Source organism: Acomys russatus, chromosome 14, assembly GCF_903995435.1.
Source record: "Acomys russatus chromosome 14, mAcoRus1.1, whole genome shotgun sequence".
NCBI lineage: Eukaryota > Metazoa > Chordata > Mammalia > Rodentia > Muridae > Acomys > Acomys russatus.
The window spans coordinates 48,064,838-48,134,657 of record NC_067150.1 but is presented as its reverse complement, the minus strand read 5'-3'; the positions used below and the strand labels follow the sequence as shown (position 1 = coordinate 48,134,657).

General features: G+C 52.5%; 2 protein-coding genes across 2 annotated transcripts; one reads left to right on the top strand and one right to left on the bottom strand.

Annotated features, from left to right (window-relative positions):
• The first annotated feature begins 295 nt into the window (after positions 1–295).
• Positions 296–12,127, top strand: Snx33 (sorting nexin 33). The gene is made up of 2 exons (XM_051156511.1): positions 296–1,812; positions 10,806–12,127. The coding sequence occupies exons 1-2, from the start codon at positions 342–344 to the stop codon at positions 11,057–11,059; spliced, it is 1,725 nt and encodes a 574-aa protein (XP_051012468.1). The 5' UTR covers positions 296–341; the 3' UTR covers positions 11,060–12,127.
• A 17,599-nt stretch (positions 12,128–29,726) lies between these two features.
• Positions 29,727–66,237, bottom strand: Cspg4 (chondroitin sulfate proteoglycan 4). Its single transcript, XM_051156510.1, has 10 exons — positions 65,670–66,237; positions 47,489–47,652; positions 42,086–45,634; positions 39,747–40,229; positions 39,304–39,480; positions 36,595–36,793; positions 36,353–36,487; positions 36,083–36,249; positions 31,958–32,141; positions 29,727–31,646 (listed from the first exon to the last, which is right to left on the bottom strand). The coding sequence occupies exons 1-10, from the start codon at positions 65,755–65,757 to the stop codon at positions 29,809–29,811; spliced, it is 6,984 nt and encodes a 2,327-aa protein (XP_051012467.1). The 5' UTR covers positions 65,758–66,237; the 3' UTR covers positions 29,727–29,808.
• Positions 66,238–69,820: the final 3,583 nt, after the last annotated feature.

Genomic DNA, 69,820 nt, shown 5'->3' with positions numbered 1-69,820 from the left:
CTTGACTTTTCTACTTGGTGTGAGAGAAGGGAGAGACTCCCTCCTCAGGGGCTGCCAAGGGAGAGGAGGAAGAAGACTGTGGTCATGACCAACCCCTCCCTGCTCACAGGCAGATAGATACCCCAAGGCTGGATAGGCACTTTCTAGACCATGGACGGATCTTTGAAAAGAAGGCAGCTAGACAGCATTTGTGCATGCTGAGGCCCTTCCTGAGGGCTTGAGTGGGGGGGTTATACAGGACTTTGAGCTGCAAATACATCTTTGGATACCCTGCTGAGTGCCCTGGGTCTGCGTAAGACCTTTTTTTCCCCTCCCAATCCTGACCACCAGATCGCTTAGCCATGGCACTGAAAGGCCGAGCCCTCTATGATTTCCACAGCGAGAACAAGGAGGAGATCAGCATCCAGCAGGATGAAGATCTAGTTATCTTCAGCGAGACCTCACTGGACGGCTGGCTGCAGGGTCAGAACAGCCGCGGGGAGACGGGGCTCTTCCCTGCTTCTTACGTAGAGATTGTCCGTCCTGGCATCAGCACCAACCATGTGGACTACTACACCAGTGGCGCAGGCTCCCTGGGCACCCAGGTGAGTTTGTATAACAGTCCAAGTATGGCCAGTCCAGCCAGGAGTGGTGGGGGCAGTGGCTTCCTCTCAAACCAAGGAAGCTTTGAGGATGATGATGATGATGATTGGGATGACTGGGACGATGGGTGCACAGTGGTAGAAGAGCCACGGGCTGGTGGCCTAGGTACCAATGGGCACCCTCCACTCAACCTCTCCTACCCGGGTGCCTACCCCAACCAGCATATGGCTTTCCGACCCAAGGCACCCCTGGAAAGGCAGGACAGTCTGGCGTCTGCCAAGCGGGGCAGTGTGGTAGGGAGGAACCTCAATCGTTTCTCATGTTTCGTGCGCTCCGGAGTGGAGGCCTTCATCCTTGGTGACGTGCCCATGATGGCCAAGATTGCTGAGACATACTCCATCGAGATGGGCCCCCGAGGCCCTCAGTGGAAAGCCAACCCCCACCCATTTGCCTGCTCCATAGAAGACCCCACCAAACAGACTAAGTTCAAAGGCATCAAAAGTTACATCTCCTACAAGCTGACACCCACCCACGCTGGCTCACCTGTGTACCGGCGCTACAAACACTTCGACTGGCTCTATAACCGCCTTCTGCACAAGTTCACCGTAATCTCGGTGCCCCACCTGCCTGAGAAGCAGGCCACGGGCCGCTTTGAGGAGGACTTCATTGAGAAACGCAAGCGGAGGCTCATCCTCTGGATGGACCACATGACCAGCCACCCTGTGCTGTCCCAGTATGAGGGCTTCCAGCATTTCCTCAGCTGCCTGGATGACAAGCAGTGGAAGATGGGTAAACGCCGGGCGGAGAAGGACGAGATGGTGGGTGCCAGTTTCCTGCTTACCTTCCAGATCCCCACGGAGCACCAGGATCTGCAGGACGTAGAGGACCGCGTCGATACGTTCAAGTCCTTCAGCAAGAAGATGGACGACAGCGTCCTGCAGCTCAGCACCGTGGCCTCGGAGCTCGTGCGGAAACACGTGGGGGGCTTCCGCAAGGAGTTCCAGAAGCTGGGGAGTGCCTTTCAGGCCATTAGCCATGCCTTCCAGATGGATCCTCCCTTCAGCTCTGAGGCCCTCAACAATGCCATTTCTCACACCGGCCGGACCTATGAGACTATTGGTGAGATGTTTGCAGAACAGCCCAAGAATGACCTCTTCCAAATGCTTGACACACTGTCTCTCTACCAGGGCCTGCTCTCCAACTTCCCTGACATTATCCACCTGCAGAAAGGTAAGCCCTTCCTGAGTGTGGCGCGCTGCTGGTCCCTGGGAAGACCCAAAGGCCTGTTTTATAATGAACAGCTGGCTCATCATGATGCTTCCCTGTCTCTGTCTCCCTCCCTGGCTCAACAAGTGTATTGAGGTGGCTCTCTGGAGGGTGCTGTTGGAGGCAGAGGGCTGGTGTGGACGGCTTTGGCCTTTGTTCTCACTGAGCTCGGTGTATACTTCTTGTCCATTTGGGTTTTTTTTTTTCTCCCACTTACCCCACCATGCAATGAACCCCAAGGTATCACTCTGGGTTCTGGGAACACAGAGATAACCAGGTCCCAGGTCTTGCCTTATATGAACCCAAGACCAAGACACAGACACAGGTGAGAACACAATGCCAGTTGTCTCTTCAGTGTCACAGGCTCACTCCTGCGTCAGCAGCATCTGAGCCCAGACTCTGCCTCTGCCCTGTTGGCTGGCAACTATAGTGCAGGAGGATCTCTGTCCTTGTTTTTTGTTTTTTTTTTTTTTTTTTGTGTTTGTTTTTGCAGATGAAGAAGTCTGTGTCCACAGCAGAGTGATTGCACACGAGTCTGTGCCTCAGCTGGGACTATCCCTTCCTCCTTCCAGCTCCCCAAGGACACATTCATATTGGCAACCTCCCAGGCCCATCATGATGTCAGTTCTCATGGCCCCCTGTGTGGGGGAGGGACAGGATGAGCCCCTGCCTGTTGCTGCTGGAAGTGTTAAGGAACTGCCAGCAAAGTGACTCATCCTGGGTCACATGGGGCACTTAGCTGTGGGGGGGGAGTGGGGGGGGATGCAACCAGGGGTCCAGGGTTCTGTTCACGTGGGCCAATCTAGGTCCCCTTCCCAAGCTGGGTTTCTCTTGTGTTATGGATTGAGTCAGGGCTTGAGTCCTGGGGTATAGGGAGGGACGGCAGGCAGACGTCAAGGCAGAAGGCGTGGTTCTCCCTGGGGCTAGTAACTCAGGAAGAATATATGCAGGGCGTGGGGCTGGCTCCCAGGACCCTAGGCCCTGAGGTCAGAGAGTTTTACTCTGGGGTGGCCCTCTGGCTTGAGCATAAGGAGAAGCATATAGGTCACCTCGACTCCCCAGGCCCCTGTCTTAACCAGGAAGGTGGCTGTTAGACCTGTCTCTAGCTTCCAGGCAGCTTTCCCCCTTCACCTCCTCCTTTACCTCTTTTGTTTGCTGAGCCCTCACATCTCCTCCTACCTTTCTCCTCCCTTCAGCCTCAGGGATTCAAAGCCTGCTTTCTCAAGCAGCTTTGCACCCAGTGTGCCTTGTGTCCCTGGACCTTAGTTCCTTAGGTCTTCAAAGTAGAGGTTCTGGGGGGAGGCCCACCCTGCGCCTCAGGCTGGTTCCATAGATCTGCCTTTGCACTCAGGCCAGAGGAGATAGCAGGTAGCATGGGCCCAGCCTGGCAGGGCTGGTGTCTCCCTGTACGGAAGTGGAGCTCCACACTGTGCTAGGCCTGGGAAAGCTGGTTTAACCAGTTCCTCGGAGGGCATGTTTTTGTGTGGGCAGCAAGAAGCTAGGCACAATGACTAAACAGCTGCCCCCACTCAGTGGGAGAGACTCTCACTTCGGCCAGACTTGGGGCAAAAGGGCAAGCAACCTTGTGTCCACCACACACTTGGTGCTCCTAGCTCTCATTGGAGGGGGGCAGGGAAGAAGAAGAGGAGGAGGAAGGAAGGAAGGAATAAAGCTATATTATCCTTTTTACCTCAGATAGGCAGAAAGGTAGGAGAGGCCGTATCTCAGTCTCCACTGAGTCAGGGCCTGGAGAGACCATGAAACCTGAAACAGCTGCTGTTTTCACTTCCCATGCAGTGCAAGCCTTGCTTTCTCTGAGTTCTGAGCTCTGTCCTTAGTCTAGAGTGAGTCTGAGAGAAGAGCTTGGAGTTAGTCTAAGATAGAACTGGGCAGGCTTTGAAAACTGTAGCCAGAGAGCGTCCTGTACCAGCCTTGCAGATAGAGGTCTTCCTCAGAGAAAGAACAGGACGTTTGGTTCTGGGTCCCAGGATTCTGTCCACCCTGTCTAGACATCTGAACAAGTAGTGGGCATGTGAGGGAACAGTTAGGGGAGGCCCGGGCTGGGGAGTCAGGAGACCAAACCTGAAGGGCTCCCACCCATGAGGTGACCTTGGAGAGTTTTTGCCTGTCAGTCTCTATGTTGATGTGACACAGAGCCTGGAGCTGAACTTGACTCAACCAGCTTGTTCTGCCCACATGGGCATTTGGGGGGAAGAAAAGCCTAGTAATGGCCATCCTGTCACAAAAATTGAATGCAGTGACTGCCCAGAGCAGGCCAGGACCCTGAGTCCTCTCCTGAGAGCCAGCAAGGTCTGTATTACTAAGTAGCTGGTACGGTTCTCTTCGGTTTCACAGATAAGCAGCATTGAGGTGATTTGATAGCAGACTAAGCACAGAGACCAAGTGTATTGGAATCTATTGCACCAGGCAGATGGAGGAGGGAACCTCCCAAGAGCTGGACCATCGGGGTCAAGGATGCAGAGGGGGAAGGAGGAAGGAAGGAGGCTTGGGCTGACTCCTCCAGCATCACCTGGAGGATGTGCTTCGTGTACCTGAGACAGGCCTGGGACTACAGAGCATCCTGGAGGGACCGTGGAATTCATGGTTTAGCTAAAGTAAGGTAGTCCCAGTGGTACAAGCGCTTGCCTAGGGCACAGATAGGTTCAGCTTCATGTAATCCCTTTTCTCCTGAGCAGCAGGGGCTGCTGCTTTCCTCCCTCTTTGGCTTTGTTTTTATTTTATTTTATTTATTTAATTTTGGGTTTTCGAGACAGGGTTTCTCTGCGTAGCCTTGACTGTCCTGGACTCGCTTTGTAGACCAGGCTGGCCTTGAATTCACAGAGATCCGCCTGCCCCTGCCTCCCAAGTGCTGGGATTAAAGGCGGGCGCCACCACCACCCGGCTACCGCTTTTAATTGTGTGTCTGTGTTGGGGTGTGTGCACATGAGTGAGGGTACCCACAGAGGCCAGGAGAGGGCCTGGCGTGCCCTGGAGCTGCAGTTACTGGCAGGAGTGAGCTGTCCCCTGAACTCTGGCCCTTTGTAAGAGCAGCAGACGTGGGTATAACTATCTCTCTAACTCCAGCTGTTGCTCCTCCTTTTTTGAGACAGGGTCTTGTTTTGTACCCCAGTCTGGTCTCAAACTCCTGATCTTCCTGCTTCTGCCTCTTGAGCACTAGAACAACACACTTGTACTACTGTTCTTGGTCTGCCTAGGCTATTTTATTTTATTTTTAAAAATATTTTATTGATTCTTTGAGAATTCCATACAGCATAATTTTATCATACCCACCCCTTACTCTAATTCTTTCCAGATGCATCCTCCTTCCTACTCCCCCATTTGTGTGTGTGTCTGTTTGTCTGCCTGTCTATTTGAGACAAGGTCTCATTATACAGCCAAAGTTAACCTGGAACTCTATATAGACCAGGTTGGCCTCAAACTTGTGTCCTGAGACCTGGAATTAAAAATGTGATGTGGCCGGGCGTGGTGGCACACGCCTTTAATCCCAGCACTCGGGAGGCAGAGGCAGGTGGATCGCTGTGAGTTCGAGGCCAGCCTGGTCTACAAAGGGAGTCCAGGATGGCCAAGGCTACACAGAGAAACCCTGTCTCGAAAAAACAAACAAACAAACAAAATAAATAAATAAATATGTGATATGAGCCGGGCGTGGTGGTACACACCTTTAATCCCAGCACTTGGAAAACAGAGGCAGGTGGATCTCTGTGAGTTCAAGGCCAGCCTAGTCTACAAAGTGAGTTCCAGGACAGCCAAGGCTGTTATACAAAGAAACCCTGTCAAGAAAAAACAAACCAAACCAAACCGAAACGAAAACGAAAAAAACCCACCAAAAATAAAAATGTGATGTGCACCACCACCCAGCCCCCTCCTTTTTTATTTTTCTTTCTTTCTTTCTTTTTTTTTTTTTTTGTTTTTGTTTTGAGACAGGGTTTCTCTGTGTTGGCTTTGGCTATCCTGGACTTGCTTTATAGAAGACCAGGCTGGTTTTGAGCTCACAGAGATCCACCTGCCTTACCTTCCTGAGTGCTGGAATTACAGGTATGAGGCACAGAGTTTGGAATGTGTTTTGTTTTTGTTTTTGTATTACAGGCATGAGGCACAGAGTTTGGAATGTGTTTTGTTTTTGTTTTGGGGTTTTTTGTTTTGTTTTGTTTTGTTTTGTTTTTTGCTTTTTGAGACAGGGTTTCTCTGTGTAACGGCCCTGGCTGTCCTGGACTCACTTTGTAGACCAAGCTGGCCTCAAACGCACAGGGATCCACCTGCCTCTGCCTCCCAAGTGCTGGGATTAAAGATGCACACTACCACCCCTGGATCTTCTAAGCTTTTGTAGCAGAGAATTACGTTGCCATGAGTCACCATGGCTGGTAATTGCTGTGAGTCCTTGGATAGAGAAACAGTTTGCAGCCTGGGGAGATGGTTCAGTGGGCAAAGCAAGTGCTTAACCCACGCAGAAGCCGGGGTCAGTGCTTAACCCACGCAGAAGCCGGGGTCAGTGCTTAACCCACGCAGAAGCCGGGGTCGGTGCTTAACCCACGCAGAAGCCGGGGTCGGTGCTTAACCCACGCAGAAGCCGGGGTCAGTGCTTAACCCACGCAGAAGCCGGGGTCAGTGCTTAACCCACGCAGAAGCCGGGGTCAGTGCTTAACCCACGCAGAAGCCGGGGTCAGTGCTTAAACACAGTTGGGTTTTGGTGCAAAGGGAAATAAAGACAGGCGAATTCCCAGACGTTTGTGTTTAGCATATATAGCAGCAAACAATAAAGAAGAGACTTTTTTTTTCTTTTTTTGGTTTTTTCAGACAGGATTTCTCTGTGTAGCCTTGGCTGTCCTGGACTCACTTTGTAAACCAGGCTGTCCTTACACTTACAGCGATCCTCCTGCCTCTGCCTCCCGAGTACTGGGATTAACGGCATGCGCCACCTCACCCGGCTGAGAAGAGACTGTCTTAAGCAGAGTAGAAGGTGATGACTGACGTTCAAAATTACCTTCTGACTGCCACATGTGTACCATGGCACATACGTTCCTACATCCATGTGAACATGCATGCATACACACATGTATAAACACATACATCATACACACATATGTGCACACATATGGGGAAGCAGTTTGCATACCAAAGCAGAAAGCTTTCTGGGTCCTAGTGTATGGCAGGTGCAGGCCTTGGCGCTTTATGCATATTTCCATATTCAATTACATCTCAGTTCCTATGCTGTTATTGTTCCATTTTACAGATGTAGAAACTCCTTCTTCAGGGACTTTGTTGTTATGAGCAGTTTTCAACAGGATCACATCTAAAACTATCTGTCCCACTTGCAGCCCAGCCAGAACAGTGGTTTTCTGGAGGTGTGACCACTGGTACTAGGACTCAGACCTGTCCCCAAATTTAAAACAGGTAGTTTTAAGTGGGGGAGAGTAGGAAAGATGCCTGAAACCCTGAGGCTCTGCAGCTGATAGGTTCTCACTCCTCACTCCTGGGATCCAGTGTGGCAAGGCAGGAGGCAACCCTGGAGATCTCAAACTGAGTCCTAAGTAGACATGTTCTGGACAGGCATAATTCTAGTCTACTCAGGCAGGACTCCTTAGCTTTCACTGACCTTGGCCCCGGTGAGTAAATGATGGGTGTCTTACTTATTTTCAGTAGCTGTGAGGAGGCCTCATGACCAAAACAACTTATAATAGAAAGAATTTATTGGGGCTCACAATTTCAAAGGGTTAGGGTTCATGATCATCATGGGGAGAAGCATGGCAGCAGCCAGGCAGGCAGGCAGACAGGCAGGCATGGTGTGAGAGCTCACGTCGCATTCATAAGCACAAGAGAGCGGGATGGGAGGAAGAGGAAGAAGAAGAAGAAGGAGAAAGAGAACTGGGAGTTGCATGGACTTTTGAAACCTCAAAGCTTACCCACATGCAGTGAGGCCATGCCTCCCAATCCTTCCCCAACAGTTCCACCAACTGGAGAGGAAGCATTCAAGTATATGAGCCTATGAGGGCCATTCTCCTTCAACCGCCACAGGTAGAGAACTGGGTGGGGGCCTCTGCCTCTCCTTGCCCCTTCTGAAGCCTTTGCCCCCAGCCCTGCCTGTTTTTGGATACCTGGGATTGAAGTAGGCTCGTTCTTGCCGCTTGAGTTACTAGCTCTTCAATAGCAGAGGCTCTTACATAAGGCCATGGGAATGAAAATCTTTAAATTTTTTAAAACTTATTTTATGTGTATGGGTGTTTTGCCTGTATCTATGTCTGTATATATGCCTGGTACCTGTGGAGCTCAGAAGAGGGCATTCAATCCCTTGGGACTGAAATTACATACAGTTGTGAGCTGCCATGTGGATGCTGGGACTCAAACCCAGGTCCTCTGGAAGAACAATCCGTGCTCTTAAGCACTGAGCCATCTCTCCAGGCCCAAGAAAATCTTTCTTTGAGTGTTGATCTTGAGAGCCACCAGCACTTCTTTCAGACTCAGGCCAGTGAAATTCAGGCTCCTTCTGGCTCTTTGCTTCAGGTACACTCTGTTTGCTGAAGAGTAACTTTATTTTCTTTGTCTTGATCTTTTATTTCTCGGTCCCTCCTGCCCACTATGACCTTGTATCCTCGTGTCCACTCTGGAGGCCTCACATCAGGTTTTGTAGTGGAGATGTTGTCCAAGCCCTAGATGGGGAAGGCCAGGCACCCTCTACTTACAGGAAGGGGTTGGGAGCACCTAGGCAAGTCTCCTCAGGTTTTTAGTTTCCTCTTAAAATAGTTGTGATGGGACTGAACACCTGCCCTTGAGGGTCTCTCCAGCTCTGAAATCTCTCGCTGTGTTCCCATCTGTTCCCAGGCCTGGGCTGTCAGTATGGACCAGGAGACGGGGGATAACTGAGGGAAGGTGTCAGAGGACAGAGTGAGGTGAAAGCTGGAGCCACAGGTTTTAGGTCGTATGGAATGCCACTAGTAACCATTTAGTCTGCTCTTGCTGACCGCTAGAGCTATTATCCCTGATAGAGGCATCTGGACTTATTTTCAGGATGCAGAGCCCCGGCAGGTAGGATGCGCCTTTTGAGTGCATTTGAACACTTCTGACAACTTGAGTCAGAATGAAAAGAATACCATGCAGAAGAAGTAGCACAGGCCGGGCATGTATCTTATTTGGTGGCATGCTTGTGGAATGTGAACACGACCCTGGGTTCAGTCACACATTTGAGGTTAGCTTGGTCTACATGAGACCCTGTCTCCAAAACAAAACAAATCAAAACAAGGGCTGGAGAGATGGCCCAGCAGTTAAGAGCACTGGCTGCTCTTCCTGAGGACCTGGGTTCAATTCCCAGCACCGACATGGTGGCTCACAACCATCTATAACTCCAGTTTTATTGGATCTAGCCTCCAAGGGCAACCAGGCGTGCCCAGGATGCATAAACATATGTGTATGCAAACACTGGTAAAATAATACATTTTAACAAAGCTGAGAAAGGGCTGGAGAGATGGCTGAGTGGTTAAAGCATGTGCTGCTCTTACAGATACCCAAGTCCAGTTCCCAGCACCTGTGTCAGGCGGCTCACAACTGCCTGTGACTCCAGGGGGGGCCTCCAGAGGGATCTGCTGTCTCTGCCCTCCACTGCCACTTACATGCACATACCCTCCTCTCTGACATATGAGTAATTAAAAATGAAATAAATCTTTTAAAAACAAAAAGCAACCAACAAAAGAAAAGTAGGATGAGGGCTCCCTTGCACTGGGGACTCCCTTCTGTCCTTTGGAGAGTGAGTGCCAGGCACAGATACTCTGCCTCGTCTTCTCAGCAAGTGGCTTTAAAGGCAAAGTCAGTCAAGTGCCTTTTATTCAAAACTGAATTCATTAACTCTTTGTTGATTCATTCCTGTTCTTCTAGATTAAGGCCCCTGCCCAGGTGTCTCCCTTTCTGTTACCATCTGTCACCTGTTTATCATTGCAGTCCCTGGTTCTATGGGGGCAGGGGTGAAGAGTGGGCGGGGCTTGTTTGTAAGGGAGACATACCAAGTGGCCTTTTGAAACGTTGATTTAGAGTCAACAGTATGATAGCAGGCTGGGGACAGGAGGCACTCTGCCTGGGGCACTGGAGAGACTCTGGTGTACAAATGGAACATGATCCAGACCTTGAATTATGGATAAGGATCCAGCAGGCAAGAGTAAGGTAGGAAGGAACTGGGAGGGTTGGATAGACCTGGTGTCATTGTGGAAGTCACATGTGCAAGAGCCAACTCCCAGAGGCCTCCTAGGCAGGGGGAGCGGGTGTGGACTGTCATCTACAGGCAGCGAAGAGGCAGGCACACATCCAGCTTAGTCTTTGGATTCTCTGAGATAGACTCTCAAATCAGGGAGATGTCACTGTCATAGCAACTCAGGGATCATATGAGTCAGTTGAGCTGACGTGTCCACAGCTGCCTGGGCCAGGCCTTGTGGGAACTGGGGAACACAGAGGACCACGACAGTCACCCAGCTCACAACTCAGGGGCAGCCAGCTAGGCGGAGTGTGATAACCAAGACAGAGGATGTTGGGAAGCCTCAGAGGTCATAGGGTACAAGGAAGGCCTTTTTGGAAGAGTGAGACCAAGACTAAATAGACAGTGAGACTCGTGACTCCCTCATGGAGACAGCCAGGTGGCTTTAGGAATGGTCTTTTTTTTTTTTTAATTTAAATTTAATTTTGCTTTGTGTGCATTGGTTGAGGGCATTAGATCCCTTGGAACTGGAATTATAGACAGTTGTGAGCTGCAATGTGGGTGCTGGGAATTGAACCCTGGGCCTTTGGAAGAACAGACAGTGCTCTTTAAGCACTGAGCCACCTCTCCAACAGTCTTAATGGAGTCAACAGGACTGTTGTTCGTTCCCCCTTTGTGGAACTAGAGGGATGGATGGATGCACAGGGAGTGAACAGTGGAGGTCCAAGCCCTAACCTGCCTGCCCTGTGCTCTGTCCTGCCAGGTGCTTTTGCCAAGGTGAAGGAAAGCCAGCGCATGAGCGATGAGGGCCGCATGGCTCAGGAAGAGGCAGATGGCATGCGGAGGCGATGCCGCGTGGTAGGCTTCGCCCTGCAGGCCGAGATGAACCATTTCCACCAGCGCCGCGAGCTTGATTTCAAGCATATGATGCAGAGCTACCTACGCCAGCAGATCCTTTTCTACCAGCGGGTAGGCCAGCAGCTGGAGAAGACCCTACGCATGTATGACCACCTCTGACCACATATGCAGGTCTCTTTTCACCTACACCCGGCCACTGCAGTCCACCCCACTCCAAGCCTCCCTGTCACCAGCAGTGACTCAGGAGCCCAGGAGTGGGTGAGGTGAGTGGTACCCCCTGGAGCAGTCTTCCCTCACTGTAGAGATGGGTGAATGCAGATGGGAGCCCTCTGAGCCAAAGCCTGGGCTGCTGGTCAGTCCCTAAAGATGGAGTTTCTCTGGAGACTTTAGTGCCTGCACCCATGGCCACCATACCCCGTTCATTCCGTGCGCTCCCTAGACTGCTGTGGCCTTAGCCGAGACATTGGTGACCAAGGCTGGAACATGCCTGTCCTGGATGCACTACTTTTCAAGATGGATATCAGACAATGCAGTATGACAGGTGGCCTTCAAAGGAAACTCCTCAAGGGACCACAGAACTCTGCTGTTCAGGGGACACTTCATGGACTAGGTGACATTCCAGCAATATCTTGAAGAATTACAAGGACTTACAAAAGACAGTAAATGGAGTGAAGGACATTTGGGGGAGAGGACCGATGTGGTCCCCCTTCTTTCTTGCTTTTCCCAAGCAAGCTTGGTGTCCTTGCCTCCATGAATTCTGGTCTATGTGACAGAGGGAAGGGATTGTCCTTGCTCCAAGGTCCCTGGCTTTCCCTGCCTTACCCACGCCTCTGCGGGAGGGACTGCAGGTCAACTCCCTCCTATGGGCCTTGGACTCCCCTCTACCTTGCTTGGGGGACCCCTTTACTTTTACTTGATTAGGGGACTGTGCAGCAACTTTGCCTTCTCTAGGCTCTAGGAGCCCTGAGTCCTGGTGGTGCCTTTCTGGAGCGAACTCTCAAAAACTGCCAGTAGTAATTTCCCATTTCCTAGCAGGTTCAGGCCCCGAGTTCCCAGGCACCTTTGTTTCTGTGGCTTGATCTTCTCAAAGCATTCTCATTGCACAGTGTGAAATCTGACAGAAAGGAACCAGAAACCTGGGACTCTTTGACCCCCTGTGTTGCCAGATTCACTGGTTAGGTTGCCTTGTCACTCACCTATGTTTACATCCTCTGGGAGTTACTGCCCCCCCCACCCCCTGTAACCCTCAGGCCAGGGTGTGGCTCAGCAGCACAGCAGCACGTGGTGGTTGGGAAATGACCCTGCCCCCCTCGCCTTCCTGGGGAGTCACGGTCTGCTCCTGGGTCCTGCTGCTTGACTCTTTTCTTGATAAACCTTTTACAGTTAACTAACATAACAGAAGCCTTTTCTTTTCGAATCTTGGAAGCAGTGAGAGTTGGTGGGGAATACAGAACCCAAACTGCCCCACTGGACTAGATTCAGTGATCTTAGTGGGTCAAAAACTGGGCCTCCTCCTCATTTGCCTGTGCCTCAGTATGTGTGTGTGTGTGTGTGTGTGTGTGTGTGTGTGTGTGTGTGTGTGTGTTTTCATGTATGTGTGTGCTTTTGGAAGGAGGTGCTCATGGCAGCCAGCAGTCAATATTAAATATCTTCAGTTACTTTTTCTACCTTATTTTTTGAGCTTCTCGTTGGGCTAGGCTAGCTGACCAGTGAATTCTAGGGATCCTCGTGTCTCTGCCTCCCTAGTGCTGAGATTTCAGGCAATCAGTATGTATGTAGTCTTGGTTGGCCTGGAAGTCACAGAGTTCTGCCTGCCCCTGCCTTCCAGTTCTGTGATTAAAGACGTATGGTCATGCCTGAGTTCTGCCTTTTTACTTATGTAGATGGTAGGGATTTGAACTCAGGTCCTTATGCTTATGCTGCAAGCACTTTACTGACTGAGCCTTATCGCCAGCCCCTCTCCATCTCCAAAATGGGCGAAGCTATGTGCAGCGGCTCTAGGAGCCATACTCTTTGTGCTAAGGACCACAGAAGCATATGAGTCTGTGCCCAGCATAGTCCCAGGCGATGCCTGACCTGGAAAGCTCCGGTTCAGTACAGGGGAGACAGACAGGTCAGTCTTGGGTGCCCAGCCCTGGGGTGGCTTCCATTGTAGAACTTATAAAGACTCATCTGTGTGCTCACAGGAGTGCCCTGATGACTGGGCACAATTCTGTCACGTATAGAAAGAGCACTGAGGAACTGGTTATCGTTCAGAGGCAGTGGGGCCCAGGGTGGAGTTTTTCCAGGGTCAGGTTCATCAGGAGGGGTTTTAGTGATGTCAGAGTCTCAGGCTCTCATGGCAGGGGTTGAGGAATGGGCCTCATTTAGGCCATAGTGTCCTTACAGGAACTTTTGGAATGGAGCTCCTTGGCTCTGGGTCAAAATTAGGTCAGATTTGGGACTTTCTGAGGAATTTTCCCCTCCCTGCCTGCCTTCATTTTCCTACTATTAAAGGAACTAACCTCTCATTTGTAACCTCTTGTTAGCTTCGACTTCCATGTAGTTTTCTGTAGAGACGGTTCTGAGCGTGGTTGGGGGTAGGGCTCCTTCCTGAGGCCCTCTAGAATGTTCCTTTTAACCCAGGATGCCTGGAAAGCCCCCTGCTAACACTTCCTGCCCTAAGGAATTGCCTTGCCCTCATATGTCCCTCTGCTGAGAAGGATGCACCTCCCGTTCCTGTAATCATGACAGTGGGTTCTCAAAAAGGGCTTGAACTTAGGAGAAGAATCAGAAAGCAAAGGCTAGCAGCCAGGCATAGTGGGGCACATCTTTAATCCCAGCCACTCAGGAGGCAGATGCAGATGGATCAATGTGAGTTTGAGGCAGGCCTAGTCTATAGAGAGATACTGTCTCAAAAAGAAAGAAAGAAAGAAACAAACAAACAAACAAAAAACCAGAAAGAAAGACAAAGTAAGTGAAGGCCAGAGATAGAGCAGACCCACTCCAGGTCTGGCTGGTAGCAGGTGTATGGGAAATAGGGATTTCAAGGTACTGTTTCTGGTTTCTTTCTATCTGTACACATTGGAGGGGCTTATGATCATCCTGAGCTGAGCTGAGTGTCTCCCAGCAGGAGACTGAGGGAGCATGGGGTGGGAGTAGGCATGCTGTGGTGACAGGGCTTGTTGGCCTTAGTCACATGCTGGGCAGATGTTCCAGACTGAGCTGGGCCCAGCTGCCTCTAGTTTCCTCTCTCACTTTGCTCTGAGAGGGTTGGAAAACAAGGCCTCTCTTTCTGTTCTGAGCAGCTACCAGAACCTGGGATGGGGGTTGGGATTCCTGGGTTCCCAATCTTGGCCCAGGCCTGGAAAAGGAGTCTGCTTTCTGTTTCTGTAGATGTGGGGGATGGAGGCCGACCTGAGAGCCTGTATCTTGCCCATTCTAGGAGGCAGGAGAGCTGGGAGCTTCTGTGCTATGGTCCTGCAGCCTCAGACAATGTCCCTTGGTTGTACTGCCACAGACACAAATGCACACAGCCATATACTTTGCCCAAAGGCTACATGTGACCACTCACACACATGAGCTCTGTTGCTCACATAGTCACGCCTTGGTCACACTGCCATACTCTGTCATGTATTCACAGTCGTGACCACACATGCGTTGCCATCTGTGCACAGATAAGTCTCAGCCACCTAGCCATGCAGTCACAATACAGTCCTCACCACGCAGTAACAGCCTCACATAGCCAGAGTCACATGACTATGACACAAAGGTGTTCTGTGAGTATATGCCAACTGGACCGTGTCTTTGTCTCTTCATAGGCCCCTTGAGTGATTCAAGAGAACTTTGATGGACAAGCAGCCTAGAGGGTCCAGTGTCCCTGAGCAGGTGCAGAGCAAGTTACAAGTGCTACATCCAGGCATATGCTCAGGGGGTCTGGGTGTCTAGATGGATCTACAACACCAAGTTCAACTTATTATACAGACAGTGACCCTGAATCCTAGTGAAAGTGGTACCTGACCACCTCACTCAGCAGGGTGGAAGATGCTCTGGGGCCAGAGTCCAACTCTGGACAGGCTGTCCTAGCCCTGTTCACCCTGAGCCAGGCCTCAGGACCAGGCTGTTCTGAAGGCCCCTGGCTGAACCTACCAACCACAGCTCCAGGCTTTGGAGCATCTCCCATCTGCAACTGAGTTGTAGTGTTGACGGGAGAAAGAGCCAGGATACAGTGGGCAGGCCAAGGCGGGAGGAACATTCCTGTACCCAGTCCTCCCAGAGCATGTGTGGACCGGGCCTGCCCTGCCTTCCCCGCTGACTCAGACCTTTAGGAGCCAAGCCTATACCACTCTCCCACCCACCCTAACCTGCTTCTCTACTCTACTACCTTCCCGCTCCCCTCTGTACCACTGGGACAGACAGAAACTATTAGCTATACCAAGAGGACTATAAAAAACAGTCAAAACTTAGCACCCCTAGTTAAAGCTTAGACGCTGATTGCAAAGCCCAGCTCTAGGGATCTACGTAGCTCAACATAAACGTTTTCCTTTTGGTTTTGTAAGTTAAACCCCAGTGCAGTCCAGTCTGTTTAAAAAGCCATGTCTGACATATAAGCTGTGACCTCCTTGTTCTAGTGGCTAGTTCTGGTCAGCATCTCAGTTTCAATTGAGAGATTGAGGCTCGGCCAGAGGGAAGGTGAGTTTGCCCAGGCAGGGCTGGTCTTGAACCAGGCTCTACCTCCATTCCAAAGGGAGGAGGATTTGCCCGTGCAGGGCTGGTCTTGAACCAGGCTCTACCTCCATTCCTTCAAATTGTTCTGATGACTTCAGTGAGGTCTAAAGAAAGTAGGGAGCAGACCTCTGCTTCTCAAATGTGGTAGAGCAGGAGGCTGGTGAAAGGTGAGGGGTTTGACGGGTGAGTGAGGCCCAGCAGTCCCTCTACACACACACACACACACACACACACACACACACACACACACACACACACACACACGGTGGTGATAAAAAAAAAAAACTAAAGACAGGCTGATACAACACAACATGGTGGCATCTTTGTGCCTTGTGCTTTTGTTTTCTCTCTCTCTCTCTTTATTTTTTATTTTTGTAGACCAGGCTGGCCTCAAACTCACAGCAATCCACCTGCCTCTGCCTCTCGAGTGCTGGGATTAAAGGTGTGCACCACCTGGCTTTAAAGACCTTTTCCAGGCTGCTGCAGACTGCCTTTACAAAGGCAGAATCCCACATACTCAAATTCGTTCCACGTTAAAGGACTAGGTTTACTAATTGACAGTGTTTCCACCTGCAGAGATTTAGCTGAAAAATCCACTTTGATTTGGTTTTTTTCTTCATCTCCTTTTCTCCTCTTGCTGCTCTTATCTTTATCCTTGCCCTGAATGCCAATGCTGTTGGTTGTTTCCTGTATAACTGACTCTGCCGTTGGGCTCGCAGCTGGCCCTCATGGCAGTGGGTGCTTCCTCAAACTCTCTGAGGCCTCTAACCTTGACCAGTACAGCCAGTGGTGGACACTGGAAGGTCATTACTCCACAGCTAGATGATGATCCACATTACAGAGGAGGGAAAGGGAAGTCCTGGACGTGGCCTGGGCTACTTGGGCCACCTGCGCTAAAAGGTAAGTGGCCAGTACCTGGGGCTAGCTGGAGTGCAGAGGGACCCGAGCCACCTTGGTGCCTTTTGTCAGAAGTGCTCTGAATGGAGGCAGTATGACACCCCCCACCATGCAGTCCTGCTGCCCCCCCACCCCAGGCAGCTACAGGCTCTGGCTCCTTCTCCACCATCGGAGGCAGGGCTGCAGAGCTGACGAGCCAAGTACAAGTCCTGTCTAGTACTTGCTGTACTGATGTTTTCAGTTGCTCCAGGCTTCCGATTTTTCTTTATATACCACGGAGCTCCAGATGGCTCTTGGGAGGCTTCCATAAGCAAACATATCCACTGAGCAGATCCCTCGCAGCCTCTTTGAGGAGTGGCAGAGATTATTGGCCTTTGGATGCAGACAAAGCACTCCCAGAGAGGGGCAGTGCCAGTCAACAATTCTGGCATCCTGCTTCCTAGGTAAGAAGATAAATTGGGCAAGTCCTGTAAAGCCACAAACCTTAGCTAGCATGGCTGGACCAGGGGTCAAGTTTCCCACCAGTTAGCTCCAGGGTCCAGACCCATGTTGCCATATTGTCTCTATAGTGAGCAGCTTCCGGGCATCATGGTACCCGTAGTCTGGTGGGAGGGCCTTTAGGGGAGGGCCACCCCATACATCAGAACACACAGAACAGCATCCCCCTGGAGTTGAGAGTCAGACAGCGATCCAGGTCTCTCATGGGTGAATTTATGGGATGACCACAGACAAGGTCACCCTTCAGAGTCAGCTTCCCCCTCCCCACATTAGTCCAACAATGGTTATGATTAAAAGGACTACAACATCAGAAGTGTGGACACTCTTACATTCCCAGTTGTGCTGAGTTCTCAGACAGCCAGCTAAGGCAGGCCTGAGTGCATACCAGTGGCTGTTTTTTGAGTCTTACTGTGTGCCTCAGGTTAAACCCTGCTGAGCTGCCTGAACTGTCTAACTCCAGCAGACCGTGCTTAGGGGGACTGAGTCACTTGTAGGAGGCACTTAACCCACCTCGTGCAACTGAGACTGTGTGCTGAGGCTCCGCCTTCATGTCAGCAGGTGGAAGAGCAGAGAGTTTGACCTCCACATAGGACTGGGCAAATATTTGTTGAATAGTCATTTTCTATATGGCCTTGGGCTGGAAAGGCGGGGATGGGGAGGTAGGGGGTGGGTCAGTCTGTGGATAGAAGAGGCCTGGGGCAAGTGAACTGGAGGCATTAAGAACTGTCAGAGCCAGGTGATCCCAGGGAGGCAAGGCAGAAAGATGATGGAGAGTGTGATGCAATCAGGGCTGTGGAGTGAGTTCCAGGTCACCAGCTTGGATTCTGTGGCAAGAGCCTGTCTCTAAAACAAAACAAAACAAAACAGGGCTGGAGAGATGGCTCAGAGGTTAGGAGTGCTGCCTGCTCTTCCAGAGGCCCTGAGTTCAATTCCCAGCAACCACATGGTGGCTCACAACCATCTACAATATAATCTGATGCCCTCTTCTGTCCTACAGGTGTACGTGGAGGCAGAACACTATATAATAATAAATAAATAAATAAATGTAAAAAAAATTAAAACAAAACAAAATAAAAAGGTTTTTCTCCAGGAAACAATACAGGGGCAGTGAGAGCTGTCAAGGATAAGAAGAAATGGGTCCTGTTAGTGCTGGGGCTAAGGTGGAGAGATAGCAGTGAAGGAGTCATCCATGGGGAAGAGAGAGGCAGGGAAGATGGGTTCCAGACTCCCAGAGTGTGTGCGTTTATCTGTGTGGTTTGTGTACATACCTGACAGTGACGTTCAGTGACCTTTGTCATTAGTAGCCACCAAGCTCCTTGTTCCCAGCCTAGAAAAGCAATCCCTTGCCTTGGAACTCAGTCCAGACTTGGAATGTGTTTAGCTCTGTGCTTGCCTTTTCACTTCAAACCACACCCATGAGCAAAGCCTCAAAAGAAATCCCAAAATGACACTCACTACCTCACCGCTGGCTCGCCTGGACCGATGCAGCACTCTGCAGAACTAGGGTGATCTTTGCAGTCACATTCCAGATCGAACCACATCTCTCTATGTTCCAGATAGACTGCAGCTCCCCCGTCAGGGACCCCTCTGGGCTCACCTTGGGACCCCGCCTCCATCCCTTCATTTCTACACCTCTAGACTCACCAGCCATCTCATGGTTCCCTTGTCCATGTTTGCCAGTATCTTACGGCCTTTGTATGTGCTTTCCCTGTCTGGAATGGTCTTCTCCAAGATAGGGATGTGTGTATGTGATTTGCACTTGTTTTTGCTTTTGTTTGTTTGTTTGTTTGGTTGGTTGGTTTGTTACCAGGCTGGCCTCAAACTCAGAGATCTGGCTGTCTCTGCCTCCTGAGTGCTGGGATTAAAGGTGTGTGCCACCACACCCAGTGATTTATATTTGTTAATTCAGTTGTGTTTTATTTAGAGATGGGAGTCTCTAAATAGGGGTCTCATGTAGCCCACACTAGTCTCAACCTCACTATATAGTCAAGGCTGGCCTTGATTTGTTTTATTGTTTTGTTTGTTTTTCAAGACAGGGTTTCTCTGTGTAGCCTTGGCTGTCCTGGACTCATTTTGTAGACCAGGCTGGCCTCGAACTCACGGTGATCAGCCTACCTCTCCCTCTCGAATGCTGGGATTACAGGTGTGGGCCACCACTGCCCAGGAAGGCTGGCCTTGAATTCCTGATCCTCCTGTGTCCACTTCAGTGCTGGGATTACAGGTGTGCACCATCATCGTTAGATGACACCTCCTCAGAGCGGCCTTCCTTGACCACTCATCTAAGGAGGTGTCCTAGTGTTTCTGTCCCCTTATCCTGTCTTTAAATTGTATATCATTTATTACCAGTTGTAATTATAGTATTTACCTTTTTATATTAGGGACAATTTCAAACATGTACAAAAATGGAGAAACTTGTCTAGCAGGCTCTGTGAACTCATTTCATCATGAGCAACAGTGGGCTTAGTGCTACTTTCCCCTTAGCCTTTGCTTTCCAGCAAACTCCAGACATTTTATAATCCTTTCTGCAAATACTTCTATGCAAAGGTTTATATTTATTATTTATTCTTCATTTTTTTAAAATTTATCTTTTTTCTTTCTCTTTCTCTCTCTCTTTGTTTGTTTGTTTGTTTTGAGACAGTCCTGCTGTCCTGGACTCACTCTGTAGACCAGGCTTGGCTTGAACTCAGAGATCCACCTGCCTCTGCCTCCCCAGTATTGGCATTAAGGACACAAGCCATTACATCTATCCCTAATTTTATTTATTTATTTATTTATTTTTGAGTCAAGGTCTCTATCTCTGCAGCCCAAGATGGTCTGGAATTCACTATGTAGCCCAGGCTGGTTTCAAACTTATGGCAATCCTCCTGCCTCAATCACCCAAATGTTGCAATTACAGACTGGAACCACCATACCCAACTTTGTTTTTATTTTTTGACATGTTACATATTAAGCACACTGTAAGAGGGCAGCCAGTTGGAAAGAAACTATACTATTAACTGTGGTTATTTTTGTGCATCTCGGGCTGGCTTTGGGCTCCCATTTTCCCTGCTTCAGCTTTCCAAGTATGTTAGCATTAAAGATATGAACCACCATGCCCAACTTGGAAGATTATTTTATCTGTTTATCTTTATTCTATTTTATTAATACATATAGCCCATGTAAGCCTCACACTTACTATGTAGCTAAGGAGGACCTTAAATTCTTTGCCTCTACCTCCCAATGTGCTAGACTTACAGGTGAAAAGCTGTTCGCCCAAGTGTGAAGCTGCATTCAGGGCAACTGGGTTTGTCTAGCTTTGTCACTGCTAGACCTCATATCTAACACAGTGCCTTGCTCTGGGCGAGTGCCTGGACGCCTGCAGGGATGTCAGCTCTTCTCATGACAGTGTGTGTGTGTAGACCGTGGTTTTCATGTCCCTAGGCGTACCAGTGGGACTCCACACATCATGCGCACTGAAGCTCACGGCAATTGTGTGAGTCTATGTTCACGGGCTTTCACGTGCTGGCATCATTGCAGCTGGTGGCTGAGAGCTGAGAGCATGCTTCCTTCCTGACCTCATCCCCACACCCCCAAGCCCCAGTGACTCACATGGGTGTATTTGCCTCTTTCTTAGTCAGGCATGAGGAGGGAGGGAGGTGTGCCCTGGCCTTTCCCAGCCCACTGGAGACCCGGAGAGCTCCTTCGTGTCCTGTCTCATCATTCCTTGGCTATCTGTTATCCTCACAACCTGCACAACTGCAGCTTCCTCCTCTCCAGCCTTGAGGCCCAGCCTAGCCAGGCCAACATCAGCTAAGTGGGATTTGGGGTGTATTTGTAGGAAGGACTGCCGTGTCCCATTCTGTTGGCTCTTGGTGTGGCTGTTGGATAGCTAGGCAACAGCATTGAAGGTGGGGCAGCTGAGAGCAGAGATCTGCCCTGGGGACTCGGCCGCACCCCAACTCTACACCAGAGTGTTTTTTGTTTTGTTTTTTTTCTGAGGAATTGACAACAACAAAGACCTAGTTGGTCCATCACAGATGCCTTCCAGGGTCTACACCCTGTTGGACCAGGGACATACAGATTTTCAGTTTGGTCCCCAAAGTTCCTATTGAGACTAAGCCTTAGGCCCAGAGGTGAGGAGTAACTCACCTACAGTCACACAGGAACTCATTGGCAGAGCTAGACAGAGCTTATATGTTTGAACCCTTTCCAGATGCTGAGGGTATGGCTCTCGGCATGGGCGTCCCAGTTATCTCATCTTGAGTTAGAATAGCTGAGTGAGCTTGTACAAGTGCTTCAGGTAAAAGTCACTGTCCCCGCCCTCCCTTTTTCCGTTTATGGACTCAGTCCCCTGACACTGAGGTAATCTTTGAAAAAAAAAATATTACTTTTATTCATGTGTGTGTGGTCAGAGGACATCTTGCAGGGATCAGTGGGTCTCAGTAATCAAAGTGAGGGAGGTGTGTGTGTGTGTGTGTGTGTGTGTGTGTGTGTGTGTGTGTGAGAGAGAGAGAGACAACCTCAGGTTGTCTGGCTGAGTAGCAAGCATCTTTACCAGTGGAGCCATATTGCTTTCTGTACAGTCTTGAACAGAAGAGCAGAAACCCTCTGGCCGTGCAAACTTCTTATGGTGTCTAGGCTTTGCCACGTCCATTCATGCCCAGGCAGAGGCAAGAGTGGTATTTCCAACCTGAGTTTTTCCTTGTAAGGGTGCCCTACTTTCTCTGACAGGTATCCCTCGGGTTTTAGGGCTCTCCTACTGTGCTTGGGCTCTTGAAGATCTCTCTCTGGTGTGTCCCTTGTCTATCCCACTTGTCCCAGGTCCCTCTCCATCAGGCAGCCAACTGCTAAGATATGTGATTCTCTGGGGCTGGAGAGATGGCTCAGAGGTTAAGAGCACTGGCTGCTCTTCCAGAGGTCCTGAGTTCAATTCCCAGCAACCACATGGTAGCTCAAAAGCATCTATACTGAGATCTGGTGTCCTCTTCTGGTGGTCAGGCACACACAAACAGAAAGAAAGAACAAAAGAAAGAAAGAAAGAAAAGAAAAGAAAGAAATGTGATTCTTAAGCGGGGCACAGAGGTGTAGGCCTGTAATCCCAGCACTCAGGAGTCAGAGACAGGTAGATTTCTGTGAATTTGAGACCAACTTGCTTTACAGAGTGAGTCCAGGACAGCCAAGGCTACATGGAGATACCCTGTCTCAAAAAACTAAAAAGAAAGTAAAGAAAGAAAGGAGGGAGGGAGGAAAAGAGGGAAGGGGGGAGATCCTGGCAGTGATTATGACCCCCAAAGAGGCCCAGCTCTGCCAGTGAGTCACCGTAGAGCTATATGGTTATGAGCTAGACACTCTTCTCTGGGCAAAAGGCTGAATGAACACAAGGCCTTCTGGGTGGGAGCACCTCAGGTCTGCTCTTCACCCTGTGGTTGGCTGCGGTGAGCCCTTCAGAACGGACAGACTTGCTGGAACAGGAGCTCATGAAACCTAGAGGTTCTGTGCAAGTACTGTCAGAGCAGAAGAGGACTCCAAGGAGCCGTGTTTGCCTTCTGCATTGCTTGACGGCCTTTGTCTCAATACGGCGAGCTCCCATAAAGGATCTGTAAACATGTTTTGCTCATAGAGTTCAGGGAAGATAGACAGTGGGTAGGAGGGAGCCATGGTGAGTGAGGGGTGAGGATGAGAAGCGACATTGAGGAGAAATTCAGACTGTGGTTGTTCTACCTACCTGCCTGGGTGCTTACAAAGCTCCTGTCAGCAAAGAAGCAGATGGAGCCTAATCAATACCCCATGGGGTTGTGGGGGAGTCAGAGGAACCAAAGTCACTCCCAAAGTGGGAGCACAGGGCATATTGGAGGCAAGGCCTTTTGGCTTGAGGGTATCTCTGTGGAAAAGGAAGTGCTATATTGTAGCAATAGCTGTTTACTGCAAACTAGGATGTGCCCAGCACTGGGCATACCAGTGAGTGGGCGCAGACTGGACTCTGCTTTGATGAGATGTGCAGAACCAAACAATGTTTACTACAAGGTGAGAAGTGTTGGGCCTTTGCCTAAGCTAGACACTCAGCAATCCAGAGGAGAGGGAATCACAAAGGACAAGTCTCTTTCTGCATGAGGACATCACACAGTCACCTGGCCTGATATTCCTTCCCTAGCCAAAAAGGACAGTGACACAGCCCCAGTTGCACTGTCTGGGTTTTGTTGCTTTTGAGATGGTATCTACCTGGGCAGCCCAGGCTAGCCTGGAATTTGAGATCCTCCTTCCTTATAATCCAAGTGCTGGGATTACAGCATGTACCGTAATTCATTATGGCTACTGACTGTGTGTGGGTGGAGAAGTCAGGGTGGTCCATCTTCTCCTTCCTGATAAATTTTATCCTCTACCTCTGCTGGCAACTGCTGTTCTTCCAGGCAGAAGTCTTTACCGATGAGCACAGACTGGTGACTTTGTCCAGACATCTCTGTCCTTTTCACTGTTGGGCGAGGCTAACCCAGTGGCCGAAGGCAGTGTGTTTGGAGCTGCTTCACTAGCCAAGGACAGGCCTTTGGGATGCAAGGGTAGGAATGGTCTGTTTCCTGCAGGCCCTCCACCAGACCAGACTTGGTTGCCCGTGATTTCAACTCCATTTCCTTCTCTGGATCTTGGTGGAGTGCCCTGTGCTTAGAACACATTTCCAAACCCTACCCTAAGGCGGAGCATGTAGGAGAGTTTATAAATGTGCAAGGAAGGATAGATGGCATCAAGAAGTAAAAGTCGAAACTCACCAGGTGGTGGTGGCGCACGCCTTTAATCCCAGCACTCGGGAGGCAGAGACAGGCGGATTGCTGTGAGTTCGAGGCCAGCCTGGTCTACAAAGTGAGTCCAGGACAGCCAAGGCTACACAGAGAACCCCTGTTTCAATAAATAAATAAATAAATAAATAAATAAATAAATAAATGTCGAAACTCTTGGACAGGGTTGCACAGTCTGACTCTTTCCAGCCCAGCTATTGACTGTGTGACTGTGACCTGCCTTGTTCCAGCCCCTCAGTATAATGAGTTAGCTTCAGGTTGAGGAGCTGTCTTCAATCTGCCATAAACTTTACTGTGCTGTGTGCTTTCCAGTTGCCTGTAACCTGGTTAAACTCTCAGCTGTCTGAGGAAAGGCCTGGGACTCTCCCTTTCCTTTTTGCAGTGTTAGAGATTGGACCTAGAGCTTTATACACCTGCTTAGGCGAGTGCGCTGCCATTGAGCAGCAGCCCAACGTAGTTCTTCATTTCTTTTATTTTTCTTTTCTTTGCTTTTTGAGACAGGGTTTCTCTGTGTAGCCTTGGCTGTCCTGGACTCGCTTTGTAGACCAGGCTGGCCTCGAACTCACAGCAATCCACCTGCCTCTGCCTCCTGAGTGCTGGGATTAAAAGTGTGCACCACCACTCCCGGTCCTGTCCTTTCTAACAAGCTCACAAGTCATGCTGCTAGTCCACAGAGCATTTTGAGCAGCAAAGAGGACCACCCATTTCATCTGAGCCATCAGGACCCAGAACTGGGGTCCCATGAATCCTCTGTAAGCCAGCTCTGAAAGTACATCAGAAAGTCATCTTAGGATGAACTTCATTCTCTGGCTAGCAGTGCTCAGGTCTGAGGGACAGAACTCCAGCCGCAGCCTCGCTCCTGTTTATGTAGAAAAGCCCTTTCTTGGTTACTGCTTGATTTAGCCAAGGGTTGTTCCACATCTGAAATGGAAAGGAACTCAGTTCAACCCACTCATTATCTTGGTGGCCACAGGAGGCCCTCCGAGGAGGTGACACCCTTTAGAAGGACAGCAGCCATCAGTTAAAGGCTATGATTCATTGCACTGAGGATAGAAACCTGCCCGGCTCCTGTGGTTGGTTGCCTGCTGTCGGTCAGTGGAAAATGCCCAGTGACGTCAGGAGAGAAGGGAGCAGACAGAGTCAGCTAGTCCTCCTATCCCGGACTTCTAATTGGCCAGCTCCACTGGCTTGAGGCACACATCGCCCTGTGGTTGGTTAGTTACTTGTTGGAATGTCTGGGGCTCTTCAGGAAGGGCTAAGCGGGTTTCTGTTTGCACCTACCACAGCAATTTTGGCTCCATGTGCCAAGACCTGAGTAATCTTCGGGGTAATTGCAAAGTGCATAGGATAGAACGCTTACTGTGAGGGGTTCCAGGGCAAGATGGACATCAGGCCAGTCTTACCTACTTGCCAGGACTACTCCTCGGTATGGACAGGAAAGTGGTCCAACTAAAGAGCCTCAAGGTCTGCTGAGGGACATCACTCCTTTAAGATCTGTATCTTCTGGGAACCGAGGAAGATGCCAGCAGCCTTAGCAGTTTCTTTTGGTCAGAGGAGCTTAGATTGGAGTTGGAGGAATCACTTCTCTGGCTTCCTATTGGAAGGTGAGTGTTCTAACTTAGTGAACTGCACAATAGCCATAGCAATCACTTAAAGGGCCAGCCTTTAAAGGGCTCCCCCCCCGCCCCCAGTTTTTCAAGATAGGGTTTCTCTTGTAGTCCTGGCTGTCCTGGATTCACTTTGTAGACCAGAGTGGCCTCAAACTCACAGAGATCCACCTGTCTCTGCCTCCTGAGTGCTGGGATTAAAAGTATGCGCCCCCATGCCTGGCTCAAAGACTGAACTATAACACCAAAAGGCAAGGTTTCCAAGCTAAGGACTCAGAGATCTGGGTATCTGGGTCCTTGTGGAAAGCCTTCCAAACACCCATGGGCTCTTTTCCCTTTTCCATTTCTCCTCCCTCCTTAATGTTTTTTGTTTGTTTGGTTGTTTGTTTTTGAGACAGGGTGTCTCTGTGTAGCCTTGGCTGTTCTGAAAGTCTGTAGACCAGGCTGACCTCGAAATCAGAGATTCCACCCTTCTGCCTCTGTGTCTTGAGTGCTGGGATCAAAGGCGAGCATCACCACACCCCGCTCCGGCTTTCTTTTTTCAATGATGTTGGTTTAGTTCCTTTAATGGGCAGGGTGTCCTGACCTCTTTGCTCCTAGGTCTTTGGGAGGGCCACAGGCAAAGGACACATGTTTCCAAGGTTTGTGTGCATTCTTCATGGGTTGTATACCATGTAGACAGGACCTTGTGTCCAGTGTTATGAGCAAACCCACGTTCACATGTATAACCATGTGCATTTGTATGTGTGTGTGTGCAAAAGAGAGGGTTACATTTTCAATATCTTACACATGGTCCTCAGGTCAGTTCTTACCTATCTCCAGAGCTTAGGAAAAACAAGCTCCTTAGGAAAGGAGAAGATGGTGTAGTTGGTCCTCTGCCCCTAGTTTTGCTAAAGATTGAATTTGGGGCCTTATGCTAGGCAAAAGTTTTTTGTTGTTGTTCTTGTTTGTTCGGTTGTGGGTTTTTGTTTGTTTGTTTCTGAGACGGGGTTTCTCTGGGTAGCCTTGGCTGTCCTAGACTCACTTTGTAGACTAGGCTGGCCTTGAACTCACAACAATCCGCCTGCCTCTGCCTCCCGAGTGCTGGGATTAAAAATGTGGGCCACCACAGCCCAGCTAAGGTTTTTTTTTTTTTTTTTTTTTATGATTTAATTTTTTTTTTTAAGTTATAGATGTTTTGCCTGCATGTATGTTTGTGTGTCATGTGTTGTGCCTAGTACCCAGAAAAGCCAGAGGAGGGTGTTGGATTCCCCGTGTGGGTGCTGGGAATCAAACCACAGAGAAATCTTTCCAGATCTGCATTCTACCAATGAGCTAAATCCCCAGCGTTGGTGAGTTATTTAGTAGAGGGGATGGAACCCTGCTCTTAAGTTTCAGGAGTATATTTGAAACGATCAAACACACATACACACACACACATACTGTGAGGTTCTCAGCTTGGTTGGGTAGGGAAAGACCCTCTCAGGTCGGAGCAGGGTTGCAGGCACAAGGCTTGGGCAACCAGCTCACCACCTAGCCCAGGCTCAGAGAAACAGAGCTGTGTCAGCCTGTGCCAGTGCCTGGGGGCAGGGCAGAGCAGGCTGTGTGAACAGAGGGTGTTGTCAGTCCTCTAGGGGAAACAGGAGATCAGGGCAGATCCTGCCTGGCAGGTCTGTCACCTACATCTCCGCTTACACTTTCAAGGAAGCTGGTGACTCTGGGTGGAGACTGGCCCCAGATATCAAGGCCCTGAGGCTCCAGCCTTAACTTCCTGGGAGTGGCAACACAGAACTGCGTGTTGTATGGGGGACCTTCTTGGCTTGGTCTTCCTAACCTGGGTACCAGAGACATTAAGTTTACAAAAGGAAAATAGTGTTGGGAGCTTCACATCACAGCACTCAGGGAGGCAGAGGCAGGAGGGTCACTGTGAGTTCAAGGCCAGCCTGGTCTACAAAGCAAGTCCAGGACAGGCAAGGCTACACAGAGAAAGCCTATCTCAAAAAAACAAACAAACAAGAAGAGTCTTTCTGGGGACCAGAGTTAACTCCAAGGTTACATTCCCCCAATGCCCTCCATCTCTACTCTCTTTCAAGGGGCAGTGATTTTCTGTGCAACCCCTGAAGCCTTGTTGGGTCTTGTCCACCATTAATTTGCTGTGTGACTGTAGTTGACTCACATACCCCCCCTGATTGTGTCTCTCTGACCATCCTGTTCCTCTACAGACCTTTTGTCAGTGACACATTTTAGCTTCCAAGTTTATGCCTGAACCATCTGAGAGGCTCTTGGGGGCCAGACGTTAAAAGGAGCATCATGTCTGCACTTGGGAGGTAGAGGCAGGCAGATGGTTGTGAGTTCAAGGCCAGCCTGGTCTACAGAGAGAGATCTAGGACAGCCAGGGCTATTACACAGAGAAACCCTGTCTTGAAAAACAAAAACAAAGGGGGGTGGGTGCATCATGTCATGAGGCAGGGTAGTATGGGGGGCAGGATTGTGAGAAGGGAGGCTCCTCTCCTGGCTCAAATGTTACAGATGTTGGGACAAATAAAGAGGTTGTCCTGGTCCCCAGAGGCTGATTTCTGCTCTTTACCTCTAGTAGCATGCCTGATTTTTTTCTTTCTTTTCTTCTTCTTTTTCTTTCTTTCTTTTTTTTTTTTTTTTTTTTTTTTTTTTCTTTTTTTTTTTAGACAGGGTTTCTCTGTGTGGCTCTGGCTGTCCCAGACTCCCTTTGTCTCAAGTGCTGGTATTACAGGCATGTGCTGGCGCCCAGCATAGTCTGCCCATTCTTAGGCCCCAAGGAATCCTAAATTTCCCCCACAGCTCAGATACCTTTTACTTCCCTCTCTTGTTCTTGCTCTGACAGACTCTCAGGTAGCCCAGGTTGGCCTTGACTTTTCTATGTGGCCAAGAATGACTTTGAATTCATTCACCTGCTCCTGCCTCCCAAGTGCTGGGATTACAGGCAAGTGACACCAATTCAGCTTTATGTTTCTTTCCTAATGACGTCAATCCATTCTCAGGGCTGGATGATCTCCTGGGCCAGAATTTGTTTTCATTGCCCCTGATCTTGCGTCATCTTCTTTTAGGACGGGCCAGAGGATCCTGTCTACCGTGTAACTCATATAGCGGCCTTTCTTTTGGAGACGCGATATCTCAGGACCCATTGCTAGTGGAATGACATGACCTGAGGTGTATGGCTTTTCTGTGTCTGCATTGCTTCCTTCCTCTCCTTCAGAGAAGTACCTTGGTCCTCCTAGTGAAGGATGGAGATAGTAAAAGGTTCCACGCAAACGCCTGCATAGCCAAATCTTTCTGTTATACACTGTGTCCCAAGCTGTGGCATCCCCACCCCATTTCCTTCACTTTTGCTGTTGCAACCATAAGGAAAAGGAGGCAGGGGAGAGATAAAGCTGTGGAGGCCAAAACCCAGGCTAAGAAGTCTAGGGCTGGAGCACTTATTTTTATTTTTTATTTCCCTGAAGTTCCCTGTAGAGTAAGGGCTTTGGTCCCATCTCAACAAACAGCTCATCTGCCTGTACAGGTGAGGGTAGAGGACTTTAGGGAAGGCCCCAGGAGGTGGAAATTCAAGAGCTTGGCCAGATCTGTCCATCCCCTCGCCCATGAAGCTAGGCCACATGGCCTGCCCCAGGGGAGTGAGGCTGCCATGGATAAGAGCCCAGTGTACAGTCAAACAAACACTGCACAGCTGTCCCAAGCCTCTGAAGCACCATTCATCAAGGCTTCATGGAGTTAAATGCCCCAGTTTGCCTGCTCCCTAGTCTTGGGGAGAGCACAGCCACCACAGTGGCCTTCAATGCCCCCAGTCCAAGCATTGGAGGCTGCTCACCAGTGCTTCAGTGCTTTACCCCAGGGCTCTGTGGGTGAAAAGGCATCAGACTCTTTCTCCATCCCATGTACTCCAGGGCTTCAGCAGGCCTGGCTAGCCCAGCACCATGTTAAAATAGCTTCCTTGGCTTAAATTAGCCAGCCCCCAGCGCAACCCACCCATTTTGCACCGTGAATATATTAAATCTATTGGCTAAAGTTCTTCCCCGATTCAGGAAAGTACCAGAGTGGGAGAGTCTGTTCTTCAGAGACAGCAAAATGGTCAGAGCTGGGGTAGGAAACCCAGGATGTGCTCTTCTTCTGGCCGGGAAGCCTGGGTCATCACAGACCCAGGACCCAGAGTTGTGACCCATCCAGGATGTCACCTCCCGCTTTGGCCCCTGCCAGGTCTAAGTGAGCTGAGGGAGGTCCCAGCTCTCGATCCCATCTGCTCCAGGGTCTCTAGACTGTCTCTCAGCCCACTCCATCCCTGACATCTCAAGGTCTTTTTCTTTTTCTTTTTTCTTTTCTTTTTTTTTTGGGGGGGGGGGCTCTGGAGATCCTCAGGCCAGACCAGGGTACAGAAGCAGTGGGCCTGGAGGGTGGGCAGCTTCTTGGTTCATGCTAGGTCTCACACCCAGTACTGGCCATTCCTGAGGGCAGGATTGGGTGTCCGGCAAAACTGAAGCAGCTCTGGGTCAGGCTGGCCTCCTGGTGGGGGTCCCTGGCCAGGCACAGTTGTGAGTGGAATGGCCTGGCCTGGCTCTACCTTCCGAAAGGTCTCTGTATCCCCAGCAAGGCCGTTGCGGGGTTTGGCTGTCAACACCTGGACGTCGTGCTTGCCTGTCTTGTTGCGTTTGCGGAGGTAGAAGAGCAAAGGCATGATGAGGGCCAGGAGCAGGAGGACCAGGCACACCGGGATAATGACGCTGAACATGTTGGCCTCTAGGAAGCCCAGGAAACCACTCCTGGCCACAGTGGGCATGGGACTGGATGCTGCTTGGCCTGGCTGGCCAGTAGGGGTGCTTCTCCCCACTTTCTCTCTTTCTGTCCGAGCAGCCTCAGGGACGCCGAGCAGGGCCACACTGTAGGACTTGGCTGCATGGTAAGGCTCAGTGGCAAAGTCCAGCAAAGCCACAGCAGGTGGGACACCCTTTGCCCACAACTCCAGACTGAGACTGTCACTTGCTGGGCCAGTGGACCTACCCTCTGGCTTGCCAACCTCTAGCCCCAGCCTTCCCTCGTCCAGGTCCTGCTGAGTGAAATGTTCCACAAGTCGGTTGCTCCTGGGTTCTACTCGGGCTTGGGACACACGGACCACGCGGCCATATCGGGGTCCTGCCAGGAGCCGGAAGTGGGGCATACTGCCTGTGAGGTTGGCCAGCTCACTGGCATTTAGTACAGTGGAGTCAAGGCGCAGGGTGGTACCCTGAGGCCAGGGCTCACCTGCCCACACACGCAACAGAGCCCGCACTGTGACATTTACAGTGGTTGATGCATTCACACCCCTGGCCAGAGCCAGGACTTTGAAATGATCCTGAGACGAGGAAAAGTTGGTGAAGGCAAAGACCACTTCCCCCTGGTCTACTTGCCGCTGGTTGAAGGCAGAAGCCAGCTTCCCACCCACTAGCAGCTGCCCATACAGGGGCCCCTGAGTGAGGCGGTATTCTACATCTGGCTCCTCACGATCTGAAATCACCTGGAGCTGCTGCCGGCTCAGTGAGGAGCGTCCTAAAGCCTGGGGTACCTCCAGCGGTGTGCGCAGCTGCACCTCAATGGCAGATGGCAAGACATCCACAGCCAGGGACATGGGGATTGGGGGGCTGGCTCCATCAGACATGCTCAATTGGAAGATGCCAGCTACACTGCTCCCATTTGCCACAAAGGCCAGGCGCCCTGCATCCACATCGGCCTGTGTGAAGTGAGTCACAGGCCCAGTGTTGTCCCCAGCCAGGCTCAGGAAGCCATTGTGGGGTGCCCTCTGTACTTCATACTCAATCTCCCCGGGAGCTGAGTCTGGGTCTACGACACTCAGCTGGGCTCGAGAGACAGTGGCTCGTGAGCCCCTGGTGACTCGGAGTGGAATGGAGGCCTGTGGCTGAGGGGCCCTCTCGTTCACATCCCGCACAGTGATGGCAAAGGCCTCAGAGGTTTGAGGTCCTGCCACAGAAGTACCCCCTAGTCCCTGGAGGTGGGCACGGAAGCGGAAGCCATCCTGCTGGGTGCCCCCACCACCATGGGCATACACCAGCTGTCCTGCAGCCAGCTCAGATTGCCGGAAGTAGGACCTCCTGGCATGAAGTGGTTCCTCGGACAGCAAGAGCTGGCCCCGGGTGGGGAACTGTGTGACCTCGAAGAGCACATCATGCTGCCGAGTGCGCTGAGATGCTGGAATGCTGGCTAGGAGGTTGGAGGCATCAAGGGCAGCCATGGTGATCTTGGCCCGCTGGCCCTCAGGGACCCAGAGACCTGGGAGTGGGGTGGGGTGAGACACAGACTATGAACGTCCAGTCCACTGGAATAAGAGCCCTGAATCCTCAGAAAGGAGACCTCAGGGCAAATCTGTGCCTCCCTTTTAGACCAGTAGATCCAGGATGGGGATCATGGGCCCAGGGAGACTGAGGGACTTTGCCTTCCTCCGATGTCAGCGTTCTCCACCCGCCTCCCCTATAACTTCCTAGGTCCTGAGACTAAGCCAGAAGCTGCTAGCCAGGCCTCTATCCCTCCACTGGGGGCATTTTTCTGCATCCCCAACCCTGCCACCTCACCATGCTATTCACCTTTGTTTCTCCAGAGGCGGCTGGGGCGCTGGGGACAGGCAGCATCGAAAGACACAATCACAGCAAGGGTGGCTGCCACATCCCTGGCAGGTGGTGATGACAGCAGGAGGCCAATGGTGTCGTGGGCTTCCCAGAAAGGCTCAGAGGACATCTCATGTTCATACAGAATATTCCCAGCATTCACCTGGCCGGGGGGAGGGGGGCGACATCATGGTTGGCTGTGACAGGTGGGCTCAGTCTGTGGTATTTGGAAGCACCCTGATCTCCCCTGTACCCAGTGCCCGGCCTTACTCTGCATTCTCCTGGCTGTACCTAGGTCTCTCTGTGTAGCCTGCCCTCTATCTCATTTGTTCAAGGGGTCACCATTGTTCATGTTCCCGATTAAACGTGGTCCTTCCTCCTTTGCAGTGGCCCCCATCCTCCTCGCTTCCCCCAGATGCCACTTCTAGTCTCCCTTCTGTGATGTCAGCTTTCCCCCAAATAGATTTTTCCCGCATGTAACCAAGTCAATTTTTTTTTCTTCTTAAAGAAAATCACTCTTGAATTTGCCTTCCTTCTTTTCTTCTTGAGAGAGGGTCTTCTGCATCCTAGTATGCCCTGGAACTTGCTAAAAATGCCAGTTTTATGTGGTGGTGATGATTGAAACCAGGACTTCACGCAGGCGAAGCAGACACTTCCACCTGAGCTACATCCCCGAACCTCAGTCCGTATTTTCTGCTGGCATTTGCCGCCTCCCTCTTTTCAGTGCAGCAAAATTCCCCAAGAATAGTCTCCACCGTCACCACACATGCTTAACCCACTCCACTCAGAATCTTGTTCCCATGACGTCATCAAACCCATTTTCACCAAGGGTGCTAGTAGGCCCTATGCATTAGATCCAGAGATTGGGGCTCACTGCTGAGCATCACTTGGCACTTCTGTTTTACTGAACGGCACAAGTACCGTTTTTACTGAAAGGAAAATCTGTGTCTCTCCCCAAATGGGAAAAACAAAGATAAGACATGAGGCTGTGTCTTGCTCAGAAGGTGGAGGAAACAGATTTCTTTACAGAAACAAAGACTATTGTTTGGTGTTCAGCATACACATGGCCCTAAAGAATAGGTGCTACTGTCATAGGGTCGATGTGACAGGGAGTTGGGGTCTCATGGGTAACAAGGGGATGTGATGCTCTGCTTTGGGTGTCCTCATATGCTCCCCCAGCATCCTGTGACATACTCTCCTGAAGTCTCAGGGCCTCAAATGGTCCTTATTGGAATTTCTAGCCCAGTTTACTGTCACTCGTATAGGAACCCTAGTCTCAGATTTCCACCTGTGCCTTTTGCTCCACACATATGGCTAATAGACATTTCAAGCTCTCAAGGCCCAGATGTGCCGAGCAGCCTCATCCCCCTGGGACCCCCATCTCCGTGGCAGCAGCTCTGATGTTGAGCGGCTCAGTGGAAAGCCCAGAGGCCTCCTTGGCTCCTCTCTTCCTCACCACCCAGGTCTTGCCTAAGTTACTGCAAGCTTTCTTTTGTGTTCCACCCCAGGCCTCTGCCCACTGCCTCTACTGTCCTAACACGGAGTGAACCTTTGAAAATGTATGGTTCCTGTGAGTTCGAGGCCAGCCTGGTCTACAAAGCGAGTCCATGATGGCCAAGGCTACACAGAGAAACCCTGTCTCGAAAAACCAAAAAAAAAAAAAAAAAAAAAAAAAAAAAAGAAAATGTATGGTTCATTCACTCTGTTTTTCTGGGGGAACAAGGGTCTCTCTATGTTGCCCAGGCTGGCCTTGACTTCCCAGGCTCAAGTGAATCTCTTGCCTCAGTCTCCCAAGTAGCTGGTATGTGCTGCTGTGCCAGACTCAGCATTTCAGCTAATGACTGCCCAGATGCTGCAATAGCTGACCACAACGGCTCCATTGTTACCCATGAGACCCCCAACTCCCTGTCACATCGACTCTAAGACAGTAGCACCTATTCTTTAGGGCCATGTGTATGCTGAACACCAAGCAATAGTTTCCTCCACCTTCTGAGCTAGACACAGCCTCGTGTCCCATCTTTGTTTTTCCCATTTGGGGGGAGACACAGATTTTCCTTTCAGTAAAAACAGTACTTGTGCAGTAGTAAAACAGAAACAGAGTGGGACCCATGTGAGCAGGCAGTCTTAGAGTCCCAGAGTACCACAGTAGGGTTGTGCTGTCTACCCTGGGAGCAGATCTGTGCTAAGAGGGGCTCCTCCTCAGTATGCTACAAGGAGGAACACAGGCCTTTGAAGAATCGCTGTGTCCGGTTTGTGTGACAACTAATGTTGAAATATTAGATGTAATTCCGGGTGTGGTGGTGCATGCCTGTAATCCCAGCACTCGGGAGGCAGAGGCAGGCTGATTGCTGTGAGTTCAAGGCCAGCCTAGTCTACACAGCGAGTCCAGGACAGCCAAGGCTACACACAGAAACCCTGTCTCGAAAAACAAAACAAAACAAAAATTATATGTAACGTGTGTTCAAAGGGGTCGGATGTTATCCTAAAGGATCCAAGATTGACGATTGTAACCTCTAGCCCAGGCTGATGGTGGGCATGGTGGGAAATGGAGCCCCCCCCCCCCCCCAGCAGTGGTGGTGGAGGTCAGCGTGATGCCTGGTTATCAGCGTTCCTGTAGGAGAAGACCTGGATGGGAGAATGGCAGAACTCAGGCCAGGTGTCCAGGGGCCTCTCAAGCTCTGGGGAACAGCGTCCTTAGGTGAAACTCGGACAAGCGGTCAGAAAGCTTAGTCTTGATTTTTCTTCTTACTTGCCACTTATACTGAATAAAATCACCCGAACTCCACATGCATTTCTTTGTCTGTAAATGGAGGGTACCTGAGCCCTGCCCTTTCCAGCCCAGTGTCTTGATGGGCAGTGGTTTGTCAAGCCACGGCTTACTGCTGCCCGGCCTCTTCCTGTGGAGGAGGGTGTCTGTGCCACGTAGCCTCTTTCCAGCCTCCTTGGGTGGCACTGCCAGCCTGGCCCCCTGGTGGCCATTCAGTCTAGCCCTTCATGTTGCTAGAGCCTGGGGGATTGCTGGGGAGGGGAGGGGCACTCATGGCCCATTCTCTCCGTCCTGGTCTCTGATAACAAGACTCCCCAGTGACTCAGGGCAGACAGCTGCTGCCCCTAGCCACAGGGAGTGGGCAGGAAGGGGCTATATGCTAGGGCCCAGGAGAAGAGGGAGCACAAGCCCAGTGAATGATGTGACAGACCTGAGGAATCTTACTTCACCGTAGTTAAGCCAGCTTCCTCCTCTGAGCTACCTGCTGGGTGTGAGCTGTATCTCCTGTTAGCTCCTCCATGTGGGGAGCACACGCTGTCATGGGGTAGCAAAAAGCCGGGCAGACCTCTGAGGGGAAGGAATGCTGGAAAGAGGCCTGGGGGTGGGGCCTGCCATTTTGAAGGGCCAGGGTTAGCCCCTCTGGAAAGTTCTTGGGGCAGCACCACAGTGTAGCAGATCCAGTGGCAGGGTCGGCTGTCTCCTCTCACATCCTGCTCATGTGGAAACAACCAGGAGCAATGCCCTAGCTTTATGTGCCCACATGGCTTCCAGGCGGGAGCACCAAGTCTGTCCTCGGGGAAAGCCTGTCCTCCACCACGGCTTGGAGGAGCTGCTCACAGTGCCTTTGACCCCCTAGGGAACCAACCCTCGGATGTGCTGAGGTAAGTGATGACTGCTGGCCTCCCACTGGTTAGCACCAATAGCTCTGGCATGGTCACAGCAGTGAGCTCAGTCAGCCTCGACTTGAGGCTGGGAATTGTAATTTTGATTGGTGGCCCTGGTATGCTCTAGGAACTCTGTTCCAAAGAGTGTCTAACAGTGTCCCTCAGTTCAGCCCACTCTGCCCGGTGACTCATCTGCTCCCAGCTTGCTCTGTTCTTCTCTGGCACCTGCCGTGAGCCCCAAGCTTAACTTTTTATCCCAAACTCTATCTCACTGAGGCCAGCTCAGCCCATCACCCGGTGCTGGTCCTCCTTACTGGGCCCTTTTCAGCCTTAGGATCCAGCTGGATCTTCCTTCTGGAGACCTAACCCGGAACTAGGGCAGGGTCCAGGTGAGCTGCTGCCAGTGGCTAGCAGCCACCTGAGGGAAGGTTGGCTGAGGAGTGAGGCCCTTACCTCAGCCTGGGTGAAGTTTACCAAGGCCTCCTCGGCGTTTCCTTGCTGGGCGTGGAAGAGTCGGCCAAGTTGGGGTCCTCTTACCACCCGGTACAGCAGGTGGCGTGGGTTGGTGCCTGGGCTCGAGCTGGCGCTCAGGCTCTGGCTGCTGAGTGCCTGCACAGACTCTGTAAAGCACAGGGGAGCCTGTCAGCTTCTGGCAGAAGCCAAGGCAAGGATCTGGCGCTACCCGCCTCAATTCTGCCCCAGCTACACAGCATGCAGACCTACCTGGACAGACAGTCAACTTCCGGCTGCCCTCCAGTGAGAGGAGCACCTGCTTCTGGGCCACCACTCGGAAGAAGTGTCCAGGAGACGTGTGTGTGCCGTCAGAAAGGCTGAAGTGGAAGCCTCCTTCCAGGGCCCCTGGAAGCATGAGGGGGTAGGTAGATATGCATCCTGCTGGTCCAAGGTAGCTCCCTACCCTCAAGGTACCCCAACACCAGGGGCTGAAGAACCCACTCAGTACCCACCTCTGTGTGAGAACAGCACAAGGCCACTGTCCAGCTGGGCCTGTGTGAAGTGATGGACCTCGGTGTCCGGCATTGCCCTCAGTGCTATCCGTCCGTTGCTGGGCTGCTCAACAGTGTAGACCAAGTCTTCCGGCCCCGAATCATTGTCTGTGCCCCTGAGGGCCTCCGGAGGGATGGGCACAGTGGTGTCCTCCCAGATCTGGGGACACAGACCTGTGAAAGTTCTGTCCACATCGTGCCCACCCTACTCCCCCTTCCTCCTGGCCCTGAGACTACTACTGGGGCTCTACCCTGCTCTCTTCAGCAGTCACAGATGTCTATGCCATTCTAGGCTCTACTGCATTAAAGGGCCTTCTACCTCAATTTCTTCTGTCACCTCAATCCAGGTTCCATCTCCACCTGTTCTTTTACTTTATTTTAATTTGTTTTGTTTTCCAAGACAGGGTTTCTCTATGTGTCCTTGACTGTCCTGGATTTATTCTGTAGACCAGGCTGGCCTCGAACTCATAGAGACCTGCTTGCCTCTGCCTCGCCAAAGGCATGCACCATCGCTTACCACCACCTGGCCTGTGCTTGGCTTTTTATCTGGATGCTTGGGGGCACAAACAAGGATCCCTCAAACTGGGATCAAGAGACAGTTCCTGATCCACTGAGCTATCTCAAGCCCTGCCTCCCTGCTGCTGGGATTAAAGGCTTGAGCTATCACGCCCAGCTACCTGTTCTAATCTTAAGTGTACGTCACAGCTAGCCCACAACTTCCTGCTTAGAAATGGTCCTGTTAGACCCTCACTGAGTTCTTGTTTCCCAGAGCTCCTCATCCCTGACCAAGGGGATGCAGCTTCATCTGTATCTCACTGGTGGGCAGAGATCTCTCTTCCCTCCTGTCAGGGCATGCACCACCCAGCCCTGGGGGGGGCGGGGGACGGTGGGAGGGGGGAGGCCAACAGGACAGAAGCCGGCCAGCAGAGGATACTGAAGAGGTTCTACCGGCTGGAGGCCAGGAGGGAGGTGGAGAACAGAGAGGAGAGCTGAGAATTTCCTTCTCAGTCAGGAACCTACCCATGCAGAATGCATGGAAGGCCCCATAGGCTACCCACCCAAGCATGGCAAGGGGCTTTTCCTGGTACCGTTCCATGTGACACAGGGCCAGTTACTGGGGCCGGTCTGGGTAGGGGTTCTTATAGGAGAAAACATCCTTTTAGCATCCCAGAGGCCTAGTAAAAGGAAGCAGCAGTGTTGCTCTCCAGGCGGCTAACATGAGTGGATATCGCCACCTAGTGGCAAACTTACCACACAGCATTTCCAACCTGTGGTCCTAGACAACCCTTACTTATCTAGACCAAGTCTCACTCACACTAGGTGTCCTCATCTCTCAGCCACCACCCACAGCTAACACTACGCAACCTTTCCATAGATAACCACAAGAGGCTAAGACCCCATGCTAGAAACAGCCAAAGGTACCCTTCTACTACAACTTTCCAAAGCTACTCCTGGTGGTGGTCTATACCCCAGAAGCTACCATCGCAAGCTTAGTGCTGCCTCTGTTGTTCTAAGAGGGCCTGTCAAGCTACACCTTTTCTGTTCCACTGGTACTTTTGTGGTCTTGGAGCTCCGTCCCTGTCTGGACCTCAGCTTCCATCTCTGCAGAGTAAGGGATAGAAACTTAGGAAGCCTCGCTGTGATGTTTATTTGCTGTGCCCTTGAGCTCCCCACCTGCAGCCCACCATAAGGGGCTTATAATCAATTCCATTAGGTGTTGGGAAATCCTGCTGCTAAGGGTGCAGTCCACCTTTGTCAGCGGGGGGGGGGGGGGGAGGGGGGGGGCGGCTCCGACTCTCTGCCTGACCTCAGCTGGAGAGTGTCCTTTGGCACAAATGCCTCTAACCCTATTTGGAATAAGACCTTTGGCAGCACTGTTCCCTGCTAGCCTCCCCCCCCCCACCCCCCATCACCCCACACTCACCCGTGGGATAATTAGGTCCCATTCATATGATAGGACTGTGCTGTGAAATGCAAACAACACATTCCTGGCACTCTTAGCCCCCAGCCATAGTGTAACCTACATTAGGAGCCCTCAACCCACTTCCCAAGAACGACATAGCCTTTGTTCACCCTGAATAAAGTTGAGCAGTCTCACTGAAGCTGATCCTGGAGGCCATTTCCAAAGTACTCACAGCCATCCAAAGCCTGCCCAGACCCGCCCCCCCCCCCTTCCCTTGCCTCTGTTCCCTTTGACCTCCAACTAGTGGCCAAGGATCCCCAGGTGGCGGGAGGGAGCCCCCAGCAATTAGGTGTTCTGGGCCTGAGGCATGAGGGGACACCTTCTGCTCAGGGAATAAGTGTCCAGTAACAAGCCAGGCGTGGTGGTGCACGCCTTTAATCCCAGCACTTGGGAGGCAGAGGCAGGCAGATCGCTGTGAGTTCAAGGCCAGCCTGGTCTACAAAGTGAGTCCAGGATGGCCAAGGCTACACAGAGAAACCCTGTCTCGAAAAACCAAAAAAAAAAAAAAAAAAAAAAGTGTCCAGTAACAAAACCCAACTGTATTCTGTTTTCGGCACAGTATTGCAGCTCTCCTTCCAATAGCCTGGTACATGAAGGCAAACCCATTTTACAGAGGGTGAAACTGAGCCTGAGGGGGGGGGCGGGGAGTAAGGGACTCTAGTCTCTTTCCAGGAGTAGAGATGGTGTAGTTCCCGGGGTGAACTCACCTGCAGGCCCGTGTTCGTGGTGAGGACAGGGGGTTGGTCATTAACGGGCAGGATGGTGACTGTGAAGGCCATGGGTTGGCTCTGGCGATCCATCTCTGAGGCATTAGCCACCAGAACAAAGCTGTCTGTCGGTGTCTCGCTTCCATCATGCACATAGCGGACCAGCTGCTCTTGTACCTACAAGCAGACCCAGGGTTTAGCGAGCCTAAGACTCAACAGGGATCTGGAGACCAGCACCCTTAATGTCCTGTTGTTGGGTGCAGAAGATAGAACCCTTTAGAACCTGTTTCCTCAGGTAAGGTGTGTGTGTGTGTGTGTGTGTGTGTGTGTGTGTGTGTGTGAATGGTTTTCATTTCCCAGAGGAAGACGTGAAATAAAGCGTAAAGCAAATGTCAGTAATTAGGGCAGGGCTGAGGCCTGGGCTGTCTCTGGAACAGCTGTACCTCTCTCCAGGAGAAAGTGCTGAGGCTCCCATCTTGAGGTTGGTCCTCCTTCTGCAGGGCCCCATGCTGTGGTGGCTCCAGCACTTGTAGGACAAGGCCCGGCAGTGTGGGGAAGTAAGGCCCAGTGATTTGGAGCAGCGGAGGGGCCAGGGTACGAGTGCCACCCTCAGGAACGCTGAAGTTCTGCACCTCCAGGGGGATGACCGTGGGCAGCACCTCCAGCTCCACAAAGATGCCCTCAAGAGGGTCACCCAGGCCAGAGGCCGCATCCAGGGAGAAGGAGTCACTCCAGGGTCCAGGGTGAGAGTTCAGGTAGAGAACCCTGCCTGAATTCACGTCCTCCTGGGAGAAGCTCTGCACGGGGTCCAGCCTGGGCGGCTCGTCTGTGGAAGCACCGTGGGACACCATCACCAGGTGGCCGGCATCCGGGGGCCTTCTCAGGGAGAACATGATGTCTGCAGGCAGTACTGCCTCCTGGACTACCTGGTCAACAGAGACAGTGGGGACATACAGGGTCACAGGCTGTCGTGGACCTCAGCAGGCAGAACAGGCTTGGTTTCCACATGTTGCGGATCCTGCAAGGACATTGCTGCTCACACGCATTCAGGTTCACACACAGAACGTGCAGACTCATGGCTGGTTGGACTGGTTGCATGACCAGATTCAGTGTCAAAGGCATAATGCTAAGCTGGGGGGCTCTGTTCTGGCGCTGTTATTGCTGCCATTATGTGCCACTAGAGGGCACCCTCACCATTCCTAGAAGCACAGGCTCTCAGACTCCAGGTTTTAAGCAGTTTGCTGATCTAAGGAAGGCCCAAGTACTCAATGCCTGATTTAGACAGGCGCGCGAGCGCGCGCGCGCGCGCGCGCACACACACACACACATACACACACGTATGTGTAAGTGCCACTCTCAGATTACACTTCTCACTCTGTGTCTTTTCAGAACACATTCTTTTTGCTTGGAATGTCATCCTCTAGTTTTTGCTGTCCATACCCCATATTTTCCTTTTTTTTTCATTCCCCACCCCTTCTTTTGAGCCTTGGCTGTCCTGGAACTAAATAGATCAGGTTGGCCTTGAGTTCATAGAGCTCTGCCCGCCTCTGTCTCCTGAGTGCTGGGATTAAAGGTGTGCATTGGCACAGCTTGGTTCATATGTCACCTCCCAGGTGGGCACTTCCCTGACATGTTTGGCCATGGTCTTTCTCAAATTCCAGACACTCAGAACCAGAGGGGCCTCAAAGCTGGAAAGGATCTGCTTCAAGTTTCACAGCAAGGTGACTAAACACTTCATAGACCCTCATAGTCCTGGTGTGGGGTCAAGGAAAAGAGCCAAGGACCCGGGGATCTGAGCAGCACTCCTCAAAGATCATCCCTCTTAGCCGGGCGTGGTGGCGCATGCCTTTAATCCCAGCACTTGGGAGGCAGAGGCAGGTGGATTGCTATGAGTTCGAGGCCAGCCTGGTCTACAAAGCGAGTCCAGGACATCCAAGGCTACACAGAGAAACCCTGTCTCAAAAAACCAAAAAAAAAAAAAAAAAAAAAAAAAAGATCATCCCACTTGGTAACCTCCTAGGAAACCTAATGGGATACTCCTCCTCCTCCTCTTCCCCCTCTTCCCCTCCTCCTCCTCCTCCTCCTCCTCCTCCTCCTCCTCCTCTTCTTCTTCTTCTTCTTCTTCTTCTTCTTCTTCTTCTTCTCCTTCTTCTTCTTCTTCTTTGTTTTGGCTTTTAAGAAGGGCTTCTCTGTGTAGCCTTTACTGTCCTGGACTCACTTTGTAGACCAAGTGGCCTGAAACTCACAAAGATCCGCTTGCCTCTGCCTCCCAGAGTGCTGGATTAAACGTGTGCGCCACCACGCCCATAATACATACTCTTGGGCCCTGCTTAAGAGATTCTGTGGGTCTGGGTGGAGTCCAGATCCATCGTATTTTTCAGACCATAAGATGCACTATTCCCCCCAAAAGTGTGGGTGGGTGGGTGGGTGGGAATTAGGGTGTGCCTCATGGTCCGACTGCTGCTTTTACTGTTTTTCTTGTTTTGCTGCTCTAGAAACTGAGTGCGTCTTATGATCAGGTGCGTCTGACAGTCCGAAAAAATACAGTCATGTGGTTAGCCATAGCAAAGGCACACATGTACGGGATACCTGGAGGTACGTGACACTTAGCAGGTAGATGTATGTGTAACAGACTTCCTAGAAGCTTGTAGGACTACGACACACATGGGTGAATACTGTAGCTACAGAACACTCCGAACCCCTAAGTCACCACAGGAGCATCCCTTTCATGGAAGTACCCCTCTACTTGGCCCATGGCCAGGCTTACCACCTTGGTCCTTACCTCTAGCTGGTCTCTTCTGATCTCAGCTGCTTCCCCCTGGAAGACGTAGATCTTCTTGTGCTGGCCCAGTTGTAGTGGGGCCATGGGGCCCTCTAGGGCAATGGTCACTTGTAGAATGGTGTTGGTGTGCACTGGCCCTGCTGCCACAGAAAGGGCCAGAGTGTCTTGGGGGCTGAGGCTGCCATTGTGGCTGTAGAGAATCACCCCATCCAGCAAGTCCCGTTGGGAGAAGGTGGTGACCGACTGGCCATCCCGGAGCAGCTGTCCCCAGTGAGGGCCAGCTGCTACATGGTAGTGGACCTCATTTCCACTGCGGATATCCAGGTTGGTGTCCAGGTGGAGCACAGATGTGTCAATGGTGCCCTGGCCTCCTTGAGGGACCACAAGACTAGAACTGTTGGCAACGTGAAGATAGGGCTCTGAGGCCTGCACCTCCAGCATGGCAGTGGCCTGGTGTTGCCCATCAGACACCTGCAGCTGGAGCCAGCCATGGTCGGCCCCTGAGTGCACGAACAGGACTTGCTTCTTCCTGAGATCCTCTTGGGTGAAGCGGTAGATGGGCCGCGTGGGCTCCTCCATGGCCACAATGCTGCCAAAGAGGAGGTCCTTGCGGGTCAGAACTAGCTGAGCGTCGGTGAAGCCTGAATCAGCATCGCTGAAGGCCACGTCGTCCGTAGTCAGCAGCCGCTGTCCACCTCGGGCCACGTGGAAAACACGGCTGATGGTCTGCACGGGGGCGTGGTCGTTCACAGGCTGGATGGCCACCCGGAAGACACCACGCACCTCCTCCCAGGCCATGTCGCCACTGCCCTCGCCCTGGCGTGTGGCCACGAATGGGATATCATCCTCTGTGGTCTCAGAGTCATCATGCTGATAGACTAGCCGGCCACGTAGCAGGTCCTCATTAGTGAAGGATGCCACTGGGGTGGCCTTACTCTTTGGTTCCCTCCAAGCCAACCTGCCATGGTGAGGCTGCTCCATAACCTCATAGAGATAGTTGGCACTGTTGAGACTCTTGACAAAGAGGTGGTCGGCAGACAGGACTCCCTCCCCTCCCTCGGGTACCATGAGAAGGACGTTAGTGAGGACTGGAGCATTGGGGTCACCACCAATGTGGATGGGGAACGTGTAGAGTGGGGAGAAATGTGGCGGAGACGTGACACGGAAACGGAAAGTGTCATCAGCTGCTTCAGAGGTCCGCATTGTGGCCCTGTAGGTCACACGTCCAGCCTGCAGGTCACTCTGGCTAAAGCTCTGGCCATCTGACAGCCTTGTGCCTTGGAGCAGGAGGTTGCCTTTCCTGGGGGCCTGAACCAACTCATAGTGAAAGGTTTGAGGGTGTGGGCCTGCCTCCTCCTCCTCCTCCTCCAGGGAGGCTTCTAGGTGGGCTGGGGTGAGGGTCTCGTGGTGAGGGTTCTGCATATTCAGAGGCTCAAGCCGCAGCATCCATACTGTGGCCCTCTGGATGGTCACTGGGAAAGACAGATTGCTCAGTGTCTCCTGGCCCACCTGGACCTCCAAGGTCAGGTCCTCCACTGTGTCTTGGGTGTGGTGTTGTGGGTCAGTGCTCAGGTACCTCACGCGGCCTTGCTCCACGTCTCGCTGGTGGAATGCCATTGTATCCCACCACTCAGTGCCCTCTACCCCTCCGGCCCCCTGCTTCTGCAGCTCCCCGAACTGCAAGGTGCCAGTGACTCGGAACAGCACACTCACATCCTGTCCCACTGCATTCGTTTCTACCGACAAGTTGGCAGGGAAGATGGGTGCGGCAGAGCCCTGGGCCAGGTGAAGCCCTGTGTTGTGGCGGATTTGTATGGCCGGCCGGACAGCCACCACCTTCAGTGTAGCTGGAGCGCTGGCCTGCATTCCGTCACTGACCCGGAATGTCAGATCCTGTGCGGGCCCACCACGGTGGACATAGACAATGTTGCCTGCCTCCAGCTCCCGACAGGAAAACTCAGTTGCTGGCTCCCCAGGCTGGTCTCGGTGTTCCACAGGAATACCCGTGGAGGCACCAAGGAGCTGGATGGTGAGACCCTCACAGGCAGAATCAGGGTCATAGGTCTGGAAAATCTCAGGTCCCAGCGGCTTCTGTGTGTGTTCTAGGATCACCATGAGGCTGCCGTGAGGGAAGATGACGCGAGGTGGGTCATTGACAGGGTTGACCTGGATGGGTAGAATGTAAGTTTGGCCTCTCCTCAGGCAGGAGGGGACAGGTGCCCGGGCAGTCACCGACACCTCCAGCATCAGCTGGTCCGAGGTGTCCTCGGAACCATCGTGAACAAAGCGGGCCTTCCGGTTCACCACGTCCAACAGAGTAAACATTTTCCGGGTCTGGGCTCCAGGGATGTCTAGCTCCAGTTCACCATGGCGTGCGCCCTGGCTCACACTGAACAGCACCTGGGACTTGCGCAGCTCTGCCTCTGTCAGGTCCAGCGTGGGCTGCACGTGCCGCCACTCAAGCCAGGCTGTGCCACCCTCGGCCACCACCAGTGGGCTGATGGTAAGAAGCTGGGTGAAGTTTGCAAAGACAGGAGGCAGTCCTGGTTCAGGAGTACATGGCTCTGGCAGTTGTATGGCTGGCCAGGCTTCCGGTGCCAGGGTGGAGAAAGTTTCATATGGGCCATAGGCTTCCTCCTCATACTCATCTTCCTCGGGCCTGCAGCCTGCTGCCATATCACGTGTCAGCCAGGCATCCCGGAGGCCCTGTCTCCTGCCATTCACACTGAAATCTTCAATGCAGCCTACCAGGGAGATATTGGCACCGCCTGGTGCCAGGCCCAGGCGGTGTTCTTGGAGGTGTCGAGAGGCCTCTGTGTTGAGCCCCCCAAGGAGGAGACTGCCACGTGGTTCCAGGTAGCTGAGGACCCCACGGTTGAAAGTACGCGTAGGGTATTGGTCCACAGAGATTTCCAGCCGGTGAACATCAATGTGTACGCTGACCTCGTGGGGCTGCCCGTCAGCCACAGGCACGCTGTTACGGAGCAGCATGGTGCCTTGGCCCTTTTCAACCACAGCCCGCAAGTGGCCCTCGAATATGTCCACGTAGATAAAGTTGCCACGCTGGTCCCCTGCTTGGAAGGCCAGGGGCGCTTGCTGACTCCGAGTGGTGAGTGTAAACTCCAGAGTGCCTTCCTCCTGAGTGCTCCAGGCAGGGAAGGCAGCCAGTGAGCGGGGACCGGAGAAACCCAGGCCCATGTCGTCACCGGCAGAGAATTCTTCAGCGCAACCTTCGTGAACATCGGGGGTCAGGGGACGGAGAAGGTTGCGGCCATTGAGGATGGCTGAGTGGAGGCAGCCCCTCAGGGGTCGGCTGATTCCCTTCAGGTAAGGCAGGTCAAGGCTTCCGGAGGAGCCCACAAAGACCCCATAGGTGACCTTGAGGTGGGCTTTGGGGACTGGAGCAGAGGTGTTCAGGATTCCATCAACAGACAGCACAGCCCAGCTGTTGGAGACAGTCAGCACTACAGTGTGGGGGGTGGAGTCACTCAACACGGCATCTGCTGGGGTCTGCAGCCTCAGCTCCTTCTGATCCAGGACAAGTCTGACCTGAGGAGAGACAGGGAGGTCAGGGCTGGGAGTGGGTGAGTTTCTGCTACCCGACAGTGAGCCTCCTGCAAAATGGGTCTGGGACAAGGGCTTCCCACAACACCACCTTTACCTCCCTGTTTACTTGCCTCTAAGCCCGGGCCCAGTGAACTGGGGAGAGTCAAGGCCCCAGTGTGACTCAGAAACTGTCCCCCACCCAGAGGTTTACACACAGAGCAAGGTTCTCTCCTGAAACAGCATTTTGCCTAGTTTCACTCTTCTTCTCTTTCCTTGGGTGAGCGGTGCCAGGAAACCTACTGTGGACTCTAGAAAAAATTACTTCCGGAGGAGTAAGGGATGCACCGTGACGGCCTTAGTAGGAAAAAGTGGCTTGGATCACCTTACAAGGTAAGAACCCAAAGAGATGGTCTGTGGGGTTTTTGTTTGTTTGTTTCAAGAACAGGGTCTCTCTGTGTAGTCTTGGCTCTTCCGGTCTCACTTTGTAGACCAGGCTGGCCTCGAACTCACAGTGATCCTCCTGCCTCTGCCTCCCTGAGTGCTGGGATAACAGGTGTACGCCACCACACCCAGTCTGTGCTTTCTTTTTAAAGCTTTACCTACTTCTTTGTGTGTGAGTGTGTGTGCATCTGTGTATGTGTCTGAGTGTGTGTCTGTGTGTATATCTGTATGTGTATGTGTGCATATGTGTATGTGAGTGTCGTGTGCGTGTGTATGTGTGAATGTGTGGGTATATGTGTATGTGTAAGTGTGTGTATATGTGTCTGAATGTGTATGTATGTGTATGTGTGAGTGTGTGTGTATGTGTGAGTGTGTGTGAGTGTGAGTGTGGTGTGTATATGTGTGTATGTGTGTGCATATGTGTACATGTGTAGGCACATGTGACGGTCAGAGGACACCTCTGAGGGGTCAGCTCTTTCCTGCCACTTTGTGGGTTCTGGGATTGAGCTCAGGCCATCAGGCCTGCACAGAAGTGCATCTCTCCCACTGACCACCGTGCCAGCACAGATGTTGATATCTGAGGATCTAGCAGAGGAGGCTTCCTCCATGACATGGACTAGGACTGGCGTGGTGGCAGAGTACAGGATCTCAGGAGTCAGGAGTCCAAGCATGCAGATCCCTGTATATGCTGCACCAGCCACAGGCTCAGAGCGCCATCTTGTGGCAGTGAGAAGCCATGTAGGATGATAGGGCCAAGGTCTGCTCTAGCCACATGGGGTGTGAAAGCAAACTTAAGACCCTGGGTTCCTAAACGCTTTCTGATTAGTGGAAAAATTCAGGAGAGAGCCGAATGACCCCTTGCTAACAAAATTGGTCTTAAAGCATTGAATAAGAACACAAGAGGGTGGTGGCAGGTGGTAATGGCACTATTACTACCACAGACTGTACCACCATACTACAGGGAAGGAGGAGCCCCAGTGGAGGGACTTGGGCCAAGTGAGTAGCACTGGGACACTCCCTGGGAGAAGGAATACTCCTCCCACACAGATGTCAAGGAGAGGGGACTGGTCAGACCCAGGGAAGAGAAACACAGGGAAAAAAAGAAAAAAAAAAAAAAAAAAAAAAAGAAAAAGAAAAAAAAAAAAAAGAAAAAGCAAGCAAGCAAGCAAGGGTGATAGTAAGAAGAGCCTGCTAACCAGATCCTGTGAAAGAGTGACACAGGAAGCAGTTCACAGATGGCCAACTAGGGCCTGTGAAGAGAAGTGAGACAAGAGACAGCTAGTGGGCAGAACCGCAGTACCAGGAGCTCACTCTTTCCAAGGGCAGAGGTGACTTGTATGAGGTCACACAGCCCAAACAGAGGCATTCTAACCTAGAGAGGGAATCCTTAGCCCTGGCCCCAGGAGGGCCACTCACCTGTAGGCGTCCAGAGTGGAGTTGGAGCAGGAGGTGGTCAGCTTGGCCTGCTGCCAAGAGAAGCAGGGCTTCGGGCTGAGACGTTGAGAACTGCAGCAGCAAGTCTAGTCTGCTCAGGGCTGTGGGCACAGGCACCTCCAGGTGGTTCTCTCCGAAGAAGGAGGCTGGTGAGAGAGGGAGCTGTGGTCAAGGTCAGGCTCCTGCTAGGAAGAGGCTAGGTACCAAAGAGACCTACAGGTGGGCTGCAGGAGGGGCTTCCGTGCTGACACGGCCAGTGGCTCTACATGGCACTGCCTAGGAGCCCCATTAAGATTCAAGTTCTTCGGCTCTCCTTGGTTCTGAAGCCACAGGTTTTCACTACCTTTGGGCCCCAGAGAATGTCCGTCCTGGGTCTTCTGGTCTCTCCCTGTCTTGTCTTGATCATCTGGCTTGGGGGGGGGGGCACAGTCCCCAGGAATAGAGCAATGGGGAGAGTCTCACAATGAAGGCTGATCCCTGGTCATATCCGTCTCCTAGGGTGGGCTCCTCGAACCCCTAGCCGTGACCACGTTTCACCTCTGTGGTTGGCCGTGGCCGTTGCTGTGGTTGGTGCCTGATGGTGTTATGCATGCAGGTAATTGCTTCTTTTGTGTTATTTTCCTAGTGCCTGTGGGGATGGGGTGGGGCAGGACGGGCTATTGCTCAGAGCCCGCCAAGGAGCAAAGGCTCTCAGGCCAGATGGAAAGTGTGTGCAGTGTCAGACTTGAAATGGGCCAGAATTTCCTCCATCACTCCGCGATTGCTTCCTGCTGTGGCTCTATCACCGCTCTCTGGTGAATAGCCATATCCGGCCTCTCTGTTTCCAAATATGCCTAAGGAGCCAGGGAAGACAACAGGGGAGTTCTCTTTCCCTAGCCCAGCCCAGGCCTGACTGAATCTGAGCATAAAGGTGGGGGATGGACCACAGGTCTGCCAGCTGAACCAGAGAGGGCCTCCTGAGGTAGCAGGATAGATATGGTCTACCCAGGGCTAGTGACCACCATCCAGGCCCCTTTGGACCACACGGAGAACCTCCTCCTTTGAAGTAGTGTCACGCTTCTTCCAGCAGTTTCCTAAAATTAGCTTTCCTCTGCCTCCAGCCTGACATCACCACTTCTGCTCCGTTCTTGTGGTGATCTAGTACAGGGGAAGGAGTGCAGGAGGAGAAAAGGACACTCTTCCCACTCAGGCCTCTCTGAAACGTCAGGGGTCAGTCAGGCTGGGGGCTTTGATAGAGAAGATCTGGCATCAGCCACCGCAAATGCTGGGCCCTGGCCAGCCTGAGCCAGCTGACATCCGCCCGAGGAAGCGGCATCAGCCATTGCATGGGCTTGCATCTTTTCTGCCCCGGGAGAGATGGCTAAGAAAGAGAATTCTGTTCTCAGAGATGAGCTGACATCCTTTCTGGTGGCTCCTGAGTTAAAAGGATAGAGTGAGCGCAAAGCCACCTGCCCAGGTGTGGCTGGCAGGCACTGCGGGCCCAGAGAACCTCAGACTGAGGAACCGAGGAACTGTCTGGCTGCAGGTGCTTGTGGGGATGTCGAATCCAGCTTGAGCTAAACCAAGGGCAGCTGCAGTACAGAGGGTGGGGCGCACAGCTCCCACAGGATGGAACCAATCACCCTGGTGGGCTGGAGTGGTTTGGAGCAGCTGTCGAGAGCCGAGCAGGAAACCTTCAGGGATTTGGTGGGCCAGGTGATGCTGCCCACCCGAAGAATATTTATATCCCGCAAAGAGGTAAACATTTTAAACCAGGCTGGGTGGCTCACCACCCACAAGGAAGAGGGCACTCTCCCACCCACAGTCCCCTGCAGAGAAGCTATGATAACTTTCCAGGGCTTAGATGAAGCCCAGCTAAGGTATATGGCTGGCCCTAACCATTGAACCACCTGCCTCTGCTTCCTTCCCACAGGAGAGAGAAGCAGCCTGTTTGGCTAGCTGGGATGGTGGCAGGAAGCAGAGGTACTTTCCAGAGATCTGGGGTCTGAATGAGCCCATTGAGGGGCTGGGTCCTGCTGTTTCCTGTGTAGAGAGGCGCTCACACTGGCTGCCTTGTGTTTGTTGGAGTGCGCAGGCCAGGCAGCCCCCTTGTCCGAACAGAGGCCTCTGAAGCCAAGCTGGCTGGGGCTTTGGAAACTCTGACAGTACGCCCCCTCACCTCCATACTTGTGTGCCTCTTACCCCTTCTGATAGGCTTCATCCAGGATTGCTGTCATCAAGTAAGGGGGCAGCTGGAGATGGGCTTCGGAGGCGAAGACGGTGTGGGATGGAGAAATAGCAAGCTAGAAGTCAACCCCAGAGGACTTCATGGAGGAGGTGAGGGCGGCACAAAGCAGCACCGAGGAAGGGGAATAAATGGTCTCAGAGAAGAGAATCAGAGGTGGCTGGCAGGGATGTGTGGATCCTTCTGGATGGGGCAGTGGAGGCTTCTGCTCCCACGCCCCCTACTGGCTCTACATAACTTAACTGTGGTAGTGTGTATAGGCCAAGCCCTCTGTGTGGGTGGGGCAAATGCCCCAGGCTCTGGGAGATGAGCTGGAGCTGCGGAAAGGCTGCCTGCTGCCTGTGTGGGCTTTTTTTTTTTTTTTTTTTTTTGGGTGTGTGTGTGTGGAGGAAGGTCACAGGTGAGTGTATCGGGGCTACGCAGATGTGCAACGCATGTGCATGAGTATGTGGGTGGCGGCTGGGATGTCTATGGGTTTGTGTAAGGCTATGTGTTTGTGTATACGCAGAAGGGCCCAGAGCTGTTAAGACAGAGGAGTGATTGTGCTCAGCCCGTCCTGCCTCCCTTGCCTGCCTGCCATTACTCCGACAGGCCTGGCTCCCTCAAAGAGGCCATGTGTTCCTTCAGGGCTCCTGCCCCTCCCGTCCCCGAGTTCTGCTGAAGGTGGGGAAGTCCTCGTGGCTTCCCACCCTTCCTCTCACGAACAGGGAGCTGCTGTCTGGGTCCCAGGGTGGGGTGGCTCCATGCTTTTCCTGAGACCCAGGGTTAGGATATAGAAAGAGCCAGTGTCCTGCCATGCCAATCCTTTTCACAGATGGTCAGAAGCTTTGGTCAATCTAGCTAGCCGTCCTTCGAGGGTCCCTGGATTGCCCCGGTATCTCCTGGATCCCTAGGGTCAGTGATGGTGTGGGAAGTGTGTCCGTGGGGATCTGGTCCCTGCATAAGGCTGCAGCCCCCATCTCCTCATTTAGTTTTGCTGAGGTAGGGTCTCACATGTAGTCAAAGGTTGGCCTTCAACTCTCTTTCACCAATGGGATTCGATGTGCATTGGCTCCTCTCTGCCTGACAGGGAGCAAGGTGTCCAGTTTAGATGCTTTTCCTAGACCAGGTGTGGGGGTGGGGGTGGAGGTGGGGCCGCTGCAGACCCAGCTCCTCACAGGCCTCCAAACTCTGTGCAGGCCAACTGCCTTTCTGTCTGTCCTGTTTCTCTCAACACCACTGCTTTGACTCAGCCTTGCCCACTGCCTCACCTCTGGCCCCGATGCCCCCTGGTCTCCTTTCCCCCAGCTTGGCTTCCTCCGGACCATCTTCCTGTGACTTGGAGTACAACTCCCTGCCCTAGGATATGCTAGAAAGCCAGGCCTCTGGCTCCCCTGACCTGGGTGCCCCACGCCCAGAGAACAAGTTCCACAACACCAACACACTCTGTAGCCCAGCCCACACAGGGGCCACAGGAGAGAATCTATTGGACTTGGTCTCAGAAAAGTAAGCTTCAGGTCTCAGCAGCACAGCCACTGTCTGAACCCTACCCCAGCCCCACTCACAGCACCCTATCCCCCTGGCAGTGAACCCCCAGGAGTTTCATGCTACCCTTCATAGCCTAGGGCTGGCAGGCGGGCCCCCCACAGCTGGCTTGCGTCATGGGCAGAGGCAGCATTCCTTGGTTGTCTGCCGTCGCCTGACTTTATAAGGGAGAAAATGGGAGCCCAGAGCTGTTGGGCAGGATGGGCAGTAGGAGTGCCTGCTGCCCAGCTGAGTGCAGGGTGGGGGTGGGAGCCCTGGGTATGTGAACATGGGGGTGACGCTTAATGCTGCTGCAAGAGAACTGGACAGAGAGGGAACACATCTTCACCAATCATTCATTTATACACATACACACACACATACACACACACAAGCACTCACACATACACACGCATAGGCACACATACATACTCACACATACACACAAGCACACATATATACTCGCACACGCACGTGCATACACATACAAACTCACACACATAAAATATGCACAGGGCACAAATATACACTCTCACACATACTCACAAGCACACACATATATATTTACACATGCACACATATACACTCTCACATTCTCATACTTTCACGAATGCACACACGCGCACGCGCGCGCGCGCACGCACACACACACACACACACACACACACACACACACACACACAGCCTAATGAAGCAGTTGGGATGGAAAAGGAGAGCCAGGCTGGGAGAAAGATACTGAAAATGAGATATAATGACCCCTCCTCACAAACACTGAATTCAAGAGACACAGACGAGAATTCAGAAAGGAGATGGGGATGCCAAGGGGGACAGAGAAGGCAGGAGCCTGCTGCTGGGGTTGGAAGGAGCAGTGTCCAGTGAGTCGGGAGGAAGAGGACTCTGCCTTGGGGAAGCTGGGCTTCTCTACTGCAGGGTTGGCATCAGGGGTGGTGTATCCTGCTTCCAGATCTCAAGAGGCAGGGTAAGGCTGGAGTCTTCAAGGGAGTCTGAGAGGCTGAGGGATAGATTCTTGGGAGGGCTGAGGCAGAGATGAAGGGCTCTCTGTCTAACCTCATGGGTGTGGGGACCCACCTGGGGCTGAATACAGCCTTTGTAAGAGCAATGGGCCAAGTGCCCTGCCTGAACCACTGTGCTCTCTCTGAGGTCACCAGCCCTCAGGCCAGTCTGCCTTCCCTTGTACCTTCAAGTACTCCCTCTCTTTTCTCCACCAGAGTTCTGTCACCAAGCCAGGGAAACCTGAAAGAGGCTAGGGGTGGGCAGAGGCCAAAGACTAGTGCCCTGGCCACTGACTCTCCCTGCTATGGGCTTGGGAGCATAGTGACAGGCTGACAAAATCAGCCTGTGGAATCCCCATAGACCTGAGTAGCCAGTGTGTGTGTGTGTGTGTGTGTGTGTGTGTTGGGTCATCATACCTGGATAGTACGTGGAGGTAAGTATGGGCTTAGTGACAATGCTGAATACTGGGTCCAAAGACTGGTATACCTGTGTGTTCTGGCTTCTGGTTGGCCAGGACTAAAGGATAATCTATCGTACTTGCCCCCTCCTCAGGTCCCTTGGCAAGAGAAAATCTGCCTGGTAGGTGGCCTAGTTGGGAGGCTATCTGCTCCCCACACTCCCTCTATCAACACATCCCACCCCCTGCAAGGCCAGGCTGTCATCCTGAGCCAGGCCATCATCTTTCCTCAACTCCACTGCTCTGAAAGTCTGAAAGGAAAGGTGAACGGAACAGACAGACTCAGGTCAGACTACAGAGACAACACCCTTCATAGGCAGGACAGCTGGCTCTACACCTCTCAGGGCTAAGAGCTGCCCAATGCCTGGAGAGACTGCACACGGTCGCTGCTCTTCAGCCTTCTTCACCTGATTCCAGCCGTCCCAGCCATGTGAACAGTAGGAGACCAGTTCAAAACCACATGGGATTGGGATTCAGAGCTGTCCTCCCTCTCAGGAGATAAGACCTCATCCCAGGGCAGTGCTGGACCACCAAGCGCCGTGGTCACAGGCAAACGACCCCCAGAAATGAACACCAAAAGACTTCTGCTGGGCTCAGGATGGTATACTTGCCCTCATGTCAAGAATTCTGAGGCCACAAGAATCACACCTGGACTCCATCTCTCACATTGACTTTTTGGTTCCCCCAAAGTCCAAAGAGGCCAGAACAGAACACAGTTTCCTTAGTTCTTGCCTGAGCTCTGGCTGTGGCACTGGCCTCAGCTACTGGTCCTCCAGACAGCTACTGTCAGTCAGCCATGCTGAGGGGCATATCCTAAGGATGATTTCCACTGTGGAGAGGCCCAGATGGAGGATGGGTGCTCCTGGAGAGAGAGCGGGAACAGGCTGGGAAATGCCCTGTGAGCTCTGTGGGGGCAGGACTGGTGTCCTGGGCCGCCAGCCACATATCCCAACCCCAGGGCCATGTGGGGCACAAGGGGAAGTGGGAGGGAAAATGAGAGGTTTTGATGGAACCAATTGCCTAGAGTCCACCCAGGCTGGAGGTTGGGACAGGGAGGAAGCAGGGCCTCAATGGAGTCTTTGTGGAGCTAGGCTGCTCCCCTGCCTCAGGCAAAGAGGGCAGGACCAGTGTGGTGGGGAGCAACTCCAAGAGGTTTTTCTCTGCCTTATAATTTTCCTCCTTGTTCAGATGGGTGGATTTCCAGGCCTTTTTCCACGATCTCTATCCCTGGCTGGCCCAGCCATCTCAGTGGGCCCAAGCTGGGATGAGGTTACTAGCACGCAAGAGAAAAAGAAAGGACCCCCTCCCCAGCCCTGGCAGGATCTCTGTGAGACACATCCCACCTTACAAGTGAAGACACTGGGCTTAGAGAGGGCATGTCCCTGTGCAAGAGGTTCAGAGGGACAGAGGCCAGGCTGGGCGTGAAGCCCTGTGGGTGTGGTTCCAGAGCTGGGTGCTGTGGGTGCTGGCAAGGTGTGTGCACACAGAAGTGATGGCCGCAGCACGTGAGTCGGAAGTGGTGCATCTGCACTGACTGTGGTGGGAGGAGGGTGTGTGAGGGCTGGCATCTTGCCTGGGGAAGACACACTTTTTCCCTTCTTGTGTCCCCCCCCCCCCAGGCTCCCTCTGTCAGGGTCGGGTGGAAGTGGGAGGGTGGGAGAGCTGGAGGGCCGGAGGGAATGCATCTGCTGCGGCTGGCAGGGTGAGACATCCTGGCTTCTCCTGGAGCAGCTGCGGTGGGCTCTGGAAGCTGCTGGGAGTAGGAGGGGCGGCTTCCAAGAGGTGGCCCAGTCTTCTCAGAAGCTGGGGATTAAGTGCCCCTGTCCACCCGGGGCCTTGGAGGACAGGAAAGGTGGGAAGCAGGGGGTGTCTAGGAACTAAACAGGCTGGGAAGCTACTCTGGGAGTATCTGTTGGGCCAAGCCCTCTCTCAATCAGGGCTCATATGTCAGTGTCCACTCACTGCCACAGAGCAGTTGTGAGATGAGGGCGGGGGTGGGGGATAACTGTTATAGGGCTGCTGGGAAGGTGTGTTGGGGCTTCCTCACCTGGGAGGCTGGGTTTGGAGAGAGTGAGCGGGTGTGAGCTGAGGGTAGCAAACAATGCTGAACTTAAAGCTTGGTGGCGTTGTGTGTGCAGGACAGGCTGTGTTCCCTGAATATCATATCTAACATTTAGGGAAGGAGAGGGAGAGACTTGGAGCTAGATTAGGAATCATCACTCTCTTAAAGTACATGTAGACACAGGCAGGGACACACACACACACACACACACACACACACACACACCCCCGACTCAACTCAGAGAGCTGGGCTCCTAATTTGCTCTGGCCTCAGTCCTCCCATCTGTGAAAGGGAGAACGATCTATGCTTGGATTCAGGCCAGCCTGACAGGGGTGTGATAGAAAGCTAGGATGACTGAAGTGGGTCCTGAGGACCACCGGCTTTGGCTTTGCCATCGGAAGCATGTGCTTTACCACTGAGCAGCACCCCCACACGTTAGAAGCTCTTCAGAGTAGGGCCAGACTTGTGTCCCTGTCCCTTGTACGTCCACAAGGTCCACAGAAACATAGATGGAGGAGGCATCAGTAGGTAGCTGAGTAGAAATCACAAGGAGGTGACCCTTGGCCCATGTGAGAATTTTCTTTTTTAAAAAAATGTATTATTTATTTTATGTGTATGAGTGTTTGTCTGGGCACTACATGCATGCAGTCCCTGGGGAGGGCAGAAGAGGGTGTCAGATCCCCTGGAACCGGACTTGAGATCTGCATGTGGGTGCTGGAAATCAAGCTCAGGTCTCCCTGAAGAGCAGCAGCCAGTGCTCCTAGAGTCTGAGCCACCCTGCGTGTTTCCTATCAAAGGGATCTATCTCATACAGGCAGAGCAGCGAAACACCACCCTGGCCAGTGCCCAGCCACAGGAGTCTGCGGCTAATCAGGCCTTCCATGTGGGCCTTCCTCCTCTTATAATTGGTTCCTGCTGAGTTTTCTTGCTACCCGTGGCTCCCAGGAGCTAAGCCCTACTTCTGCCACAGTGTACCCAGTTTTTCTTCTCTAGCCTCAGGCATGGATGACCTCTTCTGCTGGGTCCTCAGGCCTACTGCCAGTGGCCTTGGACATCTGGGCCAGGAACCCCCTATGTCCAGCCCCACTCATAGCAAACAAGGTCATGTTGCCCCAACCGACTCACTGGCCCCAGGAAAGGTCCCACTATGGAGCCGCTATAGACAGAAATCCGATTTCTTCTGCATCCACTCCTCCCTCCCTCCTCACAGTCAAGGGATATCCACTCTCCATCCTGCCTGCCTCTTAACTTCTCCCTCAAATTAATCTCCCTTCCCACTGTGCCATCCGACAAGGCAGATCACCACCATCCCGTGCCCGCCTTAGTCAACTTCCCGCCTTCCACTACAAGCACAGTTAAACTGCTTTGCTCAGCATCTCTCCCTTGCCTGGAAGCTTTGGGTGGCTCTCCATCCCACGACCAGGCTCCAGATCCCAAGTATGAAGTGGAGAGGGCCCTGGGCCCTGGGCGACCTTGTTCCTGTCCACAGCATTTCCCCTCATCTCCCTTTCCAGGTACCAGCCTTGCTGGACCTCAGGCTTTTCTGCCCAGATCTAGCCAATAAGTACTACTTCCTTTAGACCCAGTTCTATTCTTTCTCTCTGAGGACAAGCCTCACTCCTCCCTCGCCCTGTCTCATAGGCAAGGCACCCTTCTTTCATTTGGCGTGCAAAGACACTCCAACCGTGGCTTGGAGAGTTGAGTTGCTGTCACTTCTTTTTGTCGGCCCTGTGGGTGTCAGGCGCAAGACTGACCTTGTTCAATGGAGTGAGATGGGGAGGGGGTGTTTAGAGGATGGCCCTTAGCTGGTTCAGGCAGCACCTTGGATACTCCCTTGTCTCATTCCATCCCCTACCCTCTGTCCCCTCCTCCTTTCTAGCCCTGCTAACCACTGGATACAGTGGCTGAGGAGGGGTGGGAGACTGCTTTTCTGGCCATGGTGACCCAGTCTGATGCTTGTTTTGAAAGAAAATAGACTGGGATCCCCTATTTATAGCTGGAGGCATAACCACAGTCAGAGGATAGGGCTTGAAGCTGTGCAGACTCCTGCCCCAGCAGGGCTCAGGGAAGGGCCATTCCCAGGCCCCCTCCCCACTCCCAGGCCCTAAGGAAGTGCCTGTGGGATCCTGGCATTCCCTGGGACAGGATGTAGCCTATGCTTTGGGCTAGGGGACAGGGCCTGAGTGAAGAGGATGGAAAATTTCTCTCAGGATTATTGGTCCTATTGGTCCCCCAGGGCCCAGACTCCTATGTGTGGAATGGGCATATTTGAGTCTATTTTGTCTACTGAGAAGACAGAAGAGGGGCCTTGGGGTGCCAGCTTTGGAGGGAAACACTTCAGACTGTCACCCAAACTGGGCAAAGGATGACAAAAAGAAAGCAGGACCAGAGTTGGGAAAGGCAAGGATGCAGAATCAGCGATGGGGAGGGATGAGATGGAAAGACAGAGGAAACAGGAGATACGGGGAGAAATGGAGACAGCCAGCCAGGGACAGGGATAGTTGAGATGGTGGTGAGGGAGACTGCAGCCCAGTGGGTCTGTAAGGAGAGGTAGGCAGGAGCAACAGGGGAAACCAGAAATGGCTATCCCTGCTGACAGGGAGTCTTCAGGACACTCAGGACACAGTGTGGGGCCTCAGCTGGAACCAAATAAATAGGCAAAGGCAATAGCAGGCATCTCGTGGCCTTCCCTAGAAGCCAGGCCATCCCACTCATCCCTAGACGTCGGGCTTAGAGACCTCTCTCTTTCTGGTACTTTTGCTGTAAAGCCTAGGGCTGGTGGGGTGCAAATAATATGCTACAGGTAAGGCAGGGCCTTTGAGGTCAGCTCCATCTTTGGCTCACTTAGGGAGTGAGCTTCCTAGTCCTGAGAGGTCACAAGCTGAATCCACCTGCTGCCAGCCACTATGCAGATACTGCCATTGTTGTACTATTAAGGGCTATGGGCTGTCTGTAGCGTGTGTCAGAGAACCATAGCCACAACCGGTGACTCAGACAGTTAAAAAAAGGAGCAGGCCCAAGTAGTGACTCAACTGGCTCTGGAAAGGATTGGGTGGGTCTGGCTGGGACAAAATGGGGTGGTCTGGGTTTATTTTTGGCAGGGTGGGGCCAAGCTAGGGGGTGAAAGATGGGAACCGGGGGTGGAGGGAAGCTCTCCTCCTGGGAGAGCCCTCGGGTCTCGGGATTTCCCAATGGCAGGGAACACAGGCTCACCAGTGCCCTTAAGCCCCACTGAGGGTCCAGCCCCTGCAACAGTGTGGCTTCGGACAAGCCGCTAGCTAGAAGCTGAGCCCCTGTCCTGTTCCTACACGGCAGGGTCAGATATTTCAACCTGTTACATAGTAAGCATGGGCTCGAGTTCCCTGTGTCTTGGTTGTCACTAATTGGAGGAAGACTGCCTCCATCTCAGGCCCTAATTCTAGAAGGGCTCAGCTGGGCTGCAGATGGGTGGCCAGAAGCACATGGGCCCCAGATGCCTGGAGATGGAAACAGCTAGGGGCAGGCGCCTGGATCTCATTTAGCACATCCGGGGAGCTGGCTGGGGCCTTCCCAGAATGCTATGGGGTCCACACAGTAGGATCGCAACCTAGAGGCTTAGGCTCTGGATAATCCTTCGCGCCAAGGGTTTGTTCCTCTAGAGTAACAATGCCAGGCTTCTCACCTGGTAGCCATCTCCGCGAATTCACTTCTCGCATGACGTCACTGACTTATACATGTCCCTCACCGACATCACCAACATCCTTGAGCCCTCTTTTCAACGTCTCCCATTGCTGATCACAAGGTGTTAATGGTCCTATGGTACTCTGACAGTGGACCACTTTATGTCACTGTCACTGGGCTCTGGTCAGAGTTGGAGAGTGTACCAGGAGAAGGCCCTGTAGGGTTGGCGGAGGGTAAGAAAAAGACAGGCTGCTGGGTTCCCCTGTCCATAAACCATACTGGGGCCCATATTTTCCTGTCTGGTCACTTGCTCTGGGGACAGAGTCTGACTACCTTTTGGCATCCTCTGATTGGGTTTCAGCTGCGCATCAGCTGAGTGTGCCCTCCCACAGAGCTGTCAGCTATTGGGAAGTAGGACCTTCTGCTTCTGCCAGCGAGGCCCCAACAACGTGGCCTCTTAGGCCTCAAGCAGGACAGATGCAGGACCCTGCTTCCACTGTGTAAAGGGTCCCGGGCTGGGAGTGTGGTGGGTGGATGCCAGCCCTTACAGAGTCCTTGCCTTGGAAGCACTCTCACTGCTGAGCCGCCCGGTCCAGAAAGACAGTAGGAACAGAATAACAGCATCTTCAGGCACAAATGCTTGCAGAGCCTTTTTCCAGGCCACAATCTGGCTTTGTTGTCTTCAACACATATGAGAGGTAGAAACTCTTCTTTCCTGTTTCATAAAAGACTGACTGGAGGCTCAGAGCGTGGCCAAGCCAAGGTCACACAAGGGCTGGAATCTAATCCCAAATGAGCGCTGTAACACCATGTTTGTAACCACTGTGCCTAGCCTCCTGCCTCCCCATAGAAGGTCTCTGAGGAACTCAGGGCTGAGAGCAGGAAAGGTGGGGGTTGAGTCCAAATGAGAATAGGAAAGGAGCTCATGCATAGTCCAGAGACTCCCCAAAATGGTGATTTGTTCTCTCTCTGCCAGGAAGTGGGGGGGGGGGGCGAGGCGGGAGCCTGCCTTGCCCCAGCTGCAGCAGAGCTTCTTGGCCTCAGTGCCTGTGCAGTAAAGAAGGGGGCAGGGAGGAGCTGATGTCGTGGGAATCAGCATCCTGGGCCCATTGATATTTATAGCTGCCCCTCCTGAAATGTGGGCGGGGAAGGGTTTGCTCTTAGGTGGGAACGGAAGTCGCTCTCCTCTCCTCAGTCTCCTCTGCTCCCCAGAGAGTGGACTGGCCTAGACTTAGTCAGGAGGCCATTAACTGGCCAGGGTATGTGTCCTGAATTAGGGGTTTCCCTTAGGGCTGCTGACTTGGGGGCTGGACATACGCCTTGTCAGAGCCCACTGACGAATGTGCTGTGTGTGCGCGTATGTACATGTGGACACACACATATTCATACATGCGCACCTGTCTAACCATGGTCAGGAGACAGAGGGAAGGTGAAAGGTGGGTGTTTTATACAGAGCCCAAGAGGAAGGCTGAGTTAACAGCAACGTTCACTGATGGCCTACTCATCAGTCAGGCAGTGGGACGCGATTCACCTTGACCAGAGAGGTGGATGCATGGAGGGGGAAAAGGGCACAGCATAGCAATGGTGAGGCAAAGGTGGGGGGATGGGGGTTGGGGTGGGGCAGGGGGGGAGGGGGTGAGGGGGTGGGACTGCCAGCGATTAGACAATGATCTGTATGAATGTTCAGGAAGGTCCTATTTGATTGTACGTATAGTGGAGTGGGAGTCTGGAACAGGAGAAACCTCAGAGTCTGGGTGTGAGGAGGCTGTGTTCAGGGGCTGCTCCCTGCCTTCAGACTTCCTGCTGACTCTTTACAGAAGACCCTGTAATCAGGCTGGAGTGGGATTCTTTGAAAGCTAGGAAGAAATCCAGATCGATCTCAGTCTCTCTCTACCACAGACTCCTTCGTTAGAGCAGTATGTTTTTGTTTTGTTTTGTTTGACACAGGATCTCACAGAGCCTCACTATTGAGCCAAGAGCACCTAAGGGCCGTAGACGCACTATTTAGCCAAGGACGGCCTTGAACTTCATACCCTCCTGCTTCTACCTCCGCATCCTGGGATAACAGGTGCTCGCTGCCACATTCAGCTTATGTGGTGCTGCTGGGGCCGAACCAAGCTCTCATGCATGCTTGACAAGCACTCTGCCAACTAGGCTACATCCCAGCCAAACAGCCTTGTTATTATATCATTATCATCATCATCATTATCTTTTTATTTATTTATTTTTGAAACAGGGTCTTGCTATGTAGCCTAGGCTGGCCATGAGCTTTCAACCTTGCTTCTTCCTCTCTAGTCTGGGCCCCCCAGGAATGTGCCATCATTCCTGGCAAAAAGCAGATAAAACTCAATCTGTAAACATTTGTTCAGGAGGCTGCTACATGTGTGCACTGGGTGAGACAGGCATCTCATATCCCCAGGATCATGTACTTCCAGGAGAAAGGCTGGAGTGTGACTCCTGGGAGCACTTTGAGGCACATTCTGAAATCCCTGGTCAGCACCGTGATCTTCCACAGGCCCCAGTGGACCAACCCTGTGCTCAGCTATGTGGTGGAGAGGCAGGAAAAAGGAGACGAGACATCTGTTCCCATGGGGCTGCTGGTCCTATGGGTGAGGCCCCTAAGGGCAAGCCACCTCTTAAGTCCTGCTGTGACCCACTTGGGGCTGCGCTGGAGTCAGGGTTTCTGCTGTGAGGTCTGTGGAGGCAGAGGGGGCGGGGACACACTGAAACATTTAAGTAGGCATGAGCCATGGCTGGCAGCCTGGCTAACGCACACCAGAGTTGGCAGAGCTGGCTCCTCCACAGGCTTCGAGCCGGAGGGCGTGGGTAGGCACTGAGCGAGAAGGACTGGTCAACGAGACAGGCACTGCTCCTGGCCAGGTCCACCCACGCTACCTCCAGAAACGTGGATGATCTATGCCACCAAACCACCTTGACAGCAGCCCCAGGCTACAATCGGTATCAGAGACAACTGTGTGGCTTCTTCTTTTTTTTTTTTTTTTTTTTTTTTTTTTTTTTGCTCTAGCTGGAAGTAGGTGGAGGGTTTTTTGTTTGTTTGTTTGTTTTTAATGGGGTATTTGCTTCTGCTATGAGGTAGGAGCACTGGGAAAGACAGAGACAATTGCTGGAGGGACAGGGACAGGGACCTCTCCAGAGATATCTCTCTTCTGCTGGGGGTGCGGGCGGGGCTGAAGTCACTGGTGTATGCCCCCACCCTACTGGTCTGATCTGGGATGGCCCATTCTGTTGGGATGAGTGAGACTGCCTAGGCTGAATGGCACGGGGCGGCGTGGGCCCTTGTTTCTCTCTGAGCCCAGTTTCCTCCTGTCTTATTTTACCTCAGCACCCACATGGCTAGCTCTGGAGGCAAGTGCTCAGATAGAGTCATGAACTGGTTCGACCTTCTCCCTGCTAGGAGGTTTGGATTCTTCCGGAGACCAGAGAGCCGGGGAACCCTGCCCTAGAAAGGATCTAAACACTTAGCTGTTGATGTTAATCCAGTTAATTCTAAGATTCCTTGCAGAGTCAGTGATGAAGGCAGTACAGAGCATCCAGACCTGCTTTCATCTGCGCTTGGAGCAAGAGTTTTTCCCTCTAAAAAGCTTTGCAGAATTGACATCAGAGGGGATGCTGGAGGGGCACTCGCCCTCACCCATAGTTGTAGGGGAGTCAGTAACACAACAGAGAACCAAAGAGGAAGCAGGCTTAGACTCCAGCCCACAAACCACTAGTTTATCTTGCTCCTGGTCCTGACCAGGGAGTGCAGCTCTGGCTGATACCCCACCCCCACCCCCACAGCCCACCCTCCACCCCGTGTCCTCCAAGGCACCACCCAAGCCCAGGTCTGTCAGGTGGGGGTAGGGGTGGAGACCAGGCAGCAGTACTCCTGCCTCTGTCAGGGTCTATGAGAACAGCTGTACACCACCATGGCCTCCGCCTGTGGGTCCTCATGTGCGTGCCCCATCTGCGTGTACCAGCGAACAAGCAAGCATGAATGTCACGGATATCCAAGTCCCCCCCCCCTCCCCTCAACCATCCTGGGCAGCACGCCCAGTTCCCAGACAGCCTATACACTTCCTGCGCGAACCCCACACATGCCCATCCCCTTCCCCGTGGCCCCCTCCCCTCCCGGTCCCAGCAAACAGCAGCCTGGCCCACCTGGCATGGCTCACCCTCCCCCACAGCCCCCGCCCAGGCAGGCAATGCTAAAAGGCCCTTCTTGTCCTGCCTGGGCATGTGGACACTGGGAAGGGGGGAGGTGGGGAGCTCAGTTATGTTTGGTTTTGGGGCAGCTTTTCTAGAGTCTGGGTGGGCTGGGCTAAGGCCCTGGCCTCTGCCCTCCCTCAGAGATCTGGGGCAGCATGCCCAGTGCCCACACAAGGTTCACATGTCTCCACACCACTGGTTCCCCTGTAAATCATTCTCAGAGCCAACAGGATCTACTCCAATTCTCTTTCTTGTATCTGGGGCCTTAGAGGCTTGCTGTCTTAAACACCCCATCACTTCTGATCCCCATCTAGATAACCCCAAGAAGACGCTATGTAGGTCCCACCTTGGTCCCTTATATCCTGCCTTTTGGTCAGTGAGGACAGGCCAGAGAGGAGGTATGGGAGTCACTGACCCCAGTGCTATACTGACACACCCCAGGGTGTGGGGTTATATCAAGCTTTCCTGTACTAGATGTCATCTTTCTTCTCCTCAGCCTGTCCTTTGGGGACCACTCTCACCTGCCTCTCCCAGCTCTGACCCGAGATGCTGAGCACCTCCCACAGAGCTCAGAAGGAGTGGACCCCCTTCTTCCCTGGGCTTTTCTTGGGCGGCTGAGGGTCTGCCCAAGGCTTCTACTTCCTTGTTGGGGCCTCATTTTCTTTTGTCTGTACAGTTGAGATGTTGACCCAGATGGCTGTCAAGGGAACTTGCCTCCCAGACCCCAGGACCCGGGTACTCAGGAACGCTGATAGGTCTAGGGGAGCCACCCAAGTGTGCCTCAGCTGGGACAAGAGAATGCAACGGCCTCCAAGAGAGGAGGAATGATGCTCTCTCCAAGCAGAACTCAGGAGGGGTCTGGGCAATCTGACACATGGGTCGTGAAAGCCAGACAACCTGGGATGCCTGGAGACCCCACAAACAGAAATCAGCCTGGGGAAGAAGTACAAGCCCCCCCCCCCCTATGGACTCCTGATGCTGGGCTGTGAATCTGGTCCCCACATAGATTCCCTATACTGGGTTGGGGGTGTGTGTGACAGAGTTGGGTGTTTTATGCCGAAGCTCTGTCTAGCAGAGGGGAGAATATCAGGCATGCTCAAATCCTTCTTGAAGTCTAGGGTGGGTTTAATGTCACAAAACAGACACCCTGATGCCCCTGCCTGTACTTGCACCCTGTTCTTGTCACCATCAGTGCCCAGACTGTGGCTTCATTTTGCCATTTAAGGTTTCTGTGTCCCAGCCCTATGGCTCTTCCTGTCCTGTGCTCAAAATACGCCTTCCAGTCAGGCTGCTGGTCTTTCTATTTCAACACCATGTTACACCCACCTCCCGCTTCTGTCCGTGCTGAGGACCGCAGACAGACGGGAGTGCAGACTGCTTTCCCACCCATCAAGGCTTGACTCAAGGACGGCTGGCCTGCTGGCCCTCTGGCCCACCCATCTTGTTTCTGGTTCCTTCCACACTTTTCACCTGGATCTTCCTATACACAATTGGAAACTGCTCCTTGCACTTGACTTTACTCTTCTATCTCCTGAATTAATACAAATTCTCTCCCCCTCTTTCACCTCTCTTTTCCTCCTTTCTTTCCCCGCCTTTTTCTTTTTTGTTTGTTTTGGAGGCAGGGTCTCGCTCTGCAGCCCAGATTGGCCATGAACCCACAGTGCAATTGACCCTCTTCCTTCTCCCCCCTCCGTGCTGGTGTTACAAAGCCTGACTGAGCCTGCCCATCTCTGTGCAGCCCTAGTATCATGTCTCACGCTGTCAGTGCTAAGAGTGGTATCTGAGACTTATTCTTAGTTGAAGCCCAAGTACGCAGGGGCTGCTGGGAACAGTCTCTTGGCTAGAAATTGGGGCCTGGTTGAGCTGACCTCCCGGCTACCTCAGGGGCTCTCTTTTCCCCTCGCTCAGGTCTGTTCACCACTGGGGCTGTGAGATTTTTAAGGAAAGGAAGTCAGTGCAGCAGGAATGGGGAGCCTGGATCCACCTTAGGACAGGGGTCCTTCCCTGACTCACTTCCCTTTTGGATGTCTGTGATGCCCTTCTTTAGAGTTGGTCTCCTCCATCTGATGGGGAGAAGGGTGTGGCCTGGGCCCCTGGAAGGGAGGCTCAAGTTCCCTCTCTGCTCTTAGTTACTCTTGGAAACGGTCCTGAGAGATGTAGGTTGAAGGCCTGATTAATACATTGGTAGTAATGACTGATTGGGCCCCAAGGCCACAGATCTTATGGCATAGTCAGACCTCGTCTCCAGTAAAGGAAGAACGTTGTAATGCTAGGATTCCTGGCACTGTGACAGAGGCGATGCCCGCAAGCACCTCTCAGAAGGCACACTTTCATTCAGCCTCTGGTGGTCAGACACCAGAGAGCTAGGGACAGGGGGTGTGGCTCAGGTTGTCCCAGGGTTGTCAGAGATATCTAAGGGGTGGGGGATAACCTTGTCTCTGTAACCTGAAGAGTAGGTGGTACAGTCTGTCACCAAACAGGTCCTCTCAGTGAGGAGAACAAGGTGGAAGGGGTAAGGTGTAAGCCAGCCAACCCCTGGCAACAAATAGAGGGGTGCAGAGCTCTAAGAGAGTACAGAGGCCAGAAGGCAGTTAGAGGAGGCCATGGCAGGGTTGTACTGGGCACACACAGGGTGGGGCATTATATTTCTTCACCATTTCCCACTTCACAGCACCCCAATTCTGGCTTAGGGTATCTGTGGCCAGGATGCCCATTTTAACACTGGCTCTGGGTATCACTGTGGTCATCCCAAACCTGGCAAAGAGGCTGGATAGCACTGAGGTGGCCTGTGTGAGACAATCTGGGTGGGCAGAGCCACGCCCTTGGCAATCTGACTCCAGGGGGCCCCTCTCAGGGGATCTGACTGTCTAGGGTCAGGGACAGACAGCCTTGGATAGCCGGAATCCCCATAAGCAGAGATCAGAGCTTTCTTCCCAGACCTTCAGCCTGGGGGAAAAAGTACAAGCCCCTGTAAGTGCGTCCCCACATAGATCCCCAGGCTGGGTCAGGGTCTGGGGGGGGGGGGGCCCTCACTCACCAGGAGCTGCAGATCTGACCAACAAGGCCAAGGTAAGAGCCAAGGCCAAGGCTGGAGATGACAGCGGGTGCCCCCGGCCGAAAAGCATCGTGGCGGGCTGGGCGTCTGGACTTGTAAGGCGAGGGAACACAGCGTGCTGAGTCTGGACAGCAGGGAGTAGCAAGTCGCAAGTCGAGGGAGCAGGGCTCCTCGAGCGGGCTAGGACGCAAGGGCTGTCCGGTACTTAACTCCGGGGGCGGGGCAGGCGCCGACCCGCGCTTGGATTTCGGGCGGGGGCTCCCTCTGTCTGCTCCCACCCCCAACCTTCTTAAAGGGGCCGTGCTGGGCTCCTGCTCCTGGTCGGGGTTGAAGGACCTCCTGCCAAGTGAGACCTATTTAAGGATTTGGGACAACGTCTCTGAGACTTTAGACCCTCATAACACAGTGGGTAAGGTCGCTTGAGAATGGGAAATAAAAGTGTGAGCTGTCAGCCCTCTTCTGCCTTCGTGGATGTGGAGGTTTAGGTGCCTCCAAGGTCACAGGTCTCTGAGGGACTCCACTGCAGCAGACAGCTAGGCAGGGCTCTGAGCTTGCCCTCTTTCCACAGACTGTACTTCCTCTGCCTGTAAAGACAAAAAGGTCTGGACCTTGCAGAGCAGAAGCCCAGCCCTGTGACAACATAGCTTCAAAACAACCCTGCAAGGCTGGGGCTGAGCGCCCTTCCCCTCATTTTGTGGAGGATGGGACCAGCTCAGAGTCCAGGGTCAGAGGTAGGTGCCCAGCCATTTCTTGCCAGGAATCCAGGCCTCCTGACCCAAGAATCTTGGTGTTTTTCACTTGCCCTACTGCCTGGAAATCTGGCCCTGGATTTAGCTCCTACCTAACAGCTTCAGGCTGGGGCCTTCTCCTCCTGGCTCCTTCCCAGGCAAGGCTTGCCTCTTCCCAACCGGGAGCTGGAAAAAAGCAGCCTTTCCCAGCGCCTGTGTTTGGCCAGCCCAGGCTGCAATGGGACCTGGCCTGGGTTTCTTCAGTGGATGGATAGAGGCACGCCTCTGTTCCTCTTTTCTTTCTCACATATCCCTCCACTGGGCTCCCTGCTGCAGCCTGCTACACTGTATGCCTCTTCCAAATCCTTGCCCGTAAGCAGCAACAGCTATATCAAGAGCACAACATTTCATAACTTTTGACACAACTGAGCCTCATTTGGATGGAGAAACTGAGGCCAAGAGACACTAAAGGGCTTGAGTAAGTTGATCCGGATGAGGCGAAGGTGAATCATTGAGCCCAAGCTCGGTGCTCTTACAGCCATGCCTGATCTGACAGTGCTCTTGATCCCAATTCTCTCACTCGACTGTCTGGCCTTTAACTAATCCTTTCTCCCATGTTTTGGTTCCTCATTTATAAGTTTGAATTTATAAGGATTAAGTGTTTAAGTATGCCTCAAATGCCTACCTCAGGGTCTGACATACAGTAGGCGCTCAACGTATATTTGTCTTTTCTTCTTCCTCTCTCACTCTGTACATCCCAGTACTTCACAGTTTGTATACAACTTACTTGCATCTTCCCCTTGATGGGGGTGCCTCCTGTGAACCTTCTACTTTCCCCCTCAAGAGGTAGTTGCACACAGTAGGTGCTCAACAAGTGACTGTTAGGGTTGACTAAGAAGCCATTGATTGCTATTCTACGGGGACTTCGACAGGTAACCCGAGGCAACGGGTCCATGGCTTGTCTTTTGTTTTCCTTCTTCTGGGTCAGCATAACACTTCATCCTTGTTAGGGGCCAATTACTGTCCAAATATGGACCCAACATTAGGGAGGGGAGGCTTCTTGGAAGGCTTGGGAGTGGTGGTGGTGCTTCTTTTTAAGAATGAAAGGGAGAGGGAGTGTTCGCCTATTTATGAATTAGGAACTACAGTAGAGATGTACACCGTACTATGCCACCCATCTTCTCCCATCTTGCTTGGTTCCTACCCACAGATTTATTTGCCCCCCTCTCCCACGCCTTGACCAGGAATCATTTCTCTGTCTGGGGAGCCTCCAGACTGGTAGCTGCAGCCCAGCCCACAGTGGAGATTTAAGACAGGATGAGCTCAGAGCCTCACCAGCCCTGTTGCTGGTGAGGCTGAGAAACAGACCTAGAAAAAGAATGCAATCAGCGCTGCATTCATGACCCAGCTTGTGCATCGCTGCTGGGGGTTCCCCAGTTTGCAAAAACATTTACCAGAGGAAGGAATTACTCAGTAGAACCAATTGCCTAGCACACCCAAGACCCTGGATTCGATCTCCAGCACTGGGGCTGGGGTTGGGGGTAAAAGGTAGCTCAATTGGTAGAGTGCTTGCCCAGGATATAAAAGCCCTGGGTTTGTTCTGTGACACTGCATAGAACCTGGGCATGGGGCTGAAGAGATAGCACAGCGATTAAGAGTCTTGCAGAGTTTGGTTCCCAGCACCCACAATGAGTGGCTCACAAACGCTTGTGGCTCCTGCTCCAGGGGCTCTGATACCCTTTTCTAGTTTCCACAGGTATCTGCACACATGCCACACACACACACACACACACACACACACACACACACACACACACACACACACTCTACCCCACCAAGAACCAAGGGGAAAAATTGGGCATTGCAACATAAGCTTTTAATCACTGAGGTAGAGGCAGGAGAATCAGAAACCCAAGGTCATTTTCAACTACAAAGTTAGTTCCAGACTAGCCTGAGATGAGAGAAGAGAGTGAGAGAGCAAGAGAGGGAGAGATTAAACATAAGAACCATTCACCTGGGAAATAAGTGTTTCCAGACAAAAGAGAAAACCGAGGCTTTCAGTCCTGAAGGGTCACTGGGGCTCTGGGTGTGTATGTTCGGCTTCTGTTAGTCTGGAGCATGAGACTTGAACCCTGGACTGAAGCTGAGCAAAGGCATGACAGTTGAGGCCCCATGTAGCTTTACAATGACATCTCTCACTGCCTCTGAGCAGTGCTGTTGGGTGGGGTGGTGCCATGTCCTCGCCCTAGCCTCTTGGGCATGCCTGCCCTGAGCAGAGCTGACCTAAACCTCCCTGGCATCCTCAGGGTTGACCCTTGTCTCCATTCTGCCTGCTAACCTTTGCCATGATTTTCTTTGACTTGGGTTGACCAGATGTCCACAGCGACTACTCTTGTTGGCCTTCCTCCTGGGTCATGTCTAACCTTCCCCCAGGAAGCCCTCACATCCCTCTTTCCCCTACACCTACCTTTCTGTCTAAAGACTCCATGGAGTCTTCTCCCTAGCCAGATCAGGAGGTTCTAACTCAGTATTTCTCCCACCCTCTAGACTTGACACCTCTTCACAAGACAGGACACCTGGGGAGACAAGGAAAGAAGATGACTCAGGACACTTTCCACCTATCGGTCAGAGGGTCACAAATTCTCTGAAGTTTCAATGGCCTAGAGTAGCTGAGGCCTCAGTTTCCCCAAGCACTGTACAGGAACGAGACAACAGACAGTCTAACAACTTCCACTTCCCCACCAATGTTGTGCCCTGCAGGTTGGCCGGGCTCTTCTGGTCACTTTTGCTGCCCCTATCCCCAGTGCATCTGAGACTAAGGACACCCACTTTGGCAGTGGCTGCAGCCACACCCTGCCCTCAGCCTGAGTGTTTTGCACCCTGACCGACTGGCTCCACCCAAGGAGCCTGTGGCCAAAGCCAGCCTGTTGGTAAATGGCATGCGCTTGTGCCCTCAAAGGGGTGGGTGGTGTCTGAGCCATGTTGTGTTTCAACTACTTAGGACCTGCCCTTTGGGAGTTGGTCCTCTGCCATGAAGGACACAGAACCGAGACTATCCTGTGCAAGGGGACATGGGCTTTAGGCATTGGTTCCTTGGCTCTACAGTTTCATAATCAGTCTCAAACTTCTCTGCAGCAGCCTTAGGCTAAGCTTCTGTGAGGGGTGGTCTTGCTCCGGCTTTTGGCCCAGGGAGCCTATGGGACTCCTCCAAGTGCAAGCAGCCAGGCTCAGGCGGGTAGGAGCAGCTAGCTCCAACAATTACACAATTCAGAAGCTGAAAAGTTGTCTTTGCTGCTTTGGGAGCAAGGCTGTGGATGGGAGGTCCATGGGGAGCTTTGCCTGTCTGGACCAGGTGGGCTCTCGGCCATGCCTATGCCATACTGGGGTGATGGTATGGAGGCAGGG

Coding starts and splice junctions, on each gene's coding strand:
- Snx33 (XM_051156511.1), top strand. CDS start 342: ATGGCACTGAAAGGCCGAGCCCTCTATGATTTCCACAGCGAGAACAAG. Junction 1,813..10,805: donor CATTATCCACCTGCAGAAAG/GTAAGCCCTTCC, acceptor CTGTCCTGCCAG/GTGCTTTTGCCAAGGTGAAG.
- Cspg4 (XM_051156510.1), bottom strand. CDS start 65,757: ATGCTTTTCGGCCGGGGGCACCCGCTGTCATCTCCAGCCTTGGCCTTG. Junction 36,794..39,303: donor CCACGAACACGGGCCTGCAG/GTGAGTTCACCC, acceptor CTGTGTCCCCAG/ATCTGGGAGGACACCACTGT. Junction 31,647..31,957: donor CCGCCTCTGGAGAAACAAAG/GTGAATAGCATG, acceptor CCCCACTCCCAG/GTCTCTGGGTCCCTGAGGGC.